This window comes from Amblyomma americanum, chromosome 9, assembly GCF_052857255.1.
Source record: "Amblyomma americanum isolate KBUSLIRL-KWMA chromosome 9, ASM5285725v1, whole genome shotgun sequence".
Classification (NCBI taxonomy): domain Eukaryota; kingdom Metazoa; phylum Arthropoda; class Arachnida; order Ixodida; family Ixodidae; genus Amblyomma; species Amblyomma americanum.
In genome coordinates, this window is record NC_135505.1 from 129,875,029 (window position 1) to 129,933,417 (window position 58,389).

General features: G+C 45.7%; 3 protein-coding genes and 1 pseudogene across 4 annotated transcripts; 2 read left to right on the forward strand and 2 right to left on the reverse strand.

Moving 5' to 3' along the window:
- Positions 1 to 14,399: 14,399 nt before the first annotated feature.
- LOC144105502 (uncharacterized) lies at positions 14,400 to 27,461 on the forward strand. The gene is made up of 4 exons (XM_077638625.1): positions 14,400 to 14,514; positions 17,135 to 17,310; positions 24,829 to 24,939; positions 27,337 to 27,461. The coding sequence occupies exons 1-4, from the start codon at positions 14,451 to 14,453 to the stop codon at positions 27,382 to 27,384; spliced, it is 399 nt and encodes a 132-aa protein (XP_077494751.1). The 5' UTR covers positions 14,400 to 14,450; the 3' UTR covers positions 27,385 to 27,461.
- A 17,669-nt stretch (positions 27,462 to 45,130) lies between these two features.
- LOC144104352 (uncharacterized) lies at positions 45,131 to 48,455 on the forward strand. The gene is made up of 2 exons (XM_077637299.1): positions 45,131 to 45,189; positions 46,417 to 48,455. Exons 1-2 carry the CDS (start codon positions 45,169 to 45,171, stop codon positions 47,848 to 47,850), a joined length of 1,455 nt encoding a protein of 484 aa, XP_077493425.1. The 5' UTR covers positions 45,131 to 45,168; the 3' UTR covers positions 47,851 to 48,455.
- A 964-nt stretch (positions 48,456 to 49,419) lies between these two features.
- LOC144104355 (uncharacterized) lies at positions 49,420 to 52,910 on the reverse strand (annotated as a pseudogene).
- A 1,179-nt stretch (positions 52,911 to 54,089) lies between these two features.
- Positions 54,090 to 57,924, reverse strand: LOC144104356 (uncharacterized). Of its 2 annotated transcripts, XM_077637300.1 has the most exons (4): positions 56,806 to 57,924; positions 55,962 to 56,398; positions 55,641 to 55,803; positions 54,090 to 55,506 (listed from the first exon to the last, which is right to left on the reverse strand). In XM_077637300.1, exons 1-2 carry the CDS (start codon positions 56,989 to 56,991, stop codon positions 56,099 to 56,101), a joined length of 486 nt encoding a protein of 161 aa, XP_077493426.1. In that variant the 5' UTR covers positions 56,992 to 57,924; the 3' UTR covers positions 54,090 to 55,506; positions 55,641 to 55,803; positions 55,962 to 56,098. The 2 variants fall into 2 exon arrangements, 1 of the variants encoding a protein (XP_077493426.1); XR_013308508.1 differs by lacking the exon at positions 56,806 to 57,924 and having other exon boundaries at positions 54,097 to 55,506; positions 56,194 to 56,317.
- Between the last annotated feature and the right edge of the window lie 465 nt (positions 57,925 to 58,389).

The window sequence follows — 58,389 nt, forward strand, 5'->3', positions numbered from 1 at the left end:
GCTTCCTCTCGTGCGGCGCTTTGAATATTTATTATATTTTTTGATTATTTCAACTACATTTTCTTTAAAATAAAATAGCACCCTTAAATGAGTTTTTGCTTAGGTCCGGCCGGAAAGCTGTTGCTAAGTGCTAACACTTCATTAGCTGCACAGGAACATATATTTGACGCGTTCATTTTCTCTCCAGCTAAGTTTGGACCGTCAATGCCGAGTTTGCTGCGCTCGAGGGAAAAGTTCAGGAAGCATATATTATTCTCGTATCGACAGAGCACCTCCGGGAATGTGCAGGAATATAAAAGTGAGTCCGCATTTTGTTCACCAAAGTTAACGCATTCAGCTTTTGAGATTTTGTTGATAAAAAACTTATTGCGCTCCTCGCAAGCCTAACATATGATAGTAATTAACCACAACTCTCTTCATCTAAAGTCCATTGCAAACGTAGACAAAAGACATATTTAATTGTGTTGCAGACGCGATGGCCCTGTCTTCGAGGTTATTTCGCTCGTTTAGTTTATTATTTATAACAAATATTTCGTTTCGCAGTGCTATCTGGCACGCCTGCGGTATGCAGCGCCCGACAACACAACTGAAAGACCAATGACAGTTTTTTTCCTATCTTTATGTTATACATGTGGCTCTAGCTCAGAAGAGGTGAAAGTGAATTCTACCGCCGCCAGGCCCCACGTCCCCCTCCCCCCCCCCCCCCCCCATATGCTCTTTGGCCTACGCGGCCCGTGCTCACACGGATCTCATGAGTATATTACGCACAGTGACTAGCCAATAGGTAGATATAAATTGAATTATCTGCATTATCAACCTGAGTGAGAGGGTGGTCACGTGAACCTTAATTCGTGTAATTAACTTCGCTTTCAGGAAATACACGTGGCACTTAAACAGCGGGAAGAATGTAGGGTGGTAAGGCGTCACTATTAGTTTGGAACAAGTCAGGGAAATTGATTTCGAGATTTATTTATTTAAAATTAAACTCGCTCATTACAGCTAAAAGACGCATACTTGATAAAAACAGTCGGGCTTTTTCATATGGTACTATGCCTTTGCATTATTCTCTGATAATGGACGCCTGCGTTACAAATAAGGACGTCCCTCAAACTCAGTGAAAGAAATTTAAAACCTCTGCTCGAATATCGGCTCTCACCTGATGGAAGAGTGGCAGATTGAGTTGTCCGACGAAGGCAATCTCTGCAAGCTTAAGCAAAATTTTATGATGTGTGCTAGGACTAAATAAGGAGCATTAAAATAAGCATTTGGTCAGACTTTATTAGAAGCGGCAGAAAAACATTCGCAATATTAAACGAAGTCAGTGAGTATAATCTATATTTTTTGTGGCAATTATAAAAGTATCAAAGTGCACTAGAGGGATTGCTGTTTTATACTAGTAAAAGAATAATACCGTTCGCGTTGTTTAAATCGTGTAAAAATATCATATAATACAGCACAGCGATTCTGTACTAGCCGTGTGAGGTGGAAAATGAACAAAACAACTGAATCGGAATCATAAGCAACAAAAAATATAAGTGACTCGAGAGAAAATACAGGCGTCGCTAAAAACCCTTTCAAAGAGTGGTCTATATGCTCTCAACGCGGACATTAACTCCTGTAGGGCTGTAGTCCTCTGTTTCCCTAGTGTAACATCTTCAAATTTTGCAGTTGGCGTTCCAGTACTCTTTTGCGCCTTTAAATTGACGCTAATAGTATACGCCAAATAGAATGTCTTCTACTACATCTGCATGACACAAAAAATGCCGTAAAATATAGTGAATGCAGTAAACGCACAAATGAGCAGAATGTTCTCCTTGAAGGTTCCTGCTGGAAGTATATTGCCCTAAATGGGCCGGGGTTTCAAAAACGTCCTACGTGCATTATATAGAGCTTCAGCCAAGACACTATATAAACATTCGCAGGCATATTAATTTACCCGCCTTGATGGAATACGTGGATAACTTGATTAGTTACGCTTCGAATTATATATGGTTGTGGTTTCGTTGTTGCCTGTGGGTCAATAAGAAAAATAAGTGATCAGTCTAAGAGCTCACTTTTAGCCTTTGTTATCAACGTTTTTATGATATATTTTATGCTGAAACGCAACGCAAGACTCTTTCCTGATACTGTTTATTTACCTTGACAGATCCGGCGTTTGGACACCAGACACCTGATTTACGCTAAATAGAATTGACATATGCTTAAATGCTTAATAGCTTACAATACAGTGCTCTTAAAATCCTTTATAAAGGTGCTGGTGCTACATATTTCTTCTTCGCTTTCCGCTTTCGCCAGAGAAAACCTCGTCAAAAACACGTGAAGCCTTGAAAAACGGAAAGCAACAAGCCGGACACATGTTCAAGACATCTGCCTGAAGCAGCAGTCTCAAATAAAAATAAACCACCTTCTTCCCCGCGCTTTCGACAATGAACAGTAGTGCAAGTGCAGACGTGCGTGTGATGTCTGTAAACATAGCCGTTCTGTTACTATTACATATTCATGAAGCCCATGGGTGAACTTCTCCTGCGCGATTTAGAGGCTTAGTGAAAAAGTGTAAATTTTACCCTGAACATCGTCGTTGTGGGAAGACCTTGTGGTGCTACCTCAATGTTCATGGCCGGGCAGAAATAGACCCCGTTAATAAATGTTTTAAAGAACACACCTGAGGATCACGTGTCCCTCTAATAGCTGAAATGTCAATTTTAATATGGATTCTCTAAGAGTAGGCTGTGTCCTCTAAGAACCGGAACATGTCTAGGGGGCCAAAGTGACAGCAACACTTACACCTGTGGGCACTAACAGGTATGACAGCTATTTATGGCCACCTTACTGGAGACCAGAGCATTATGTTTGGAGCAAGTTGCAACAAAGAGAAGCAAACTTAACAAATCATGAAAGGGTCTTGTTGTATGCGATGATCACGCAGATGTTCTCGACTGCCGCATTCTTGCAACACAGGTAAAGTCTGGACATCAGCAGTACAGGAGACTGTTAAGCTGACTTTGTCGAAAAATCGTGTCTGCGTAAATTGATCGCTTGGTGGAGTAAACGTCATACCTCACACTCTATCCAGCTCAACAGGTTGCGAAATTTGCACCCCGTTGGGCCTAGTGCTCTCCAGTTGTGGCCGTCAAAGTTGACCTGTTCGCGCCGCGATTGGTTCGAACCCCAGTCGCGCCAATATTTATTAATTATTTACTCAAGTCTAAGGTCAAGGCTTCAACGATGACCGGGTTTTTGCAGCTTTGGTCGGCAAGTAGAGCTTTCGCCCTAAAATTCTTCTTTCAAGGAATCGAACAGGCGGCCATCGGCAGAGGAAGGTCGAGCTCGTCAAAGGCATAAACGTGCAGCTCCCACTTGACGAAGAAGGAACCGCCAAACCTGCCGGGCCTCCACCTGCAGGAACAACGCATTGGCGCTTTAGATGGGAGGGTGCAGAGGACCAGCAGGGGCCATTCATCTTTATGTTTGTTCATGGCGGGGACTGGAGCTCTAGTGGCGGGCTGCTTTCCGCTTAGACAGACGCTTGGGCCGTGCTGTACACAGACACCAAATATTTGCCACGCAGTTATGTGGTCACACAAAATGCGGTCACGCTAATTATAGAGTGAGCATGGCCACGGACGAAAGTGGCATTGCAAGTGCCAGAGATTATCGTGCTGGTTGCCAAGCCGTACAGGCGTCTGACGTGCTGTGGACGGCTTGCGCTCAGCTCGCCTCGTCTTCTTCGCACGTTCTGAAGCGGTGCCGTTCAAAGTTGGAGAATTTGAGAGCGAGATACATAATGTTTAGTTAAGGAGCACTTTTTCCGTGCGTTCGCAGTTAAGCCTGTCTGGCCATACCTGCCCGGCAGGTGGCAGGTGGGCCACCCAGGTTGCGTGGCCTTGTGGCGTCATTCCAACCAGACTAATTGATTCAGAGGAGACTGCCCACTGTGCCAGCTAGCAGTTAAAATTAATTGTTGTCATGAGAGGTCGCTCGGAAAGAGCAGCTTGGGGCTAGAGGTAAGGTACTGAATTATGATTCCGCATATAACGGCATCACTCATTAACGCTATCGTCATCCCATTAAGAAGGACCTGAATTGTCGCTCCTAGTTCTAGTTCGCCAGCACTAAATCCCCACTCATCGACTTCGCCAATTCTTCTCTGAAGGCTGCTTGTCCTTGAAAAACGAACCTCTAACCAAAACCGATATGAAAACTGAAGCGTGTTTAAATCGCATTTGGAACAGCCATGATAAATTGTGCGTCATTTGTTAAGTTTTCCATACGCACTCCTTTTTCTATTTGCCCTCCTCTCCAGTGGACTGCTGTCGGCACGTGGCACAACCGCCACTCAGCAATTTCTAGCGCAGGGCGCTTCGGAGCTGTCCACGCAGACCGACTTTGCTACATTGCTGGTCTTACTCCATACTCTTCCTCCTCCTTCGAAGTTAACATATTTTTCCGGGTGGTTTCCGTAGTAGTCAAACTTCGCTCGCGTATTCGTTCGCTCCGGCCAAACTCTCCTCTTAGCCCAGTTAGCCTACGCAGTGTGGTACCCTTGGTAACCACCTCCGTCATTTGTATATAATAATTGTTCCGCTTTAAATTACAGCCATCTAAGAAATTTTTGTTTTTACATATTTTATTATCTGTGGAAAACATCTCAATCTATAATATTTATTGTCGAATAATCAAAGGTGCTAAAGGGACATATGTTAGGCCTTGTCACAGCCAGGTATGGGGCAGTCGTTCCTCAGGAAGAATAAAAGGGAAGTGAACAAATGAGTTCAAAACGAATAACAAGTTATGGATTATTTCTTGACAGAAAAATAATGAACTACAGCTCGTGTGTCTTTCATTGGCTTTTAGTTAAGTGCAAATGTTCCTTTTTGGATATATTGGCGGGCGCTAGCATCAAAAGTTTGAGATGCGACGCTTCCTAGCTTAGGGCGTTATGCCGGTTTGCGTAGACTATGTCCCATTCTGTCTATCAAATGTGTAGGCACCATTGTACTGACACTACTGAGCAGCCTATTCTTTGACAGCATTCCAAGCGCTTGCTACCGATGTTGGGCGCGCGCTCCAGACCAGCGTCATTTCTAAGCGCTTGAGGTACTTCATGACCACGCCTCCCATCCGATGCTGAAATATCTTGACACGAGAGGCGGGGTACATGCAGAGTAAAGACAAGCACCCCCTACACCCTCCCCCCCCCCCCCCCGCCCCCTCTTAGCGCGTACCCCACCTGAAGACGATGCAGGCAGCGTGAGGCGCAGGCAGAGTTGTCTCGTGATCATGGAAAGAATCCACGCGTGGGTTTTCGTGGGACGTACGTAACACAACCATGAGGTGAAAGCCATTGCTAAAAAAAATGTGTTTCTATCCTAACGCGGCTTGTCATGCACTGAATGCGATAAAGCTCCCACTGTGGAAGAAAAACAAACATATTAGTTTTCTTTATTATTTCCGAAGACATCCAAAGGATCCATTAGGCTGTCATTAGCTAGGAAGGAGAAATTCGCACGAGTCGAACCATGAAAGCTATTTCTGAAGACATTAGCATTCTGCATATGAGAAACGCCAATATTCTACAAATGGGGCATGGCCGTCGTGGTGGCTCAGTGGTTATGGCAGCTCGGCTGCTGACCCGAAAGACGAGGGTTTGATTTCGGGCGCGGCGGCCGAATTTCGATGGAGGCGAAATTCTTGAGGCCCGTGTACTGTGAGATGTCAGTGCACGTTAGAGAACCCCAGGTGGTCGAAATTGTTGGAGCCCTAAACTACAGCGTCCCTCATAGCTTGAGTTGCTTTGGGACGGTAAACCTCCATAAACCATAAAAACATTGGGCATGGGAAAAGGATGCTTCATCACTACATTTTATTTCATGCTTGTTTTAAAAACGCATAGTTTTTCAGTTGGCATTTTAGTCTTAGTGCTTCTTAAGCTTTTGTTTAACCAGTTATTAAAGAGAGCCTTTACGTTTGTGGACGATCACAAGGAATTCTTTAATACGAGGCTCCTTAACCCTGGAACCGACAGTGCGATAGTGTGAATTTCCTTTGAGGGTGTCGAATTGTTCAGACTCCTTTCTTCAGCTGTAGAAACAAGGTGTAAATAAATGCAAAATCTTCATTCCAATTCTTATAAAAAAATGTACATCATAGCTCCAAGTTCAGTGGCCTTTCTGAATTTGCCTTCAGAGCGGCAGGGTCAACTGAACAACTGCTTGGCATTAAGGGGGTCTTCACCCGGTTAACAGTGAAGAAAAGCAAAAACAAGTTCTAAAACACGATCTTTTCAAGCACTGAGGTTAAGAAATGTGCAAAAACGGAATTCACCAAAGATGAGTCAGTCAGTAACCCCAGTTGGAAAAGTCAGGAGCATCTAACTATTTCGCATCCTGTACGAACGCACAAAGGAGAAGTCTGGCACTGAAGTAACGATCTCACTTCGGCTGCACTAGGGCCTAAATCTTATATTAGAGAGCAAAGCGAGCGCATGAGTTAAGGTTACATTTATTCTCTCCAACGTACCAGATTTCACGCTGCCCTGAGGAAATGGTGGCTGGTACTAGTCACCATTCTATTGCTAGTGCTTAACTTTTTGTTGCAACCACTCTACTAAGCAGAACATTTCAGAGCTTTATTTTCTTAATACTTAGAAAACTAAACGCCAGGCTTCGCACGGAATCAACCATTAGGATTAGCATTGGTGCGAGCGTTATTTCGCCGTCTTCAGCGCCGGGCCAGCAGCTGGCAAGAACTATAGGTTGTTGTAGTGGTTGACTTGGCCTAAATTAAATATATTCGACGCTCATTCATTGAATGTTGATGTAATGGGGACCTGGTGGATAGGAAAAATTTGTGAATTGTCGAGCGCCACTGCTGAGGATCTTAAGATCTCAATGCAAAAGAGTAGAAAGAGAGCGAAATAGTTAGAAAAAGAACAGCAGCCAAAGGACAATAAAGTAAGTTTACGCTCTGTGCGAGACATAATCCAGGGATCAAGAAGGTGGATCTTTTATTGATGGCTATGTCTGGGAAGGGTGCAATATTACCACCGAAATGATTGCAGTAGGGGTAGGTTTGCTGATACAGTAGGGTACAGATTGGTAAATAATAACATTAACTTGAAAACATATCTGGGTACCAGGAACGATTGGCGGTAAAAGGGCATAGCTAAAGCTTATTTCTTTATACACAAGAAGCAGGAAATGAAGGGTCTGGTTAAATGTCCCAGCGGGATATAAAACAGTGACGAAACGATGGAAATCTGATTCTACTGAAGGACATGAATGACCACATCGAGAATCTGGATTGATGCACAGATTGTAAAGAGGAGATAACAGAAGAACTCAGTAAGCAGAAGTGCATAGTTATTGCAATTAGAGAAGCTAAATGTGAAAGACAAATCACGTCGGAGATTCGGTACAGGGAGGTGGCCATTGACTACCTCCTATTGTCGCAAGAAATCAATAGCAAGCTCACTAAAATTAAAATAAAGGCAGTACAGTCTACGAAGTGATCATAAACGTAATATTCTTCACATGGGAACATGGATCAAAATAGAAGCGCAGAAAACACAAAAAGAAAAAGGAACAAAACTATCACCAAATTGCGCTAAAAGCAAAAGGAGTTCAGCAATCATAGACAAGCGCCCTTTGGAAAAACGCGATTATAGTGAGATGAACTCATCACTACGAAAATGAGACAAGTAAGAGTGGCAAACCGCTCAAAACGAAGTAAGAAAGTTAGCTGTTGGAATTAGGAAATTAAAGTGTTCATCGAATAACAATGCGAGGCTTCAAGGGAACCCACAAAGCCAAACAAGGCACAGTTACCTGGAGTCAATCGACTTAAAAATATCATCCACAAATTCTCATCACAAAAACTGGAAGTACAGGACCTCGTCCAAGGTAAAACAAAGCCAGTCTGGTGATCTCTGGATGGCTGATGTTCGCGATGCAATTAAAGGTGGGCGGGAGAGGTGCATACAAGGTTGTTAATGATGAGTCGGCAACCCTCCCTTTCATGACCATTGCCATAGCGGGCACGCCGGTGAACGCACAGGTCGATACCGGCTCCATTTTCAGCGCTTCAAGCTCACATAGACGATACTTGCACAGAGCGCAATACTACAATTCCTGCCATCGAAAACAACCATGAATAACCTTTAATCAGGTTATCCCAGTTTTTCATTCCGTTCGCCTCATGATAAAATTTGACGGATAAAAGCACCGCCATAGCTTCGTATACGTGCCAAACATCCAGTGAAATTATCTTGAGAAGACACTGTATCGATGCCACAGCAGTCTTACTGGAAATCTCAACTGGCCAGTGCAGATGTAGAACGCTTATTCTGCCACTGCAGTTTGCAGTGACCAAACTCGCCCACAAAAGAAGTGCACAGTAGCACCAGTGTCTAGCGAGCTGCAATCGAATAGCGTGAACACGGCGCCTAACACGTACTCTGGACGAGAGAAAGGAAGGCTGGTCTATAAGATATGCTGCCGGAATTTGCTGGAATATTTACGGACAATCGCGGCAGAACGAACTTACTGCAGCATCACATCGACCCTGGCCACGTAAATCCCATCCGTTTCACCCCAGCCCCTAGTAAAGAATCAAAATTCGCAGGAGCACATTAAAGAGGCCGAGAGAGAATGTTTAGAGGGAGACAACGCTAAAAGTTGCATTACACTAGCAAAATTTAAACCTTTATGAGTGGCGACAGGTAAACTCCGTGAATTAATAAGCAGCACAGAAGCATGTTGGAAAGGAGCTTAGAACTGATCAATTTTAGATGGAGAAAGGCACAGGCATATATTCCTTACTGTACATCCGCAAGGTTAGACAAAATTTCAATATAGTTGAGTAATCAACATGGCTCATGAAGCAAAGAAATGTTAAAATCGTTGGAAACAGTCATGACAAATCAGTAAATTCCGGACAGTGCGAGACAGTGGAATGAATTGGATTCATGAAAAGAAAGGAGATAGGAAGAAGATGAGATCCTTCTCACCCATTTAGATAACATATTTTACATAGAGGCAGCCAATGCAGACGGGGAAATTGAAAAGGCAGTGTTTTATATAAAGTAATAAAACACTCTGAGAACTTCAGAATGGATCGAGAATCTGTCGGCGGTTAAATGAAATCTGGTTCTTGCTTAGCCAATGCACAAAAATGTCTAAGGCGGAGAAGAGACCTCCGTATCTAGCCTTCCTGCACATAGGGAATGTGCACAACCACGTGAATAGGGAATTCGTCAGGAACGTTATGAAACGGCCGCCCGCTATAGAGCAATGCTTGTAAGGACAATTGTGCTTCGTGATCTCCATTTGCATGTGCAAATTTATCATTGTTCGCACCAGCTTAGAAAACGGCGGTTTAGTAAATGAGAGCGCTAATTTTCTTATCGGGAGTTTTGCCTGCTTCCTTGTTTGGAACGCACCACATTTTCCGCATGTTTCTCTTGCCTCTCGCAAACTTTACAGCCAGGAGTTATTGGTATTGTTGTTATTTTTTTTGTGGCTTAGCGTAGCTGCTAGTCGAACGAGATGTCTTATGCTTTTTTTAGGAGTGAAATCTGATAGATTGTCTTTAGAACGCCTGCAAAGCTTCCCTCTCGCTAATCAGCTGCAGCGGTTCTGTCATGATCACTTTCTAATGCTGGTTCTTGTTATTATTATATTTGTTGCCTTACTGTGAAATAACGTTTCATCTTGTTCTTTTGCAGACTTATGGCGAATTATGCGGTCTTTTTAACACGCTGATTTTAAGACGTATCATCGTTCTAAATCAAGATTGTACGCTCAATAAAAGATCGAAGCAAATCAGGAACGCGCTTGTCACCTGAAATACACCGGTACGCTCTCTTGGGTTGAAAGCCTGCAATCTAGTGTCTGAGAAGCAGAAGAATTAAAGTAATAGTCAATCAGTATTACGCATATCACCGCGCAAACTGGATGAACTTAGAGCACCTGACGGTAATGTGACAAATGCAGAAGAAGCTTCATTAGGCAATGCAAAATTCTTCTGATCATTCAAGGGCATTTTCAAAGCCTTAACCACACACAAAAAAATTAAATAATCAACTTCACCTTGCTTTTCACGTTAGGTAATATCTGCTATTTGAAAATTATTGATTGCTGAAAATGACTACGAAAATTAACTGACGCTTTAGAATCGGTGCAAACTCGCCCGCTTCTCATGTTGTGGTCCCCTCAGCACCAATTTCAGAGTATTAATTGCCAGCCACCTTTGTACCACCTCTACACTAATTACATTTTTCTATGTTTTTGAAGCCTTCATATCCACTATACGTGCATTTATACAGTGTTCCTGTTTTTCTCTTATTGGTATTGCGCGCAGTTGACAGTATATTTTTGATTGCTCACTGTTGCATTATTTAATTACCTTTTAAAATTTGTTTGCCTCCTCACTGTTATATTCCAAATGTTTGTACTACTTGTGCTACTGTTTTTGGCTCTCCACCCCCGTATGTAACGTCCCTCTTAGGGGTCCTTAAGGAAAAGTAAATGATGATGATGATGCTTTATTTATTTAGCCATTGATGTTATTGGCTCCAAGTGAAATTAGACCGTGACAGCCGTATTTGCCAAGCAAAGCTCAAAGAGTGTTCTGATATTGTCTTACGTCTTATTTCGGCGGTCCGCAATCACAACGAGGGCTTCTGTTTGAAAAGCTGACATCAGGACTTTAATAACATTGTAATGACAAGCTATTCTCCTCGTGAGCAATGAATACCTTTCAAAAACATTAGCCCTGCTTCCTCATACCGAAGCTTGATATTGTTAGTAACAATGGAGGCTAGCCAAGTGGGTTCGATCAGGTCCAGCCTTGCTTAAATTGGTTCCGTGAAGACTAAAAATTTAATATTTCTTGCCCAATCCGACAGGCTTTCTGATAAGAACTGCAATAATCTTTTGTGTTTTAATAATGTAATTGTTAAATTCTAGAGCAGATCTGCCAAACGCAGTATCAATGGCCTTGATTCTGGCAGAAGTTCATTTTGGGAATGAAGGGTCAGCTCGACTCGTAGCTCACTAAGCCCACAAAGTGATCCTCAACGTATTTTTGGCGTGCAGGATTTATGCGTCTCTCACTTGAGAGCTTTTCTGTTCTTCATCATCATCATCATCATCATCATCAGCCCTACTACACCCACTGCAGGGCAAAGGCCTCTCCCATGTCTCTCCAATTAACCCTATCCTTTGCCAGCTGCATCCACCCTTTGCCTGCAAACTTCTTAATCTCATCCGCCCATCTAACCTTCTGCCGCCCCCTGCTACGCTTACTTTCTCTTGGAACCCACTCCGTTACCCTTAAAGACCAGCGGTTATCTTGCCTTCGCATTACATGCCCTGCCCAAGCCCATTTCTTTCTCTTGATTTCGACTAGGATGTCATTAACCCGTGTTTGTTCCCTCACCCACTCTGCCCGCTTCCGATCTCTTAACGTTACACCTATCATTTTTCTTTCCATGGCTCGCTGCGTTGTCCTTAACTTAAGCTGAACTCTTTTCGTTAGCCTCCACGTTTCTGCCCCGTAGGTGAGTACCGGTAAGATTATGCTGTTGTACACTTTCCTCTTGAGGGAAATTGGTAAACTGCCACTCATGATCTGCAAGAATTTTCCATATGCGCTCCACCCCATTCTTCTGTTCTTACCTCACGTGAATTGAACAAGCTTCAACTGCTCAGCCTCGCGAGAACGTTCTTCAAGCCGTTGGTACAAAACTGCCGAAACTTTAGCGCAGAAAGACAGACACAATATAAATGAAGTATAGAGGACACAGCGCTACTAAAAACTCACCATTTATTGAAAGAACACTTCTTTTACACTGCAGTTATTCTTAACAACAAAAGTAAATCTCCATAGAAGCTTAACACGTCTTGATTATCTCGACCGCCTTAGCAATAAAACTAGGTAAACTAGGTTTTTATTTATGTCTAAGATATCTGATCTCTTTCTCTGTGAGCGATATTAATGGTTTACTGGCTGTTAAATCTTGTTTGACTGCCTGAGAAATGTTTTTATTTTGAGTCGTGAGGTTCCCAGAAATTTTACCATGTTGCTCGAGCCCGTTTGATTTCATCATCATCAGCATCCTCACTATGCCTTCAGCAGGACAAAAGCGTCTGCCATTTTTTCCAATCAACCCCGTCCCTTACCTCGGAAACTTCTTAATCTCTTCTGGGAACCTAATTTTCTGCCCCATTCTCTTGGAATCCATTCCGTTACTCTTAACGACCATCGGTTATCTTAGCTTCGCAGTACATGCAGTATTCACGCCAATTTCTTCATCCTGATTTCGTGTAAGAGATTAACCCGCGTTTTTTTCTCTGACTCACACTGTCCTCCTTGTTTGTATTAACGTTACCGTTATCATTTTCTTCTCCATAGCTCACTGTGTGGACCTCAATTCCAGATGAACACTTTTCATTATCCTCCACGTTTCTACCCTATAGGTGATTACCGGCAAGATACAGCGCCTATACACTTTTCTCTTCAGCGATACAGGTAAACTGCCACCCATGATCTCAGAGAAACTGCCGTATGAGCTTCATCTCATAGTTATTCTCCTAGGTATTTCGCTATCGTGATTCAGATCTTCCGTCATTGCCTGCCCTAAGTAGACGTATTCCCTTGCCGCTTCAGCATCTCGCTACCATTTATGCACTGCTGCTTCCTTGCAAGACTGTTGAACATTACTTTGAATTTGACCCGCCCCTCTGCTCTGCCTGTCTAGCTCACTGATCATGCTTTGCAGTTCGAAAAAGCCCGCCGCCTCGCTGCTCGCAATGCAGCCGAACGGGAGAAAGGGACCTAACATTGCGCCGTCGAGAGCAGCGTCTTCACCATGAAAACAGAGATGTCATCAGAGCGCAGTATGCGTCGTGGTACGCACTTAATTAATGCAGTGCTGCCAAATGTATTCACGATGAACGGAGCATGCGCGCCACCGTGTTGAAGTGAGCGGCCAAACGCCGCTGGTAGCATTTTCTTGAAAGTGCGTCAGCACATTCTATCGATTTGGAAAGAACGCGCTTTGATCTGCAATAAGTGATGGGCAGGTCAACGACAGGCGATTCAAAGGGACCTTTTATTCATCCGTCACACAGAAAACGTTTGCGAAGGGAAAGCAGTGAAGCCGCGTAGTTCTAGACAGCCTCCGTTTTCTTTATTTTTACCATTGTCTAGATCGTCGAACTGGGTGGCCTAAGGCAGCGTGGCGATTTCTCAGTTAAACAATGACAAAAAAGAATGAAAAATATCAGGAAGCAATTATTCAAACACTGAGGAGAGGAAACTATGCATACTCGTTTATCGTCTCTGCTTTTTAAATATGGAGTCAGTCTGCGTCTGTGCGAGCCCACATCTGCTGTATTGTACAAATTTTAGAAACAAACGTTCTCAAGTTCTCAAAAACAGGACACAAGACGATTAGAACATTGCAGCAAATACAGTACAGATAGTAGTGGAAGATGCATGCTGTTATCTGATCGTTCAATCAATTTCCCTACTTTCTTTCTTCTTTTTTTTGTGACACATTTTCCTGCTCAAAAAACCTCAGTTCCAGGCTCGTCATTAAATTCATGATTACAACACCACTTAAATGGTTGAATACAGAAAGTCTTCTGCTTTATGAAAACGGCCTTGAAGATGGTTATGAAAACTGGCCTAAAAAAAAAAAACCAAACCGGCAATAAGTTTTCTTTGTCTTTTTCATGACTTCGCCCCCAAAAGCCAAGCTTTCACGTTTTACGTGACATAATAATGGCCTTAGCATGCATGTCCTCACATATTTACGCTTACGCTTCATTCTGCACAAGTTGTAGAATGGAGTTTAAAGGCTATAGAGAATTCCAGTTTTAAGGCCCCACATTTCAAATATTGCAAATCCATTAAGTTCCGCTGTTCGTTTTGTGGTCTATAGCTACTGCTTGCGTTTCTTGTACCTGTGTCTGAAGAAGTGCAATTTAGTCTAACTGTGCCCTTATACTGCCCCAAACCACCACGCTTGCCCGGGACCTAATAACACCTGAGTAGAAATGTTTCCAAAACCAGCCGTGTCTACATACACCTCTGTATTTCAATAAATATATGTTTGGCGCAAATCCTTTCAGCATTTTTTATCGTAGCGCTGCCCTCACGGGAATGGCTACAGCCAGGCAAAATTTTGTTCATAAAAACTGCAAACATAAGCATGGCTTGATCTGTTCCTAAAAAAAAAAAGGATCGCCCCTGAGTAACATTTGCCTTTAAAATTATTCAAAACGCAAAAAGAAACCTACAGATGAAATAATTTATGAGGTCAACCTAGATAGCAACAAGTTAGAAGTTCACAGAACAAACGTTGACATGAGTGCTAGAGAGAGTATGTATATAAACAAGAAGCTCTCAGTAGATATCGAGGAAAACGTCGTCCAACTTCTGAAATGGCAGCGGCGCAAATCGCAGCTCTCGTCGTGGTCGCTTTCATCATTGCGGTGCCACCTTCTGGTAAGAACTGTGCCCCTTCTGTTTGCGACAAAAAAAACAGCTGTGGATCTAGATCTCCTTCTTTTAGAGGTACAGTACTGAATGCTGTCTCTTCACCAGGAATTCTGGTTCATTATTTCTGGGACACCTGAAGCGTAGGCTCAGTTGTTAGAGTGCTCGACTAGTGAGTCGGAGTTTCCAGGTTCGAACCCGGCCGCGGCGGCTTACAACCAGTTTTCACGCCCTTCCGCTTTAATGGCTCGGCACCGTCTATGTCATTGATGCCATTTTCACTCGGAATGAGTCCCATGTTTTGCCACCTCTCGACAAGGAGGCCTTCTGTCTTACTTTTCCAGGACTTTCCCCGTAGTCTACAGACGTCTTCAATCGTTCCATCGAAGCTATTACTCTTCCACCCCACAGCACGCAGCTTCTCGAGCTCGAGCTCTACACGAGTTTTGATCCCGCTTCGATTCCCACCAACCAGCTCTGGGCCGCGTGTCGACTGTGGCGCATAACACTGACACTGGCGTCCATGCACCTCGACGGCTCCCAGGGGCCCATATTGTGTGTTCGCCACTACAAGAAAGGTTACTGAGGAACAGGGTGACAACAGGCTTGAAATCGGCTTTTCCCCCTTTCAGCGTTGTTTTTACGGCCCCCTTCCGCATAGAGTTTGAAGCGAAGTTTGGGTTATTATCGTCGTTTATCACCTACAGTTGTATGCTAATATCGCCACACTCCCAACTGCGACAGCTCAAGATGTGGAGTCCTTCATCCTGCGGCTGTTTGTCCTTCGACATGGCGTCCCACGTGAACTGCTTGGTGACAGAGGATGCTCCTTCGCTGCTGATGTGATTGCCTCGCGTTACTTGATCCTTGACTTGGACCGCTCACCATCCGCAGACAAACAGTATTGCTTGAACGATTTAGCACGTACTGAACGACATGCTCGCTATGCACACCTCTTCGGCCTTTAAGAACTTGGACCTGGGCGCGCCATACATTGCGTTTCCGCACAACAATGCTACGCACTGCTTTCTCTCCTTTTGTTCTGCTTTACGGCCGACATCGATCCGCACCGAACGGAAGAATTCCCCCCTACCACCCTGCTGCATCTCAGTGCACAACTGTTTCTGTAACTGTCCGGAACACCAAAGACTGCTACCAGATGACACGGTCAGTCGCGATGCACACTCAGTGCCACCAAAAATGCCTTCGTGATGGCGATAACCCTGCGCCACCTATAAGGCCCGATTCTGTTGCTTTGGCCTCTGTTGCGTACTTGAGTGAACACCTCGCATCAGCTGCACTGTTAAGCCACTCATGCCATCACCGAGACTTGGTCGACGCGGTCGCGAGGTTATTCATGCACAGCGCCTCAAGTCGTACTATGGCCCGGTTTCGGCGTACTTCCCAGAAGTCGTCAAGGTGGTTCCTCTTGTACAGGGCGCCATTGTAAACAACTGAGAGCAGGGTGGAGCTCCAGAGCAGTGTGGAGAACAAATAGCTCCAGCAGGCCTGATTTTTATACATCTCCGGTTCCATTAAAGTCCTCCTACTCCTCCCTGTCTCACAAATCAATTAAAGATGTTGGGTGGTTAGAAATTACAGCTCCGTTTGGGTGTGATGGCAGACGTAGGCGAACATCTTTACACCCAGTAATGTATATTTTGTTCTTTAGGGCAAAAACTTGCCGATGGAGCATACCACTGCTACCGTCGCTGTCGCCGAGTTAGTACTGATAATGTGCAGCTCGGGGAAGTTAATTGGCGAAATCGTGAACACTAGTTCTTTCTGCCTATGCGTGTGATAGGAATCGGTGGTTTTGTACCGCTCTCTTATTTCTTGAAAATCACTAATTGCACGACACATATTCTTCATAGGGATCAGTCATCGCCCTGACAAGATTACAATGTAACACTGCAATTTCCAATGAGGTACAGTTTCGAAGCCAATTTCAACAAGATAAAGAAATCAGAACGGTAAAAAAGTTAATAGACATCCTAATTCAAGGTTTTATGTGCCATACACCGCGTTATGAAGTAACAAAGAGTATAAACTATAGTGATATTTGCATAAACATTTTCGGGTCACTTAAGCTCCGCCTTTATGAACATGACGCGACAGTGGTTCCTCTACCCGCTAAGTCACTGTTTGCTCTTTCACAGTGACAACCGTCATCTCAATGACCACACAGCATACATGTAAGCATCGCTATAACCAAGCCGCTTGAACATGCGTGCGTGGCTCGGCGGTAGCGTGTCTAACTCGAAATCCTAAGGACTGTGTTTTCTGATGCAGCGCTGGTGTGGCTGGCACCATCCATGGAGCGTATTGAAACCGCTAACTTTATGACCAGCCCGGCATTGTTCATCACGCTGATGGCAGCACCGACACCAGCTTCCCTCTGACACGGGGTTTTTATACTTTCGTGTAATATAATTGTGTTTCTTTCGTGATGGGCAGGCGTAATTAACTGTCATTGCATGCTCAGCTCTTCTAAGAGAGTAACTTAAACGCTTCATATAATACATTTGCAGGCGCGCAGCATGCTTCTTTCTGGTACCCAAGAAGTCTTAATAATGAAATTATACATATTTTATTATTTGAAGCCATGTCTTCTTTTTTTATTTTTTAGGAGGAAAACCGCACGAATCAACTTATGCAGAGCCGCCATGCCACAATCTCAGCGACAAAGTGCTCCAGTTTTCGCCCAATGAAACTCGGCTTTTAGGTCTATATTGTGCAGCTTCCCACGGTGAAAACTTTCAGCAAACTATGGCAAGGAACGCGAGTCATGTCTGGTTTGGAATGGTGAGTAAAACAGTTAACCTATGCATACACAACCTGGCCGCCGTGATGGCTGAGTGTATACGGCGCTCGGCGGGAAAAGAGGCGATAAGTGCACAAGAATTCACAGAAGTTGCTTTCCGAGACCTTATGTTGTTTTGACCAGCGTATTTTGTTTTGCTCTTATTTTCTTTGCGTTTGTACAGACGTCACGCGGCAGGAGAAGGCAGACTGTTCGTGACAATTGCAGACGACTGTTTCGCGCTTCCTGTAAAGGAAGGCGTGTGGCAAATGTGTGGAGCAAAGTATTTATGCTATCAGATTTTTTTAACCAGATACCTGCGTTCTGAGGCGCTGAACAAGTTCGCAAAAATATTGCCTTGAGATTCCACATCTGGGTTTCATGTAACATTTTTCCGTTCAGATCGTTTTAGCTGGTGCTTAAGTTGCAAATATATGTTCTGAGCGCTTAAATATTTCTAGAACAATACACCATCTGCGATTATTTGAAATAAATTGATAATTTTAGTGTACTTCAGTGTGGTCACCAACGCCAAAGTCGTTACTGAGCACTTAAAGGTACCGTGGTGCAAAATTTCTTTCCGTTTTGAACTTCGTGCTGAACGGTGGTTTCCTGTTTATTCGCCTCAGAATTTCTGGAAAACCAGATAAAACAAGCTCAGCCTACAAACATGCGTATATAGCTGTAATATGCTAACATGTGATCTAGAAGAGACTCATCAAACCAAAGGCACACACAATTTCGTCGCCAATATTTATGCAGATGTCACATTCCGCCTACCAGTTGAAAGAAACAACGCGACTGACACAACTAAGTAAAACACGTTGCGGGGCTAGTTGGTTATGCATATTCTTTCGTTAAAATTTAAGCAGCGCTAACTTTTAGGACGAATACACAGAAGACATGACAGGACGGGCGCTAACCACCCCAGACCACAACTAACCACCCCTAACCACAACTAACCACAACTAACCACCCCAGTTTTCATTCTTATGATACTTCTTTGAGCTTTCCGCCGCTTCTGGTCAGTTCCGGCTTATAACCGTGCTTAAGTGACTTAAATAGGTGCACTAGCATTCTTTATCTCTTTAGACAGGAGGTATTCAAAACTTCTAGTGCTGTCGGACGGTTTACATTTCACTAAAGCGGCTGTTTGGGCTTGTTGGTCAGTGAACATGGTAAAAGAATGCAGCGCGAAAAAAACAAGGACGAACAGAAGTGGACAGAACAGGGCGCTGACTACCAACACATTTATTCAGAAAGATGAGCAGCTTATATAACGCAGTCCAACACCCACGTGACCAAGAAAATAGCAAACGCGTTCAACTATCTAATACAAAAACCAAAACGAAGTACACAATATCAAAGTGATACATATCCAGGTAACGCAATGTCAGCCAAGAACCGATAAAACCGAGAGGACCACGACGAACCGTAAGGTGCACGCATGGAAAATGATCAGTCAGCAACCTTTGCCGCCAATGCAGCACGAGGCAAAACGAAAACGAAAAGAACAATATAGTCACCGAACACTAAGTAAAAGTCGAAGCTAAAAGCAGGGTCGGGGCCAAACGCATAACAAAACAATACAAAACGCAACGCAAAAGCTGAGTCAAAAAAGTGTCTATAACAAGAATTAAAAGCAGACGTGATTAAAAAAAGACGTGTTTATAGTGGGCCTAGAAAACTGGACTCCTTGTCTGTAAGTAAAATTGAAGGCGTGCTGACGCACTTGTCTCCAGCTTTGGCTATCATCCTTGCCTCAATGATGACCCTTTCAATTTCTGTCCGCGCCCGTGCTCTGACAACCGTGCGAGTGTAACATGGTTCGCACCCTTTGCAAGACTTGCAATGGTCGTCCAGGTGCCCGCCGCTTTTGTTACGGACCCTCCGGCGGTGTTCAAACAATCTCTTTTTGAGACACCTGCCGGTTTGCCCAATATACACGCATCCACACTTCAAGGGAATCTCGTAAATGACGCATGTAGCACAATGTGTGAGTGGTTCAGCATGTCTAATAGGGCAAACCTTTTTATTTTGCTTTGTCAGCAATGTACACACTCGTGACAATTTGCACGGGGCTGAGAAGACAAGGTTTACGTTGTTTCTTTTTGCAACCTTCTTTTAATTTGTGAGACAGCTTGTGAAGATACGGGATGACGGCCAAGGGAGGTCGTTTGGCCTGTTCTAGCTTGCCTGCGTCTTTGCCTTGCACTTTCAATTTCTGGAGAAGAGTCTCTGAAACGCTACTCACTAGTGTTGGTGAGTAGCCAGCACTGTAAAGACGTTGGACTTGGTTGTTAACACTGCTCTGCATCGTATGGGGACAGCTTTTTGTGAGCGCTGCCTGGATGGCAGAAGACACAATGCCTCGCTTGATCAATTTCGAGTGAGCGCTGTCATGCGGAAGAAGACCTTTCTTAGAGCGAGGGTTGTACGTCCAACAGAGGTGGGTTTGTTCAAAACTAAAAAGTACGTCCAAAAACTGAACATCCTTACCTCTCGGCGGTTCACAGGTAAAGTTCAGTCCCCCAAAATGGGATTTGAAAAGGGCGACAATTTCAAGAATGACACGCTCCACAGAACCAGGTGGGCAACTTTTGAGGACGATCATGAAATCATTCACATACCGGAAGACCGAATGGACCACATCACCCGGGAAAACCTGGCTAATGCGCTTATCGGCTGCCGCCAGGTAGATATCACACAGGACCGGCGCGATTGATGACCCGATGCATACGCCATTCTTTTGCACGAAGTAGTGACCGCTGTACTGAACAACATTAGATTCAAGGTAGAACTGAAGAAGGCGAAGGAAATTGTCGCTGCTCACACCCGAGCTGTTCTGTAAACGCACTTCACCCGACTGTTGGATCACGTCGCGTACCGATGCGTATAGACCACCGTGCGGAACGGAATAAAACAAGTCTTCAACGTCAATTGTAAAGCCAGTCGTAGCGTCTGAACTGCCTTTGAATCGCTGTAACACCTCTGACGAGTTCCTTACCAGAAAAGGGTCATCTAAAGGTAGTTCATTCAAGTGGTGTTGTAGGTAGGCACCAACTTCAGCCTGCCACGTACCTTTTTCCGAGATGATGGTCCTCAGAGGGCAGTCAGGCTTATGGGTTTTGCCTGTGAAGAAGACTTCCAAGAAGCAGTCTCGGGCCTTTTCTGCCGATGATCTTATTCTATCGAGATGGAAACTTGTGAGTAGCTTCAAAGCCAAAGTTTTCTGTCTGCAGGGGCGGAATTGAACCTTCTTGAAATTCTTTTCGAGCGCTACCTCAGCCTTCTCCTTGTACAAGTGGTCAGGGAGGATGACAAATCCGCCTTCTTTGTCGCTTTGCAGAGCCATAAGGTTTCCCTCCTTGAGGCGTTAAGCAATGGACACGATGGGAGGCTTAGCACGCGTGAGCGAGGCCCCACAGCGACGTAGAACATCGACGCCATCCCCAATGACTCGTGCCTTGTCTTGCTCTGGAACTCGTTGTGCCATCTGCCGCACCATAGCCAGGAGCTGGTACTTGTTTGAAGGTGGTGGAAAGCTGAATTTGGGACCCTTCTGTAGGACCTTCAAGTCCTGAGACGAGATGCATGCACCTCCGAGAACGGTGACGTTGGTCGTAGACGACTTCACTTCTTTCTTCCTTTCTGGAAGGCGCAGACGGTACTGGTACCATAGGAATTCAGCCGATTGTGCTGCGAGCGTTTTGCGTTGCGTTTTGTATTGTTTTGTTATGCGTTTGGCCCCGACCCTGCTTTTAGCTTCGACTTTTACTTAGTGTTCGGTGACTATATTGTTCTTTTCGTTTTCGTTTTGCCTCGTGCTGCATTGGCGGCAAAGGTCGCTGACTGATCATTTTCCATGCGTGCACCTTACGGTTCGTCGTGGTCCTCTCGGTTTTATCGGTTCTTGGCTGACTTTGCGTTACCTAGATATGTATCACTTTGATATTGTGTACTTCGTTTTGTTTTTTTGTATTAGATAGTTGAACGTGTTTTCTATTTTCTTGGTCACGTGAGTGTTGGACTGCGTTATATAAGCTGCTCATCTTTCTGAATAAATGTGTTGGTAGTCAGCGCCCTGTCCTGTCCACTTCTGTTCGTCCTTGTTTTTTTCGCGCTGCATTCTTTTACCATGTTACATTTCACCTTAGTAGTGCAAGTTTCTGCTTGCGTAACCTGTGGAGCCCGTTTATATACAGGTGTTTTTTCTTACCATAACACACTGGAGACTCATTAGGGCCAAAAATCCCAAACCTAAAGGTGGCGACGGTTTTGGCCTTTAGTTATCGCTTTTATTAATTGAATAATTGATTTATTGTGAAATGCCAACTGATAGCCCTAGACGTTTGGCACTCGTTTTCTCAGAGCAGTGGAAGAGAAAAGAACAATGAACAGAATAAGAAAACAATACCAAAATATCAGGTACGAGGATGGAGGACATGAAAATAAATGAGAGAAACAGTCAAAAATTTGAAGTTGTTTGAGTCCCATCGAGCAGACCAGATTTCGCCTATAAGAGCTAAAATCTTGATGATATATTTCACGGCCACATGGTGCAGTTCTGTAATACGCACACATCATCCGCACAGTGGGTCAGTTTGAGCGGTGGCATGTAAAACACACGGTTTAGGCACACAGACCAATCAGGCGCCCTAAGGTTGTTCAAGTATGCTACGTGCATACAGTCAATCTTTCCACGTTTACACTAGAAGAGGAAGACAAGGTACCGCAACTGCCGAATAGTCTCCAAGTCTGTTTGCCTCAGTGCACTCAGGCAGCCTTGTAATCCTCTCGGGGAGCAGATAAAGAGACCGCTCAACCTACTACCTGACTCGCAAACCGTTTCCGCACATTTTCAAGGGCTTGCGCAGAGGTGCGGTTGATCGAATTTCTTACAACAAAAGCATACTCGTCTCGGCAGGAAAAAGCTCGACTGTAGTGGTGCAACAAGTCATTCAGTGCTATGTAAGCTCCTGCACACGGGGATCATAGTGCCAAGCACGCGCAGACATCTTCTCTTGTCTTCCAGATTCTAAGGCGGATTACGCAACTTAGCATCGGAGACGACAATTTAATTCGCAATCAGACAGCCTCACAATTGTGTGAATGTTGCGAGCGTAGAAAAAATTGGCGGCGGTTTAGCCCTGGTTAAACCTGGAGCGACGCGATAGCTACAGCTGGCCGAGTGGAACTTGATCACATGACCAACCACGTGACGAACCACGTGAGCACCCACGGCGCCACCAGGTGCTCCGTACAACGTGACCAACCACATAGCAGCGTGGCGCCGCCACCACAGGGTGGCTGCGCCGCCACACTGAGGGCTCGAAACGCTACAAAACTCAATGGGATGCGCCATGCGCGTAAACTACATCATTACACTCTTAATTGAATTCAAGATCAATCTGTTCGACAAACACCATCTGTGCAGAGATCTGACATCTGTTGGATTAAGCTGCTGCCACGATGGGAGCAGATTTTATGGAGTATGTTTAAGTGTTCAGTGTACTGGAATATCTGAGAGTTCGCAACAACTTTATAAAATTCATTGATCAAAAGCGCACACAGCAGAGGCGCACACAAATCCCTGTGGAACCCTGATAACACAGTACAAGGCCGTACTTTCGTCCACCGTAGCCTACGCTCCCAAAGTAAAACAATGAAGGTCGATTGGCACGCAGAAAAGGTAAGAATGCTGTGGAGAGACACACGCAGCGTCTGTGCCATCAAGCATTCGCCGAACTCGCCCACCGCCGGACAGTAAAGTAAATTAGAGAACACGAAAGGTAAAAACTGCATGAAAAGCCTCGCGAAATATGCTACTCGCAGAGCCTGGCGGTAGAACTGAGTAGACTGCAGTCGCCAAAGGAAAAACAATGCCCGGTTCGATCTGAGTCCTGTCAATCATTCGAATAGGGTAGCGAAAACTGCCTATATGCGCAGAAAGGCAAATTCGTTGTGCATTGATTAGTAGGATTAGGAACATTTTGATTTTTAAGGGTGCCTCAGTTTGCCCCGTTGGTGGAGCAAAAAGCGACATTTTGAATTTTTAATTTTCTTTGAGTTTTTTTGTGCTTCCATAAGCTTTCCTGTTCATATTAGGTGAGCGTGATTCAAGGTTACTGGCGAATGACCCGCAATTACTTCTGTTTGTTCATTACGAGTGATAAACGGGGGCCACGATCTGCAAATCTCTGTGGCGTTTCGCCGCACTCTTTCATACATGTACAAAATTTGAAATTATGCGCCTTCCGTAATACTTGTAGGTATGAGGTGTGGTGCATTTTTTTCAGTGTGCACGAATATGGCTTCAGATTGTGAGAGGATAGAATGTTATGAGGATTCGTTATGCGCACCAGAGCGGCTCTCTTGGCTAGTTTGTGTGTCAATGCCAATTAATACAGCGCTGTATCAATCTTTTCTTCATACTTGAGCGCGGCTAGATATGTTCCGCGCTGTTTCTACACTTGGTTCTTCTAAGCTGTGTAAAAAGTGGGCAACCGAGTGAATACTTTTTGTCAAAATTCAGCCCTGCGGACTCTACATCACGTCGAACTTTATACCGGAAATTATGCTATTTGGAGCATAAAGAACTTGTTTTGCGAGAAGCGTGAACATCTAGCCGGTTTGAGACGACGAAATGCATTCCAAGGACATTTTCATTAAAAACACTGGCAACTTACCTTCGTCTCTTTTTCACGCTGACAAAGCAAAATTGCGCAGGCTATGCTATGACTAAGTTGAAACTCTCAGCAAGAGCCGTCACTCTACGATTAAGCCGTATAACGTGTTTACACAGGAATTTGTTCTCTCTGCTACATGCTTCATTCTCGTTGTTTATTTTTATTTTCTACTGTCTTTTTCGCTTTCTTCATTTGGTTTGGTTCTATATTTGGCGTGATCGACGTTGAGCCCGAAGCAGGTACGAGAATATAAGCCAAGCCAATGTAGAACAAGTACTAGACGAACGGGCTTCAGCAAAAAAAGGAATAACCGTTCGCGCCCGTAAACTACTCTCGCCATAAAAATGTGCTGCCACATAAGCTGGACAATTGAATTACTTTCATAACACGTGATTCTGTTACGCTGGAATATCACAAGAGTTCCCAAGAGAAATCGGACTAGTCAACTTGCCTTCTAACTCTATTAAAATTATCTGCACTTGCCGACCTTAGATAGTTCAACTACAGCGTAAGCAAGCATGTAACCTCTAGCTAACCACTTCTAAATTGAAATGAAAAGTTAAATTTACCTCATTTCCTTTAAATGCTAGGCCAACGAGGCAGCAAAACGGTATGATGACGGATCAGAAGACTTCGTCATGCAGATCAGGGCACACTTGCTGGATAAGTTGTTAGTGAAAGAAGTCGCGCGGCTCTGTCAAGGGCGCTTGGTACCCCTTGCATGCTGTCTCAAAGCCAAGCACAATGCGAACAACTTCTTGATAACTCGTAATCAGTATTTTTTGTGAGCTGTTCTTATGAACGCGGTCTAATGGCTGTTATTGTTTTCAGATAATCTTCGGTCCCCCTTGTAAGGTTTGCTGCGCTCGCGGTAATGGTTCGGGAAGCATATTTTATTCTGTTACGAAAAGCGGTCCTCAGAAAATATGCAACCAAGAAAAAGTGAGTATGTGTTTCATCAAGTAATTTAATGCCATTAAATCTTTTATGCTTGCTTGAGAAAAGTGATGAACTTCTTGCGAAGCTAGGACTTAAAAGAGAGAAAATATAGTTCAGTTTAGAGGGAGCTAAACAGTGTATGGGTGTGTGGTAAATATTCTTCGACGAACTTAAACTCCATTTGAAATGCTTCATGACACGATACCACGGCAGCTAAGAAGAGGTTGATACGTATTTCAAGGATTTATTACTTTGCATTCAGTGCTAAAGGCGGAGGCCTTCTATAGTTTATTAGGCTTTTTTGAGTCTTGCGTGACATGAAGCGCCGAACTGCTAACTGAAAACTCACATAGTCAAAACTGCACTTTTTCATGAAAAATGTCTCACGAGCACATCACAAACTCCGCGGCCGCCAGTTTCGTGCAGAGTGGCATTACTCCTAGACCTCCACGGCATTGGAGTCACTTCTATCCCATGATCTTATATTGCCCTGACCAGCAAATAGGAGTGCCCGACACGGCTGCATTCATGTTTGCCCCAAGAACGGAACCCGCCGCGGTGGCTCAGTGGTTAGGGCGCTCGGCTACTAATCCGGAGTTCCCGGGTTCGAACCCGACCACAGCGGCCGCGCTTCGATGAAGGCGAAACGCAAAGGCGCCCGTGTGCTGTGCGATGTCGGTGCCCGTTAAAGATCCCCAGGTGGTCGAAATTATTCCGGAGCCCTCCACTACAACACCTCTTTCTTCCTTTCTTCTTTCACTCCCTCCTTTATCCCTTCCCTTATGGCGCGGTTCAGGTGTCCAACGTTATATGAGACAGATACTGCTCCATTTCCTTTCGTAAACAACCAATTATTTCAAGAAGGGACGTGATCCTAAATTTGTGACGTTGTCAACTTTCCTTCACGGCAGGTATACGTATCTCATGCTACAGATGTGAAGTGGCTATGCCTCGATATTTTTTCCAGTGCTCGCTAAGGGAGGACGAACGCACACAAAAGCTGACATTATTGAATAGAGCGTACGATTAAGATAGCAGGAACAATTTTATGTTTGACGTTGCTAAGCTTTTGCTGCCTTTGTGTATCTCGTTGTTTTCGAACGCCAGCTTTAGGCATTGCGATGTTTTTCAAAAGTTGTTGGTTTGGTTTATGGGGATTTAACGTCCCAAAGCGGCTCAGGCTATGAGGGATGCCGTAGTGAAGGGCTCCGGAAATTTCTACCACCTGGGGTTCTTTAACTTGTACTGACATCGCACAGTACACGGGCCTCGAGCATTTTGCCTTCATAGAAATTCCGCCGGCGCGGCCGGGATCGAACCCGCAAAGTTATGATCCCAATTTACAAAGCTCTCTTCAAATGCCAGGCGCCGACACAGAGTACACAGATGGGTTCGGCCGAAAGAGGTTTTCGTTATTGATCGACAACAGAAGATGCTTATAAGTGCTGATAATAAATGTTCACCAAGAAGATGAAGACATTTGTGTAGAGTAATTCGTGCTTGCGGGCAGCACTGGGCATAAATGACCACTTTGCATTGCAATTTACAGTCGGGAGCTTTTGATTACATTGCTTTTTTGTTTTTCAACCTTCTTTGCCGATTGAGTGGCGAATTATGCCAGCGAAACTACGACAGCATAAAACCCAGCCAGTGAAGTTAATCGGTGGTTACGTTATCCGATTTCTTGGTTTTAACGACATATTCGTCTGCGTTTACTCTCCTTTTTATATAAGATCATGTTGTCATTGTTCTGATTTCATCCGCCTGTAATGATATCAGCTCCACTCTGTACATGCTACCCCAGAATGTCCACGACAAGTGGATGTGCGCAATTGTGGGTACTGTAACACACGAGCGCAGGAAAAGGAGCCACATGCCACCAACGCCTGTAAAGGAGCAGCATGTCAATTCTAAAACCATTGAATTGACGTTCAAAAAAAGACAATATTTTTATTCAAGATGCCAGCAGAGAGTAGTTTTGTCTTGGTGGCTGTGAGTTTCTAAAAATAATATGGACATTTTCACGGGCTGCACGCATTCTTGCTGAAGGAAACCATTAAAACGCATGATAGGTTTATGCCTGTATTCCCGTCGAAACTTTGGATAGTGGCGCTAAAAACTTTACAAATTGTGTCTCCAGTGCCAGCAATATGCGAATAACGCAAGTATCTGATTGATATCGGAGGTTAGTGCGGTTTTGCTTAAAAAAAAGTCCAGGGAAAGATTTGACAATACAAGATATTTCTGGGCAGTTTTGGCGCATTTATAATTTATAAACTTATTGACAGATGTGGGGTGTTGTTACCTGAAGAGTATTTTATGCTGACGAGCACTGAAAATACTGTCAAATGAGTGTTAACTTACATATCTTTGTTTTGTTTCATTTGCGCTTATTTCCAGAGAAAGACACATCCTAAGAAAAAGACTTTACCAAAGAAAAACAACTAGACTCAACGTACTGACGACATCTGATTGAAATAACAAAATGCAATACAATAAACTTGCTTTTTCTCCATGCTGAAAAACTGTGACCATGCTGCAAGTGCCGAAGTGCATGTTATATCTTCTCCTGTGGCTTCATACACACATACATATTCCAGAATTACACCGTAGAACCTCTGGCCACCCATGAAATGAAAACGGCAATTCATGTATTCAAAATCGATCTTCGAGTGGCATGTCTAAAAGGAACGCTCACACATGCGGTGCACATAAAGCGGAAACTAACAGGGTAACTTAAAAACAAAACACAAAAGAAATAAAGAAAGGCGTTCCATAGAACTACGCATGGCGCCTTCGAAGCTGATCCTGACGGGGATACTATTCGACACATGCTTTTTTCTTTGTCAAGCATTTTGAAATACAACAATATCTGGAATAAGTACTCCTTGAAATTTTATTCTCCCTTTCATAACTCTATCGTTGTAGTCCTCAGCTACATCACGCATTAGCCCTAAAAACAGGCAGTTGCATTATTCATGAAATACATAAAACTCATTCTATCCTTGTCTCACAGCACTTTTGCAAAAGCAGTGCCACTCCTCCAAGACCCTCATTTTTATTGCATACCTACATAAAAATTTACATGCCTAATTCGCACCATTGCTCCGCTTAGAATTTTTTTTTGTGCTTGGATATGTCGTAAAAAATGATGCTTAAGAAAAATTTTACTTTGCAAGAACAGCTATGGCCAAAGTGCGCAATGACACAAGGTATCTTCGTGTACATAAGGTGGGGACAACAATTAATTTCCAAACCATTTAAACCCGGATAGGCCGAGCAGAAGGCCAAGAGAAAGCTTGTACCCAGTGTATCAACTGTTAATTCTCGGTGGCACTGGGGTCCGATCCCTGCAGCGCATACCTATACGATGGGCATGGTCAAAGCAGTAGGCCACCGCTGTGGTTCAAGTAAACGTCTCAGCACTGGGCTGCACGCAACATTACTGTACAACAAACAAACGCATAATAGGTGCGCTCTGCTTCTTGAACGTTTGCTTGAGAAATCGATCGCGGGTGACAACACTGGTACTCAGTTTTTATGCCATTAGCAGTTTTAGTGGGTAATTCCGTACATCAGCCGCTGCTTTTCCGTCCGTCCGTCCGCAACGAAAAACACACATGTCTGAATGAACGCGGAAGTGCTCCGCGAAATATAGCGCTGTAAAAATGCAAGAAATAAATCATTGGGTAAGCGGCTTTTAGTAGAAGCAGTACCACCATTTCGTTTGCAAAAAAAAATAATAAAGAGATAATATTTTATGTGGCACATAAAAATCGATTACAGTCATTAAATTTGTTTGTTTAATATGTGTTTTAAAATGCTTTAAGGAAAAAAATGTGGCCTAAAATATCGGCCTGTTCACTGAATAGCCCACTTGTAACGAAATTTTAGCCCAGAAAACGCCACGCGATTTTCACTCTGCAAAACTCCAGAAAATATAGAATCCGAAAACGAAGACCTCTCTGTAATTTTTGAAATTCTTTAAACACTTTTAGTTTCTGAACCTTGATCCCCTTGCTGTGACTGAGCAGCGCTATATTGGACTAGGCGGGTATCTGGATTTACCTTCTTTACATACACACCTTTAACTCTCTTTATCATGCAAGCAAAAATACATTCAGCAAATCTTCAAGCAATCTTCACTTGACTGCTGTGCCTTACAACTGGTCTCCTACGCGGTTGACGCTTCGAACTAGCCGTATTTATGTAGGAGCCGATGCGGTGGTGTATAGTCTTGGGCGGGATCAGTGGGGTCATGACAATCAATTTAGAACATAACTTGAAGTTGCATCTCAGTCCTCACGTGCCAAACTACAAAACTTAAAAATCTCAGCTCCATCTGTGGCCCTTCTTTCTCTCTTCTTTGTCTGGAAATTGTCATAAACGCTGACGTCACAAACCAGCTCCAGCGCCTGCCGTTTCAGCTGTTACGCGTTTTGCTCAGTGTTCACTGGAACATTACGGACAGTTGGCAATTTAATGCTGCTTTGTTCAGCAAAGTATCAATCACTTTCCTTTGCTTTTTTTCTTGTGTGCAGCCTAGTATGCGATCTAAGAGTGATTCCTTGAAGTGGGAATAAACACGCAACACTCTTCAACACTGTCAGGGAAGATTCGCTGTCATGCTATTAATGACTTATTTACATACTGCCTGTGTTGTAAGATCAGTTCACTCTTCAAGAGTCAAGTGTTCAAGGTCAACCCTCCCCCTGCCCACACTTCTGTGCATCTGTCATCATTTTTCGTTCATACAGCAAGGGAGTGGAATGACCTGCCAAACGTCATCGTTGATCTGATCGACTCATCGTCATTCAGATCGTCCATAGAAGAAATGTACTGCTGAATATTCCACCCCCTCATGTAATACCCCTTCAATGGGGCCTTTGAAGTACTAATAATTAAAGAAACAAATAAATAATTAAGACTCTGACGTTACAAGGCTCGTCAGGTGGTGGTCTACGCTAATGCGCGTCGTGAAGAGAGCGGCACAGGGCTGCGTTCTTTGCTGACCACGGTCTGTACAACATTTACTAAAAAATTTAAATTATTCAGTTACCAGCGAGCCAGTCCTAGAGCCACTATCCCGGCGATGAACATGGTAGCGAAAACTGATACAGGCACGTCAGTATACGCATACACTGCGTCTGAGACCGGTAACAGAGTGCGACTGAAGGATGAAACTAAACTAAACACGGTTGGACTAGTTCACACTTACTCAGCATTTGCAAGCATGGCGCATGAGATCAAGGATGTGTGGCACACACCTGTGGGCCATTATGTGGCAGCGGTATGTGTGCATCTAGCGCACAAGAAAATATCCTCAGAATATATCAGAATATTCCAATCTTTCGTCCTCTTTGCAGCCTTAATTCACTATGTTTCGCCCATGCTGCTGTCGCCATCACTGTTCATAACAAGGGAGTAGTTACTCGTTGGTATCCACCCGAACGCAGCCATACGGCTACAAAGGAAAGCTACACAGCTTTCTCAGAAACTTCGTAGTTAAAGAAAAATTCGTCCTGGTTCGGGGTTCGAACCAGAGACCACCGCTTCATCCGAGCAGTCACTCTACCAACTTAGCTAACCGGGACGGTAAGCTTATGGTAGGGCGAGAGCGAATTGATCAATTAGTCGAAGTGGGAACCGTGTTGCTCAAATGTTTTAGGAAAATCGCCCAAAATGGAGACCTTGGGGGATTCCCCTAAAACATCTGAGCATCACTGTTCATGTAGTGCAAGAATGAGACCTTCTCTGGACGACACTCCGAACTCTCTTGAAGAAACTGCCCACTAGGGGGAAGTTTCAATTCGTACGAAATGACAGGAAAGAGACTTCACAGCAACGTGGGTCTTTTACAGCATAGCTGCTTACAACCCATTCCTGCATTTAACGGCATCCTACCTGAGCTCTTGCAAGAGCGAGAGGAGGTTGCTTTAAATACAATTTTGCAAATCACGTTTCATCAAGTTTTGTGTGTTTCACCACCTACTGCCATTTTAAAGGCTCTTGGACCCCGCCAAGCTATTTTCGAGCAGCACTCCCTCCCTTATCCCTTCCCTTACGGCGCGGTTCAGGTGTCCAACGATATATGAGACAGATACTGCGCCATTTCCTTTGCCCAAAAACCAATTATTATTAAACCGACACGGGTTGCGATAGCCTTGGCGTTTTTTCGTGCGGCGTAGCTTGTGGTGTTTGCGGCTATTGATGTGCCGATCCTGTCATGCGGGAAGTGTGCGGCATGTGGTGCGGCTGCACGAGCTAGGTAGGGCACTGCGGAGACGGCCATGCTTGCATCCAGGTAGACAATTGGACATGCCTTGAGTACAGAGCGCCGTATCTGAGAACGCAGATGGATACCTGCAAAACGAACAAAGTCCACCGGTATGGGACGTTGCAGAGCGTGGTTGCTAAGCCCAACGCTATAATTTGAACTCCATAACTTCATGATGACAAAATGTTCGCGGCCTTGCCTGCCTTTACTTTATACGTTGTCACGCATTGCCATCGATCAAAGAGAGAGAGAGAGAAGTAAGACGAGTTGGATATTAGAAACGCCACAGACGTCAGCTAATGACAGCGCTCGTCATGTACTGCTCCTATGCAGCCTCGATTTTTGCCGCTCCATGCGTCTCCGTTATAATCTAACAAGCCACCGGTACAACATAACTCGGATTGTTAATAAAAGCTCTGTCCGATGTCTGCATTTCTGCATTTCTTAATAGTGAGTGGTAGGAGCCGATCTCTTTTTCCATTGCAAAAATATGCTCATTATGTGCATAAAGCTAAATGCAGCCCTCCATTTTGCTCGCTGACGTTTTTTCATCGCTTTCGTATAATGTCGTTTACAGAATCTGTTCCAGGAACTTACTATGTCATCGACGTGTTACATCCAAATGTTATGTGAAGACCATGTGGATTGCACATGCGCATAATGTGCAGCTGCGATCCGATTCTGCTTGAAGAAGCTGTTTCGGCACCCTGCCGGAAAGGTTCGAATATGCGATCCTTTCACGTTCTCGCTCCCTTGTTTGCTATTCTCTGCATGGCACAACCTCCTGGCCCACAGCCCGGTGGTCAAAAGTAAGTAACGACTTCAACGCAGAATAATCACAAAGCGGTGGCTTATAAATTTCCTCTTGTTCAATCGAAGCTAGCAGGCATATGTTATGTGTTTCAATAAGGACTGCGGCAGTTTGCTACCAGTGAGAAGCCATAAAGTAAAACAAATGAAAAATGTATGTCAGTGCAAGCTCAGGCAGCGGGTCCCACAGGAAGAAGGTGATTGTATCTTTTTCGGCTTTCTAATGAAACATCAATGAGGTAAAAATAGTTGAACAGCTAATTTTTTAATGAACAACATCCCGAATAATCCAAAAAATAAAATCACTAGGCCTTCCTGAATTTTAACAAACTGTTGGCTTTCTTCATATCTGTGTTGTAACGAGTCCCTCAATCCCCTTCCATTATACTGAATAGCTTGAAGACAGCCTCTATTCTGACCGCCTTGATGCAATAGGAAGCATATTAGTTTTCGCACAGCTGCCACATTCAGTGTTCCATTAAGTTCTACGTGGAACGCTGTGGTATAAAATGACATTCCACCGTCCTCCAATGTGCCCGAGGGTGGTGTTCATTTAACGAACTTAAGGTTAGGCTGTATCCAACAGAATTGCCCTTGAAAGTAGAAGATTTGGTAGCCACTGGCTCTGTTCTGTTTAAGGAGAACTCCATGCGACACGTGGAGGTCGTGGAAATGAATTCCGCAGTGGGCTTGTCAAAGTTTATTTTACTTCTTACGAATTCATTTTCTTTAAGCCATAAAATGGTTGCACTAATAAGTTCGCAATAATAAAAAAGAGAAAAATAAGAGCATTCCCCTTTTCTTTTCTGGGTTTCAGGCACTGTTCGCTTTCCTCATTTCACATATCAGTTTGAAACCGCTCAAAAAGAAAGATAGATAAGCGTTTCCTACTAGACTATCTGTTGTCATAAGAGGCTGTGGGCCTCTTAAATCCAAATATATGTTTTGTCGAACGAAATCCCGGCTTACGCTCTTTGCGACCACTGCAACATCTGTGAGCGGCGCACGTGTCGAAGCAGTGCACATCGCTAATTTCGACCACCCTCGTTAAGGAAATGTGCGATTGTTCAACATTTTAGGATAAGGAATGACATTTATTATGATCGATATATTCAAAACGAATCGAATATGTTATCGAATTTTCTAAGCTTAGGAAGTTACACTTAGGCTGACGGTCCGAGAGCTTAAACTTTGAACTTATATTGTGTACGCCCTTCAGGAGACAGTGCTGGATAGAGAGGAAATTATTGCAAAAGATATAGTGCCAATCCAAACTGTTTTATTTTCACATAGTTGTTTCGCACAATCGTTCGTTTTGTATGCACAAGGAACGAAAATTCTGAAACAGATAATATTCGTTTTCGATTACGCTATCTAATTAATAGACATGTATTTGATTCGACTGTTAACAGCTCTAGTCTTATTCGATTTGGTTTTGTAAAAATGCTGTTCGCGCACCCCTAATTAGATTGCAAATAACATGCCCCAACTTTTCCTTTTTTCATCGCTCAGCCCGCCCTCTCCTTTCTTCCGTGCATTAAAGATGTCTTCCTCTTTCTGGCCTGAGTTACATTTTTATTTATATTGCCTCTAATATTCCCGGTGCCATTTTTTGCACATCCCTTTCCTTAAATATTATGAGATAAATTCAGCCCTCATTTTTTGCTCATGACATGCCCTTTGCATTACCAGGATGCCGCCGGTGAAGTTATCAAAGAAACTTCAGCAACAAATAAAACTCTGCGGCCTTAACCCGGTAAGCCTTTAGTGACTGAATTTGTCCTGGTTTGCTTTTGTTTGAAAGTGGTGAGTAAATTTAGTAACCAGAAAAAAACTATGGCTTGTTTTATGCCAGTGAGCTGTACCAAAGTTATTGCGCTTATAAGGCCACTGGAAGGGGCGGGGAGGCGTTAATGAATCATTTGTGCTGACCAATAAAAGGAAATAATTGGGGGAACACAAACCTTCCTTACAGTGCCAGAACGCCTTTCGGGAAAACTACTGTGAATTTGATCGCACGTGGTGGTTACAGCTTTGTTGAGCTGTTGCGAATGATGTCCGCTATTTTATGTGCCCTCCCACACCAAAAGTTACAAGTTTCAGAAGTTTGACAATATATTACGGCGTTTTTCTGACGTTTAATCTTTCAAGCGCTTGCTGAATCTAAAGAAAAGAAAAAATAGGACTTTTTTGCTGGCACAACTATTAACACAAAGACAACGTTACGCATGAATGGCAGTGTTTACTACTGGCACTTAAAAACTCTGATCTAACAAATAGCTGCAGGCCACGGGTGATTAGGCCAAGTTGTGGGGGAGGGTGATCTGCATAGCAGTACGTGTTAGAACTTACAGTTGTATTCGATGCGAAAGTAGGGGGAGGCCGGGGCAGGAAGGCCAATGTCCCCGAGCCAGAAAATTTGTATCTACGTTTAGAGTTGTCTATATTTTTGCTATCAGCCTCTGAGTACTGGAAGACGAGACAGACGACGACATGAAATCAGGGATATTAGGCTGGGAGTGTTGAATATGGGGTTATTGCCCTAGACAACACGGACAACAAAATAAAACGCGTCTATTGTCCGTGTTTTCTATCGAGAAAAAAAAAGCATTTACATGGCGTACATGTAATACCGGTAGCGTATTTACCACAGACACACATATGCACCTAAAATGGCGCCATATGAGTGGCAATAGGCTACAAGCTCATTTCAAAGCTTTTAACATGAACGTGACGTCACAAAACGTAGGATTTTGAAACGCGTGTCCAGAAATCTTTTATCTTTTTAAGTTTTCAATATTTGCGCTACGCCGAAGCTACGCCTCTTGGTAGTCTTTTGGCGATCTCATTTCAACATTTTCCTAGAAAACGTGAATTCTGAGTGTACGTGGCATCATAGTGAAAATGAAACGAGCAAGATCCAGCCACAACTAGCATGTGTACTGCGCGTAAGCCGAATGGATTAAAATTCTCCCGCTTCAATTTTGTTTTTGTCATAGATCTCTCGTGCTTCTGGTAATTAAGCCGGCTCTTGACTGGTTTAAAAATACATCGAATTAAGAATTCAGCGACGTGTTTCTAATCAACTACCAAACGCTCAATTCAACATCGTAGGTCATGAATTCAAATTCACTCCTACTCAATTGTCGCTTGTCATAGTTTTATTCATGACGGTTGGTTTCTACAATGCTGACTTCTAGCTAGCGCGCTGTGTACTGTGAAATGTCCTGCGCATAATAAAAAATCAAAAATTACAAAATATATCAAGGGAGAAACAACTCATTATCAACCACGGCCTTAGGCGCTGTGCAGAAAAGTAAGGCTGTACAGCTCTCCTTGAAGCCTCACGCAGCTGAGGAAATTTTGACGTAGTCTGAGTGCACCAGCAGTGGTGAGTGTACAAACTCCCCTGACCTTAAATGCTCACCGATGCATCGCTATAGTCTTAACTGATGAACAACTTTAGCCGGATAAGATCTTAGTCTAATGCAGGTTCTTAGTAAGTGCCCAAAATTCGTTATTTCTCCTTGGAATACTATCCCTCATTGCCACTCGCGCATACGCAAGCCAATGGGCGCAAAAAAAAAAAACTGCATGTCGTCGGAAAGTTCCTTGATGGAAAACATTCTCCTTTTTCAGAGGCTCGAACCGTGCGCGAAAAGTGTCCGCAGGAAATTAGTCTAATTAATGTTGGTTCCCCTACACACATTGGGCTAAAGTGAGGAAATTGATCCCGAGCTCTCTCACATAAGACTCTCCTCTATAAGCTATGCAAAACGAATGGGGCAAATGTTAGTTCTTGACAGCATGAAGGCATTCAGTTTGTGACTTTGCCACTTTGTTTACGTAATGCCTTTGTCGTTCACGTGATTATCATTCAAGGACCACGAAACATAAAATCACGTGGTAGGAGGGCTATTTTGGATGCACTTGGACACAACCGCCTTCGGGCTGCGGCAAGAGTTATAATTTGATTAAAACGCCCATTACACGCCAACAACGTCTACCGTTTTTCTCTGCCACCAAAACTACTCCTCATTTGTGAGGCTGGAAGGGGCTGCTAAAATCTCATTTGCGCGCTCTTGAAACGACAGTTGACTTAGCTGGAATTTCAACTAAGGGCATCTGGCATACGCTCACACAACCTCCACATGACTTTGCAGAGCTGTGAATATATTTTGAAAGTAGTTTCTTCGTGCATGCTAAAACACACATCTTCCTTTTTCAGTGCATGCCAATGTATCGGCCATCTGGGTGCCCCCCTGGGTGTGAGTGCGTGGTGAGCCCTTTCGGCCAAAGGGTTCATTTCTGCGCTGTTTACGAAAAGCCGCTACCCAAAGATGCCTTCAGTGCCAGCGCTCATACGTTATATGACCGCAAGCGCCCATGGACTCGTAGACCAACATCGCAGTAGAGCTCAGTTAAGAAATAAACTTGTTCTGGGGTGTGGTTCCTGCCCTTTCAGAAAGCAGCACTGAATCGCTCGTCCGTGGGTTCAGCGGCGTCCCTCGCCGTGGTCCTCAGCGTAATCGGCAGTGAACAAGCGCAGCGCAGGAAGGTGAAAGCACTTTAGAAACGAAGAGAGCGCCACGAGAAAAGCACATGAACCAGGGTACGCCGGGCGCCTGAAGATGGGCTCCGCGGCGGGGGACCGCAAAGAGATGGCGCCAGAGTAGCGCACGCCACAGTCGAAGACGGCCCTCGCGGCGGGAGACCGCCAAGAGATGGCGCCACAGTCCGTCCGCCCGCCCGGGGCGAGAGTCAGCAGCGGTGTATAGCTCTGCGCCCTGCCGAAGCCGAAACCCAGAGCAGCCTCCGTTCGGTACTGCGTGTACTCAATGCACTTCTCTACGGTTCGAGTACCACAGCAGCTGGCCTAAAAAAACGCATTACCAAGAAGAGTAATCATCGTCATTTTTTTTACTCCTTTCGCATGCGTGAAAAAAATGAAGATATAGCAGTCGAGTATAGTTCATTCAGCCATTTCATACTATAAAACAAGAAAGTTTGTGAATCAGAAGCCTATTAGGCGTTTTCCTGAGTGTTTGAATTACTCCGTGCTGAGGACACATCACAGTTATTTCATCCGGCTAACCGGAGAACGGCGTGAGTAGGCGAAGTGGAATGGACGGATGAGGGATATATTATTGGTAGACACGACAGCACGGGAACGGAGGATTATCGCAACTGGGAGAACGCAATAGCAGAGTCCATTTATGAAAAAAAACTCGCATTAAAGTACTTTTAAATGTAGATTTTTTGTGCAAGTGGTCATTAGCAGCATCTACCAGCAAGTGTCCAGTAAAAGTAGCGATGCTAACAGCCAATGGTTGTGCTCGTGCATGAGCAGCAGAATTGTACTGGCAAGTGTGTTCTCTACTAAATAAAAAAAGCCACCGTCACAAAATGCGAGCAAGCCAAACCGCTTTCCGGTCTTTGATCTCGACATCGATTTTTTTAAGGATAGCATTTCTCAAAGGCTGGTCGCATTTGCGATTTTTCTTGCGTAGCGACAGCACATGCACTTTGCTACTTTGCTCTAAGTGCTAGGCGACAGCTCACCTGACGAACCGTTCGCTACTATTTCCACCGAGCACAATAGATCATTTTGTTGCGGTCTGTCACTAGCCTCTCCGGTTTCGTTTTCGCTTAGCTGCCTTTTTTTTAATATGCAGCGCTGAGCCGCATTTTGCGCTTACTATTGAACTGTCAGGGGCGCTAGCCGTTGCCACTGCCCGTCAGAAACTCAAAACAATCTGTCTGCATCCGAATTTCTGCAGAGAGTAGCAGTTCGCAATCCCGAAGTCTGCAGTTTGGAACAGCGTCACTACTATTCCTGGTTACCGCAACAATCTGAGAGGCATCGCCCTTTTCAGCTAACTTGGCGCTTCAACGTTGCTATCCGGTGAATCTCCGTGACGCTCTTTCCCGGAAAGCTGCCTTTCGGTGAGATGGCATACAAACTCACTACACTCTTTGCGGCTAACTTCTCTCTCATTTGACGTAAGCGGCATCTGGTTCAGGGCTAGAACCGGCCTTCTCACTTCCCTTCTTATCACTCGCACTTTGCTACTGTTGCAAATGGGTTGCAAGCCCCAAGGGTAGCGTTGGCCTGGCGGCCTGGGGCAAAGCTGGAAACATCCGAAGGTCCCGGCAAAGGATGAGTCGACTGGCAACAGAACAACTTGTTTATTCTGGCATCTCAAAAGAGCAGCCGGTCAGGGCGACCACGTTACTCGAAGGACGAAATCAGTCTCTTCGTTGGCGTCCGGGGCAGCTCCCTTTATACCCACGGAGTCGAGGGCAAGAAGGAACGGCTTGGGAAGGGGCGTCCGATGCGGCGACGCTTGAACATGTTCAGACGTGACGTGCGCGCCCGCCGGGCCGGCGCCGGTCAGACCTCCTCGCCTCCCAGTTGGGGAGCTCCTCTCCCCGGCTGCCGCGCTTTGACAAGCGTGGGCACCAACATGCACACACACACACACGCACGCACGACGACACGTGGCACTGAAACCTGCCTGGACGCGCTTGGCGGGAGGCGTTGCGGCAGCGATGAACGGGCCCAAAATGACCGCCACTTTGAACGAAGCCGCGGCGTCCGTTGCATCCGCGCCGGCTATACCGCGCGTCGTAGGCGAGACGTAACACTACCTAACTATCACTGGTGTCTTTGTTAAGATTGGCGGTGCTGCAACCCTTTTTCCTCGCCTCTAAATCAACAGATGCTACCCCTGCAGCTGCCGAACTGGCATTACTTTTTGTTCTTAAACCTGCACTGAAGGTGACCTCCTGAGCAACTTGCTGACCGAGCGGGGTTCCTAGGCTGGTCGCCGATTCCGCTTCTAAACGTATGCCAAGGAAGCACAAGAGAGCGCTTTTTCCTTTCTCGCATTTGTCGGCATCCTCGTCGGACAGGCACGACAATACGTCGCCGACATGGCCAGGTAGGATGGCCGCCGACATCATTGACCAGTAGCCGTGCTCTAGCTCCTTTTCTGCGCAAATCTGCTCGCTTCGAAAACGTCTCAAACGATTTAGGAAGTTACCATTTGAGAAGTGAGAAGAAATCATTTGAGAAACTAAACCTTGCACATCAGCTCCTGCTGCTCTCGTTCCCATAGTTCCTCTAGCTCAGCCCGTCTCTTACTACACTCCTCCTGCCATTTCCTTTCTTGCTCCTCGTAAAGAATACGTAATTCTTGCTCAGCTTTTCGTGTTAAAAACCGCCTCCTACGTCTCGTCTGCCTCCTCGATGGTCACCTCCTCTGCCTACACAACATCCAAAATCGCTTCTCTTCTTTTAGAGAGGCCTATTGATATTCTCAGTTCTTCCAAAATATTATGGAGATCCTCTACCTGAACTCATCTATCGCTGATCACATCTTGTGCCGCTAATCCCTGCTAACCACAAGCCTCAGCTTGAAGCGTACAAAACACAAAACTTCCAAAATTTCATTTCTCAGGTAACCCAAAATCCACACCGAACATCTGCTTGTGCACATCTGCTTGTGCGGTCTGGCGAAATGAGCGGCAAACACCGGGCACTCCCCTTGTTGAGGTATGGCTGACGCCGTCTGTCTCGTAACTGCCGGGGTCCGTTAAAGCCGGTGACCTGACGTGTCCATCTCTCGGTCTGTAAAAGCATATCTGGTGACGTATGTCGCGTTGCTGCTAGGGTCCGTTGGAGCCCGTGACCTGACGCGGACATCCCGTAGCTGCCATCCTTATTGTTGGGAGTGCTCTTCTATCCCACTGCTGCCACCAGATGTTGCGACTAGGGCAGCGTGGTCTGGCCGGCGAAGGGACGACGAAGAACCGAGACTTGCTTACGAGCAAGACAGTGAAAACTTTATACAAAGATTTACATTATGCACAAGTAAACAGCAGCTAAGAGTGCCTCTCACTAAAGGGAACGTCTTAGCCGACAGAAGTCTCAGTGAGAGGGAGCTTCTCCGCCGTACTCGATGCCCAGTTTTATAGTTTTTCTTCCCTGAAATCTCTAGATGGAAGCAGGACCTGCCGAAGAAGGCCTGTCTTCAAAAGTTCACTTTGACACTCATCACAAACTCTCTCATTACGGAACACGCCCCGTCACGTGTTGAGCTTGAGGGTGTGGAGGATGCCATCTCTGCCGGGCAGACACCGGAAGGTCTGCGAGTGGCGTTACCACGGTGAGGTGGTCGCACTTATTCCTCATCACTGCGAGGCCAAGGATGTGTGTAAGGCCACGCTGGGTAGGGCAACCGCTCGTAAGAAACTTCCTTGACGACGGAATCCGTAGTCAATCATGGTGACCGGTCCCACCTGACCCCCGGGGCTTCTCTTCAAGGGTCATTACGGCTGATGGCCTTAGAAACTAACTTTGTCATGTAGATGAGGATGCACTGGCAGAGCTGCGCTGGCTACTTTCAGCGGAGGCTTGCTGCCACCGCTGCCGTGGCTACGCCACACGAGAGTGCGTTTTTAATTAACAGCCCTGCGTGCGTGCGTGCGTGCGTGCGTGGTGAAACTTGCATCATTTTGGGCTTCGGACATGCTTGCCCATACCGAAGACGCAGTCGACAATAGCCTGGTGACATATGCACAGAATCCTCATATTTTTGTGTAATATTTGGAATATCTGCCACATAAAAAGCACTATACACCATTTCGCGCAACTTTTGTCAAAGTTTGATTGAAAGGGGTTGTCCATGGTAAGAACGCCGCGAAAGTTTGAGCTAAGCAGTTTATAAACCTGATCCCAAGCCAAATTGCTATCAAACACTCTTGAAGTACGGCAAAAGCCTAACTCGAGTTAGCGAGACCAGTGGCCATATATATGAAACCCAGGCGACGAATCAAAACTATTATTCTTTTGGCTTAATAATGCGAAAGCTTTACTAGGCTATGTCAGCACCGGAAGTGTCCACAAAAACAACGACGGGAAATGTGGACGAAAAATGCGTCCGATGAAGGTGGCACCTGATATGACGTCATCAGCTGGTGGCATCAACAGTCATGGCCGAATGTGTGTGATTGTATAAAAATGGCGTATCAATATTCATCGGTGATTAACATAAGTCATTGACTATTCGCCCTAATCAGCAGCCATAAGTAATTACCATATATAGTTACGCTAATTAACGATACAGATTTGTGAAACTAATAAATGAGAATGATTATCGGTGATAATTAGTGAGGGTGATTAGTTTGGCTAAATAATGCGGTCAGTTAGTGAGACCATGTGATGTCATAAGAGTGCGACGTCATCCATACGTCTGATGACGTCACGCCTACAACCAATTACAGTACAGCAACAAAAAGTACACATTGTCGAGTGGTAGCACCGGAGATCGAAGAGTGGCGGTCAGATCTTAACTGAGTGGGCGAGTAGGTGTAGAAAGGCGTCGACTAGGAGCCACCAACGTCGCGGCAAACGCTAATGCTTTCGCATTTCTCCAATGCAGCGTCTGCGGTGATCTCTAAGATTTAATGAAGCTGATACGCAAAAGCATGATTCCAAAGTATTTTCTGTGATAGTGCCGTTGTGTTAACAAAATAAACCCACATGCACTCCATTCGAAGTCAAAATCAGGACTGTTACTTTTCTCAATGGACAATGTTCACTAATGGTAACTGAACGAAACATGTTCGACATTGCGCATCTAATGTTGTAGCTTAAAACAATGCAATGTAACATTCTCTTGTTCATCTAGAATTGCCAATACTAAAGGTCAATCATGTAAGTTGTAACTAAAGGAAAGCCGACAGCGATAGTTTTTTTTTTAATCTGAAAGATGATGGTGGTGGCGGTGGTTTTATTAAAAATTATAGTAAAAAGGAAGGAAAAGATTTTTGCTAGCCCCGGCATCTGCCGTCGATACTGAAGCACCTGAGCTGGGTCAGCGGAAATAAAGGATAGCAGGCAGAATGGAGAAATGAAATGAAAGAGGTGACGGGGACAGGAAGAGAGGATAGGGGGAGAAGTAATATGTACAAACTATTTACACAATAAGAAATGTGTCGACGTGCGCGTGATTAGTTAATTCTAGATGAATTAAATCACACACGCACACAGCAATGTGTTGGTTACAACTGGAGTGGGGCGTCATGTTATTAATCGTTCAAGGTAGAACTCGCGGAGCGTTCGGTCACAGACGAGACGTCAAGCCCGTGTGTTCGAGGAATGCACATAGGCTCACCAAAGTTCGCTCACGAGTGCGCGCACTGCCCTGCGGCCACAATAGCGTCTTGATGGAGTCTGGTAGTATGCCCTGCGCCCTATAGGCCGCGAGCATATCGCGACGAGCATCGGCGAACGCGGCACAGTGAAGGAGCAGGTGTTCTAGTGTTTCCACTGCACCGCATCAGTCACACACATCACTCGTCGCGATTCCGTGACGCATCCGTCGTTCCCCGGGCCACACGCAGCCTATGCGCGCGCGGAGGATCATTGCACGTTGTGACCGTGTAAGTGCGCGACAGCCGGCGACACTGTCGATGCGCTCAGCTCCCGCGATGCGTGGGTCGGGGTGCTGCCTTCGGAGATGGTCGTGGATGGCCGCACGCACGTCCTCCAGCGCAAGGGGCAGATCGCTGGCAGGTAGTTGGTGTGCAGCGGTCGCGAGGTCGTCAGCTTCTTCGTTGCCTGCGATGCCGCAGTGACCGGGCACCCACTGTGCACGCACGGCACATCCTCTCTGCGCGAGGCGCTCGATGCACGAGCGAATTTCCCGCACTAGTTGGGTACCGCAGCCGTTAGATTGCACGCGGCTGAGGGCAGCGCGGGAGTCGCACAGCAGAGCACTCCTGGGCGGCGGAGGGCCGAGGGTGAGCAGCAGGTCCAGCCCGAGCCGGATCCCCATCAACTCCGCCGTGGTGGAGGAGCCCAGGAAGGCTGCGTGTTGCTGGCTGTGCAGTCGCAGGGCGGGGATGGTGGCCGCCGCAGCAAGGGAGCAGCTGTCGCGGGGCACTGAGCCGTCGGTGTACTCGATGAGATGGTCCTGGAGCTCCACGTGTATGACGGCTCTGGCCAGCTGCTGCACAGCCCAGAGGGGTGTGCTCCGCTTTCCCGCAATGCCGACGATCTCTCGCTGTACCTCCGAGGCAGCAGGCCAGGGCGCGCAGGAGCCATAGGGGGGTGGGCCTTGTGTCAATTGCTCATACTCGAGCAGCGCCGCGCCCATTCGTGAGCGCGGGTGCGAGCGCATACGCTGCAGCAGCGAGCCGCCGTCCGGTGCGCGGTGAAGCCGGTCGATAGGTGGATATTTCGAATTTTTTCGAAATAAGATGATTTCAACGCCTCAGTAAAAAACATTAGGCCCGTCTAGAAGTACGAATTCTCTCTGAGGATAGTCAGAAAGACCGATTAATACTGAGCAAAAATTTCAGCTACAGGTTCTTACGCCTTCCTGTCCCATTATTGTCATAAAAACTCCGCTTCTTCGAATGCATTCCTTAAAGCAATGCGATTTTTTGCTGGGAAATTCTGAGAACTAAAACATGCTTTTGCACTGCTGCCAAAAAAAAATTCCGTATAATTACTTAAAAATTATTTAGGTCTCACAGAATTTTTTTTTCCGGGCACATGCAAACTGGCGATTTTCCGAAATCGCAAAGGGACGTTTTACGCCTTTTTTGATATAAGATTTCATTTTTTTGAAGAAAACTACAGTACTTCGTGCAAAAATAAGTTCAATTCCTGTGTGTCGATGTATTTACCCATCATCTATGAAAATTTCATCGAAAGCAACAAAAGAATTATGGGACCTCGGTTGCCGTTCTTATCTGACACACCTACATGCTGCCCCCGATTTGTAGTATATCAGCTCAAGCTTTTAAAAGGTCCTATATATACGATGATTAAAAAAATACAAGGAAAATGTTCTCAGCGACAATAAGCCACGAATCTCTGAGGCTTGCAAAGGAAGGTTGCGCACCGCACCAGTAGCCGCCAGAAATCACGGAGTCTCCGTTTACGTCACGTTTCACGTCACTCCGTTCTGTGTCGTCATAAGAGTTCTCGAGTTTGAATCGGAGCGGCGGGAAAAAAATTTTCAACCTCGAATCAAAATTTCTTTGAAATAAATGCATCTTTCGCTCCCGGACAAGCGTCAACAAAGCCATGAAATGCCGAACTATCAGATATTGCTAACAAAAAAATTTTGATAGGGTTCTCCTCGGTGTCCCTTTAACGCGTTACCGTCGATTACTCCCCAGCCACTTTTTAAGTCGACTTCTGACGTTTCGCGTCTCAGCGTATGGCGTAATTACGTTAATTAAGGTAATCAAAATCGCTTGCCATGGTAACCGAGGTCGTTACATAATGGCGTAAAATAAAAAATTACAGGATTGCATTTAGGTCAGCATTTGGTGTAATTAAATTGTTTTAGTTGGTCACTTCCTGGTTTATATCATTATATATACGTGGCTTAAGTAGTTTTGCATAATAAGTTTCTTTCTGACCCAAGAATCTTTTGATTCGGCCGAAGGAAGAATGAAAAAGGAAAGTGTACGGGCCTGCCCACTGGCTCAAGCATTCGTTGCCACGCGCAGACAGTAAGACAGAAGGGAAACGCAACCGTGTCATCTGTAACTATGACGGCGGTCTAGCAACAACAGATACACCTGGTGACAAAAGAGCCCTCATTACATTGGTGAGAGCTGCCAGATCGCAGCAGAATCCCGATTGCCACTACTGATAGGAAAAAAGAAAAGGAAAGAGCACGGGCCTGCCCACTGGCTCAAGCCGAGCGAGGCACGCTGCCGCGTGCGGAGAGCATATATAGAAAGAAAAGCCGCTCGCTAATAGGCCCAGGGCCGTTCTCGGAGGCAGCGCAGTACCGGGCCGACTCGTGCCAGAGTGCTACAAAGGCAAGCCCTCCGCCATATTCTAAAAATAAATTGAATAAGTTTGGGCCAAGGACCTGTACCAGATATTAAAGCAAGTGTCAGAGCCACTGCCACATCAACCACATCGAATCCCAATCTTCTGTTTTTAATACGAAGAATGAGAAGGAAAGAGCACAGGCCTACACACTGGCTCACGCTGAGCAACAATGGACCATTTCGGAAAGTTGCGCGCGCCCCCTACGCGACCGCCGCAAAGCAGGCTGGGAATTGTGAGCGAGGTTGCCGGGCAGGATCCGCCGGAGCAGTGGTACGCTATGGACGCCGCGCAACAGCAGGTAAAAAAAAAAACGTTTTTTTGGAGTGCTAGTAATACTTTTGTTGCATATTTGCGCCGCACAAGTTATCTTTACATTGCCGTACAACTTTTCTGTGGTTATGCAGCCGACGCTACGAGCGCGAAGCGAGTATTTTCGCAAGTGAGCGCACGAGAAGCGCACACATGTGCCAGTGTCGCGCGCTCGCTGCTTGCGTTGCATAGCAACAGCGTTGTCAGCGTTTTATATATCTATGCTGCAGAAGGCACGAGCGCGATCTTACGGCTAGCAGGCGTGTTTTGCTGGTGAGCACGCGCTAACAGTGCATTTATTTACTGGTCGCCCGTCGCGAACATTCCAAGTTTGTGCGGCTGTCCCGGCGGCAGGCGTAGTACGTAGCGTACAGTACATTCATGTTTGTTGCAACAGTGCGACACCCTCTTGCGAGAATGTATGCGCTGTATTTTAGCAAAATACGTCGTTATCGAGCACTGCCCATTCAGTCTTTTGGTTACAGCGTGCTATTTAATCTATGTTTATTCTACGGACGACTCTGAAACAAGTATATGGTCGAAAGAAACGGACAGAGCATACGTTAATAACGTACACCTTGCAAGAAGTAAGTAGTTGAGTTGGCGCTTAGCTTGTGCCAGCGCATTTTCTTGTCTGTAGTGTTGTTTGAATAGCGCGCAGCAAGTACGAAGCAGAACCAAGCTCTTGCATTAGCACTGTTACATTCTGTGTAGCTGAGCATAGCATCTCGATACAGATAGCAGTTGCTGTTTGTGCCATATTCAACGAGTTTGACAGCTCATACCATCTCGGTCGCGGTCTCCATGTCTTACTACCATGGAGTGCAGATAGACGCAGCCAAAATATGAACGTGCCTCGGTGGCTACAAGTAACGCGAACGCGGTCGAAAAAAACAAACTGGGGCGGATGTTTTGACTAACCTGAAAAACATGGACGCGCCAGTACTTTGCACTAGGGCGCCTCAGAGTTTAGCTAGATGTTTACCGAGCCCGTCCATGTGCAACATTCTTCACGGCCGCGCGTAGTAAACGAAACGGGTTCAGCGTTGCTTTTCAAGCATGCTTGCCACAATTAAACAAAACACAATGTATAAATACTCTTTTATTTCAAGATCGCATTGGTGGTCCCATGATCAGCTGTGTATGCTTGCATGCTCTGTTTATATGTGGAGTGCCAAGGAAAACATTTTGACACTTGCTTATACCCATGGTGCAGGTACCACTACGAACCATTCGTAATGCAATCCCTCTTCAAGAAAGGTTACCGAAAGGACCATGGACAAAGCAGTTAAAAGACGTGCCGGATGGGTTCTCGGAGCAAGAAATCTTGGCACATCAGAATGCACATGGTGCTCAGAAACATACTGTAAGCGGATACAGGATGTTTAAATCAGAGAAGGTTCAAAATGTTCTTATTTGCAAGGCTGACAGGTCCACTTTTGTTAAAGCAACCGTGGAGGCATCGTTCTCTTTGGCAAAATCGTATAACACCGCTGCTGTGCTCTCGTCAAATGGAACTGTGGTTGAAGGAACCTGCAACTGCCGGGCTGGAGCTGCAGGTGTTTGTAAACATGTAGTTGCATTATTATGGTTTTTACTAGACCTGAAGCGCTCTGGGGCAGCCTACGTGCGAGACACGCAGTCGTGTACAGACAAACCCAGAGCATGGGGTACTGGGGCTAAGAAGGTCAACGTGCACACACGTGAGTTCTCACAACTACGTTTTGTGAAACATATGCCAATGAAAGCTGGTAGGCATCTGACTCAAGAAACCACAGTTTCTCTGAGAGTGACAGAAGACCATATTAAGAGAATGCATCAGACACAGAAAAATATTCCAAACGCCATGCTATGCAAGACGCTGGAGGACAACCACTTTCTGCCCGTACCAGTGAAAAGAACACTTCACGAGGAGGCTCTTAGCCAGATGCCAATCAGGTTACCAGTGCAATCCCTGTGGGCTGAGCATGTGCCAGCTGGGTACAAGTTCGGCTCCTGTGAGCTTACTTTAGAAGACTCATGGGCCCTTGAGCAAGCGACTAGGATGCAAAGCGGCTCTACAACATGGAACTTCGAGAGATCCAAGCGCCTGACTGCTTCACACTTCGGAGATGTGGTGTCACGGCAGAAGCCAGCTGACGAGAAGTATTTCAAGAGGCTGTTCGGGTCTAGCCAGATGCAGACCAAATACATGGCTGATGGTTTAAGGAATGAAGATGCAGCCGTGCAACGTTACATAGGGAAGAGAACAGTGCCAGTTAGGAGTTACTATTGTGGGTTGTGTGTCAATCCTGGTGTCCCTGTTCTTGGTGCAACGCCTGACCGTGTTGTAGAGGAGGGAGGAGATTTTGGTCTCCTTGAAGTTAAGACCCTCTCAGCTGCCAAGGAACGGGGTGATGAATTAGAAAATGCTGTGAATACGGCATCCTACCTGAAGAATGGAGTTCTTAAACCAACGCACAAGTACTTTTACCAGGTCCAGGGGCAAATGGCTTTGACTGGACTCTCCTGGTGTGATTTTGTGGTTGATAATGGCACAGACTGCACTTTTCAGAGGATCACTTTTGACAGCTCGCTTTGGATTTCCAAAATGCTGCCATGTCTTCTGGAATGTTACAAGAACTACCAAGAGCACTGCGCTTGTGTGTGAATTTCAATATATTGTGCTCCTGCCCGCAGTACAGTCCACAGAGGGTATGCCTTAGCCATGAACTTGACCAACTGGACGACCAACCGCTATCCGAAAAAAGAATTCGACAACATCGAAAGGACCTACCGTCGCAGAAGAAGGCCGTGCAAGCGCTTTTGCGCTTCTTGCAATCTACCGGCCTGTGTGAAAGACTAACTGGAACGCCTTGTGTGTGTGTGTGTTTCCATGTGTGCACATTCCTTTTTTTCTTTTTTTTCGTTTTTCTCTCTGTCATCTTTCTAACCCCTATCCCCCATCCCCAGTGTAGGGCAGCAAACCGGAGACTCACATCTGGTTAACCTCCCTACCTTTCCTTTTCATTCTCTCTCTCTCTCTCTCAATGACTTATTTCAGTTACATTGCTCTGCAGGACAAAGATGCTTGGACTCATGTACTTGCTTGGATGCTTTGGCATGTGTTCATACTTACATATATTTGGTTTTTAAATATCTTGTATGGCATTAGTCTCTATGAAGAAATGAAGAAAGTGTTTTTCTGTGTAATATCATTATGACCATGTGCATGTGTTGCCACTACCTATTTAAATGTGTGTGCAACTAGCAACTAATCGGTGTGTGAAAAAGTAAATGTCAAGCACCACACGTCATGCTGCCCTGTCATTGAACACATACATAATGCACTCTTAGTCCAGGAACCTGGGCAGCTACATACTTCAACATTTACTATACTTAATGATGATAGTGACCTCACATTGGTCTCTGTAAGGAAACCACATTGAAAGTTGCAAGCAAAATCTTTGCAAATTGACAAGTGTGTTCTCCGTAGTGAAGGTACTCTTTCACTCAATACGACTTGTAACATACGTGGAGTGAACCAACGAAGGCTTATGCTTTACAGTAAATCAATGTTTAGTCATAGAGAGCGCCCAAAGTGCACATTTAGCATACTTTGAACTGAGGGGTTAATGCACAAGTTCCGAGCAGCACTGGCTCGCACTGCTTTTGACGACCAAGCTCAAACCTGCCGCATCTAGAGTACTGCAGCTGATATTGAGTGCGATAGCATTGATTCATATAAGTTTCGTTCTCAAGGGTTCCATGCAGGACATTACATAAGAGTTGGTAATAAAGCCTCTCAAATTTCAATGGCATGAAATACTCGCATACATATACAAATTTTTTACATATACAGTACACACATATACAAATATACAATACACATACATATCACAATTTTTTCAAAAATAGGAGCACGTCACTAACACATGTAAAAATAACAAAGTGAAATTCACTTTACAGATTTCATTCCAAAAAGTTAGGAAAGACAATCTGTGGTAGAAAAGACAATGGCTACAAACATCAACTTTCCATATTGTCTGTGTAGTTCAGCAATGAGACTGGTGATTTGGTGTCAAGTCATGACTCGGATATAGTACTGCCACATTCTATGCTCAAATCATTTGTACAACACTGTCACAGAAATAAGACATTGCAGCCCTATGTAGCCTGTACAGTAACTTCAGCAGAGCAAGAAATGCTGCTCTAGTCTGCTGTGCATGAAGGTAGTGTACTTTAACGCAAGTTCAATGCCTTGCACTGCAGCAGGGATTCTCAAACTGCGTTTTGTGGAACTCTCTGGTTTCTTGGAGCACTTCCTAGATTCCCCAAGCACCTATGTTTATGCATGTCTTCATCCGCCTTAGCCAAGTATTTTGGGACTAATGCTGTAGCTGCTTACTGCTATCTTACTATACAGCCAGTCATAACTGAATTTAAGTATTTGTTCAGGTGCTGTGCAGTTTGCGTACCCCTTTTAAATATGTCGGCCAGCACCTTTTGAAGTCTCAGCCGCAGCGGTCGAATTTCGATGGAGGCAAAATTCTAGAGGCCCATGTACTGTGCAATGTCAGTGCATGTTAAAGAACCCAGGTGGTCGAAATCTCCTGAGCCCTTCTCTACGGGGTCCCTCATAGCCTCAGTCGCTTTGGGACGTTAAACCCCCATAAAGCAAATCTTTCCAAGACAGGCTCCGTGACCGAAGCTGGCCAAAACATAAATGAAACTTGTTAGAAGCCGACTGCATTTTAGCCAAATAAAGTTGGTCTTTCTTCAACTGAGAAAGAAAAAGTTTGAGCACCCCTGCGTTACAGTAGACCATGCACAACATACAAAACATTAAAAACGCCACCATCGCTCATCGGTTTAGAATGGGCTCATGCATGAAATTATTGAGAAAACAACAAATTTTCCATATCTTGTTCAGCTTCTCTGCATAACATTAGGAAAGACGGCACGGAGTATCCTGAAGTTTTTAACTTCCCTGATGACACGCTCAACATGGATTCGCAAACTGGCTATCTGCCGTGTTGCTAACTCATCTGCCAGTGACAACTGCGTGCGGCCATTCAACATGGGTGGCATGTTTAATTTGACTCCAAGCTGACGGAGGTCATCTTCAATGAGGAATCCTCTATCCGCCATTACACTGTCCCCCTTCCTCGAGCAACTCATACAGGCCACTGTGTCTTGTGATTTCTCGATCAGAAAGTCTTCCAGGAGCAAGATTAGACACGAAAGAAACGAAGCCATTTGGAGTGATGCCAATGAGCCCTTTTGCGGTGTTATGTCCCTTATACGAGCTGAAAGTGTCGCTTTGTGTTTTGTAGTCAGACGGGTTCTCGATAAAAATTTCTGTGCAGTCCAGTACAATGCGTGTAGATGGGTACAGTTCTTTAAAATTGTCTGGCATGAACAGGTCCACTGTGTTACGTGATGGCCACATTGGTACCTGGATTAGCATTTCATACAAAAAATTAACCCAAAATGAGTACATAGCACTCACGGTCGCCACAGACACTTTCAGGCGATATGCCAAATCCTGCTCTAGCAGGCCAACTCTGAGCCTGCAAAGCACTGCAATAAGCTGTTCTTTCATTGTCAGTGCTGGTGGCCTGCCAGCACCCGTTTTCAGTGTCTGGTACATGCATTCAACATGTTCAACGAACGCATCAAATTTTTTGAAGGAGTTGAAACCCGTATAAAACACGAGTCGTTTCTCATCTGAAACGAAATCGTGAACTTTGGAGACACAATCTTTTAGTTTTAGTTTCTCTTTGAGAGCCTGAACTTTCACATCGTGCAACTGAGACTTCAGATCCTCGACCTCTTTCTGGAGCTCAGATTTGTCTTTGCGGAGCAAGCTATTTTCATGCTCGAGTTTTTCGCAGTGTTCGAGAAGGTGGGCGACTTTTCTTAGTGCGGCAGCAGATGCTGCGTCTGGAGGCCCCATGGAGTATGAGTGGTCGGCACCTAAAAAAGAAATGAACTGTTTAATGATTTGCGAACAGTTAGGCCCTGCTTTAATGCAGATTTCAGGTTTTGAAATAGTCACTTCAGCCGACAGTGGGTGTTCTGAACCTTTGCTCTCGGCTTACATTGATATACAGACAACAGAGAACCAGGATAACGAAGCCATACAGCCCAACTCTCTTTCACTCCACTGATCCACCTGTGCAAGCAGCTTACCAACCAGCAAGTCCAGATCAATACTATCCAGTTATACTTCTAAGCCTCATGAGCTGTTTGTTTCCCCTCCTGAGCATGCAGTTCGACGACGTTGCAGCTTGTGCTACCAGCGTACTGGTGTGGAATCGCCAATCATGCTGCATGACCGTATCCGTAGTGAACCAAAATACATAAATACTAGGTTTCATGCACCCAGCAAGTCCACCAAATTTGGCTAGCCTGACTTTTGGGACATTTCTCCAAGCTGGGGTGAAGGGAATAATGTCGAGGAAAAAGAAATGAAATGGGTAAGTTTCACAATGCCGTGCACTGGTGGAAGAGGTACCGCGTTTATCATAAAACTCGCTGTAGTAACATATGCACGGTAGAAATCACTGATAACATTTATGTCACAGAACACATGAGGTTCTGCCACTCCCAACATGCAACCTATCATGCAGACGTCCAATGGCTAGCTGCAAAAGCTCGCGGAAAACTGGCTTCGCGGGAAAAAGTTTTGTCAGTTTTCACTGGATGTAGAAGCCGCTCGCTATAAATATGCCGGTTGCCACAACACCCGTGGACCTCGGTATCAGTGGGCGCGATAGGGGTCCGTTAAAAGCGAAAAATAAGTTTTCATAGTGGAATGAAGAAAGCGACAATTTTTAACCACCACTAACCTTCCGTTTCCGTGCGAGGCGAAGCCGGTGCACCGAAGGTCAGCTGGGTGGGCTCCTTGGAAACTGCGTCGCTCTCTGCGTACAAAAAAAAAAACGCTTTCATGAAAATGCGTACACACAAAGCCGAAGCATCAGAAAAAAGATGGCACAGTTAAAGCGTCGCTTACTTCGATCGCATTGGGGCACGTCAACTACGCAGCCGATCTCCAACTCGTTCAGAAGGAGCACCGGGCTGGCAGAGGCAGTTTTGGAGCTCGTCTTCTTGCGTTTCGCGACTGGAAAGGATTTGGAAGTTATGATAATATGCAATAACAGTCTGAATATATATACTTACCGGTATTAAAGGAAAGAGATAGTTGATTGATGACTTTATGGGGGAAAATTGTTGGCAGCCGGTCCATATAACCACGGCGTCCACTTGCGTTGAAGTGGGCTCCGCATATCCGGTGGTGCTTAGAAGGTTGCCACAAAGAGAAGCGACCAGCACTTCCCTGGCGGTTAATTCTTCTCACCCACTCCTTTTTTTCTTTTTCATTTGCAGGGAACGCATGAAATGAAACGTTCTTGTCTCTCAGCGTGTTGTTGTCGCAACCAGGCACACAACAAGTCTGACCGCCGCCTCGGCACTTCGACGACATCGCGTGCAGTAGTGGCTGCGGTCACTAAGTGACCAACAGGCACGTAACACTTAATATAGCGCACCTGCAACCGCCCAACACCAAAAAATACACGAAATCTCAAACCAAACAAAGTACGCACACACACACACCACAGCTATGCAAACGCAGGAGACAGGAAAGATGACCGGCCGGTCGGCGCTCGCTCATTTTTCCCATAATGCGTCGCGCGCCCGCTAGGTTTTTTCGCGGCGCTGCGATTTCCGAAATGGTGCATTGCTACCACGTGCTGAAAGTTGGAGAGTTTAAAGATAAGAAGTTCCAGCACTCCGCCACATTTACAAATATAAGTTTAATGTGATTGGAAAAAATTTTATTTACATATGTACACATGCCAAGGTTACCGGATACAAGTTTAATGTTTGTGGTTCGAATGGAAGGAACGTTAGATATTCCTCGAAACCCAATTGTAGGTCCGATACATATAACCGTCTGACAGGCGTCACTGTGGAGCCACCTAGTCTCGACATTCGTGTAAAATTTGTGGGCCGACGGCTTGCCGCATGATGTTCAAAATTATGTCACACGATTCATCGTTTCATACAGCATAAACTTACTAGTTAAGTTAGAGCTTAGCTTGCGGCAGGAATTAGAACCGGCGACCTATGTACCCCTAATTCCACGTCTTTTCGAATCTTGATATGAGCATTGGGGCTCAACTGTTTGTCGCAGTGTCTCCAGCGTGGTGGCACGTGATTTCGATTTTCGTGCAGCATTAATGCAGTTAGAAACTAGAACGCGGCAGGGATTCGAACTGTGAACCTGTTAGGTGTGCTAACGCTCGATATTGGATCGCTGCTTTAGCGTCTGCTTTTTTTTTCACATGTAACTGACGGATGTAGCTGCTCGACATGTGGTTGCGAATGCTCCATATATTTGTGGCAGTTTAGTGTTTTATTATTCGGAAATACACAGATGCTCACGTCATGTTTGCGTCTCGTTTGCTACTTTATAATTATTGAGTTAATTGTCGGCACGTGCAATTGCCTGCCTATTTCTTACATTGTAATTATTTTTCTGGAGGCAAAACACTGCGAAGCAAAGCCGCTGAGCTGAAAAAATTCTTGGACACATTAAATTTTGCATCGGGCAGAGGGTGTCGAAACTCCTGTCTGAGCTGGTGCCAATTGGTTACGTTGAAGCTTCTACCGTGCTAGCGCCAAGTGCACACAACAGCCCAGCGAGCAATGTGACGACGCCCAAGGGGAACTGAATGGAAAAGCCTATATCTCCTCTACCTCGATATTGTGATGTGGATTGCATTTTGGCTGCAGCGCCAGGAAGCACTGAGAAGCGTGATAGTCATCACCCGCAACGCGCTCAAGCCGGCTGGCGCCGGCGAGCCCTCAGGTGGCGACAAGAAGCTCGTACGAAACTGTTGTGCAAAGCATTTATTGGCAATCACTCTTTTGAAAAAGACCGCGTTAGAAAGTACAGGGACAGATTAAGGCGGCAGCTGTATACACCTAGTCGGCAGTAACTCGCAGCTGGCACACGGGAACCCTTGCAGCGGCGATGATGGTCCGGAAGCAGCAGGTCACCGCGTCGTTGTCCCATAGGCGCTGACTAGCGGCTCTCGTTGTACTGCCTGGACTGAGCAGCGTGGCAACGGTTGACACACCCAGTAGGTCGGCTTCGGGGAGGAGACGACGAAACCCGCTTGCAGTGCTGCCCCACCGGCGATTAGAACGTTATTCTTGCAGTCTGCCAAGTCGTGGTGCCACGTCGTTTTTTTTTCTTTTACAATACTTGATTCGGCTTTATCTTCTGAGCACGGTCCGCAAGTCTCGTTTCTGCCTTCTAGAATTTCTGAATTCATCCAATCTTGTGCTGCAACTCATGACAGAAGGGAGCACACTGAACATCTCTATATATTCGAATAAAAAAGCTCAGATATGAGCATACCGTTGAAATACGTGAGGAAACAAAAGCATAGACAAAAAGAAGGGAAGTAAACTAATAGGGACGAAAGTATTTCAAAGAAGAAAGCAACCTTGCACACCACAAAGAAGCCGGACTGACGTCCACCTTGCCTGGTCAAGAGGCTCCCTTGAAAGTATGCAAAATGTGTTAATTAGCATATAGAGGTGATCAGAAATGTGTGCAATGATGAGAAGGTGTGTTTTTGAATTGCACAGACAAGGGTAAAATAGTTTGAAATAAATGACAGAATGAGCGATCTGGATCAAATTGTTGTGTAGTTTCTAAAGTAACGCCAAACAACTGGGAATTCGAGCAGACATGCAGAAGCAACGATGGAAGGCGAAATCTATGAAAGTGATAAGTAAAATCCCTGTAGCCCGTAACGACATTGCGTAGAGGTTTGCTGGAAGCGAAGTATTTGCGGATACCAAGAATATTACGGACAAAAAGTAATGCTTGCTGTTTGAAATCTGACAATAATTCAGGTGTAGGTGCAATACATGTACATGTGCGATTGTGGTGAAGTGAAGATAAACTCTGCAGTGTGTGGCCATTAATAAGCGCGCTGCCTGCAGCTGTATTAGGTGGAATTAGTGTAACAAGGGTGACTGGTAGCAACACGACTAAGCAGTACTGAGACAAGCGCAAAAATAAGAATTTATACTGAACGAAGGGTGAACAGACGAGGTGTAATACGGGCCATCAGCTGTTGCAGATTCATAACATACAGGTAAGAATATAAAGCTCTTGTTGAGGGAGGAGGCATACGTGCGGTAGGAATTGAATATCTTGCGTGGCGCATGGATACAGGACAGGGCCAGAGATCCGAGCTCGTACTTTCTGACGCGGCTCCGAGAACCGAAGTCGGCGTATCTGCAAAGACAAGTGGAAAGCATGGGTGTCGTGCGCATGCTATAGAGACTTCCTACGGCCACTTTGTACACTTTCCGTACTATACGGAGCAAAACTAGCGTATGCCATGCGGGCTTCGATTCATTTGCACTTACCACCCTACCCCCTGGAGTCAAGGGAGATAAAAAGAAGGGCGAGGCAGAAAGGGAACGTCTTGTGTCGTGCATGGATGCCGGACCGGGGCCACAGATCCGAGCTCGGACTTCCCGAGTCTGCTCCGTGCTGTCCTTAAGCTGGTTTAGGGTCTCCCTTGGATGTCTGCAAAGATAAAAGACACTTCGTAAAAGGCAACCATAGATGGAAACGACTGAACAGCTCGAATAGACGAGAGGGAAGAGAACATAGACACACGCTCTATGTTCTCTTCCACCCCGCCTGTTAGCGCTCAGCAGTCGTTTCCATCAACATGCACCAACCAGACTCATCAAGCCCTCTTCTTGCAATCGTGGATGTGGTGAGCACTTGAAAGTCGTCCTAGGGTCACACTGTACACTGGCTGTACTGTCGTAAACAAAGGTAGCTTACTTCGACTGAACTACATCGTCGACCCCCTTCAGCGCAGCCCGGTGTTGAACAGCCTTAGGGGGTACCGCTTCCATCTGCAGACATGCCAGTTTTCTCGTTTCGATAAGTCGCGGTCCTGCTTACCGAAGACGCAGAAAGCGACGCTGCGATGCAGTGCAATCGAAGCACCCGACAGTACAGCGTTTGTGACGGGAGGCAGCAGCAGTGCGAGGCAGGAAGATTGCCTTGCAGGGCACAAGGATGCCACACCGGGACAAGAGTTCTCAGCTCGCACTGCTGAATCGGCTCCGCGCTGTCCGTGTCCAAGGTAGACTGTAAGCCGGCATATCTGCAAAGATAAAAAGGAACCTTCGTCAAAGGCAACCTTGTATAGATGGAAACGACTAAACGGCGCGAACTGACGGGACGGAAGAGAACATAAACACAAGTTCTGTGTTCTCTTCCATCTCGTCTATTAGCACTGCGCAGTCGTTTCCATCAACATGCGCCAACCAGACCGATCAAGCACTCTTCTTGCAAGCATGTATGTCGTGAGCATTCCAAAGTCGTCCGATGGTCACACTGTAGGCTGGCTGCACTGTCGGACACAAACATGACTTATTCCACGCCAACTTCGACTGTACTACATCATCGAGCCCCTTCAGCGCAGCCCGGTGTTGAACAGCCTTAGGGGGTACCGCTTCCATCTGCAGCCGTGCCAGTTTTCTCGTTTCGATAAGTCGCAGTCCTGCTTACCGAAGACGCAGAAAACGACGCTGCGATGCAGTGCAGTCGAAGTACCCCGACAGTACAGCGTGTGCGACCGGAGGCAGATGGTGCGCAGAGGGAACCTTGCACGGCCCGCAGCTGCCACACCGGGCCAGATGTCACTGCGGGCCGAATGCACCAGTGCCGTTGGTATGAGAATGCGGGAGTGAGCATATCTGCAAAGAAAAAAAAAGAGGTGACAGACACGCAAGCGTAACGCAGTTGCACATATACTCACCGTGGGAGAAGAACGAGCCCTATTCCGCAGGGCTGAAATAAGTAAGAAAGTCGGACGGACCTTGGCTGCAGCGGAAACACGATGTGCCGCAGACCGTAGGCAGCGTCCGTTCTTCGGAGTTGCTGGACGAGGGTGGCGAGAATTTCCGAGCGCCGTGTACGGCCACAAACCACATGTCGCTCAAGAGCACTTTCGCGCCCGGGCATTCCTTGACACGACATGGTGGCTTGGTCGCAACGGCGTTCGGAACGAGCTTTTGTTTCATGACGAAAACGGCAGTGAGCTCAACACCTAGAGCTGACCTGCCAAGTGTGAGCTAAGCCTAAAGCTGTGTACGCGCCGCAACCCCTGGCTCACGACGCTTCCGTCACGAACAAAAAACCTGATGGCGACAGCCCATGAAACCTCTGCGCTGCATGCTGCGTGTTGCTTGCTTACTATTAACCAATGCTCGCGGAATCAGCGCGAGTGAAACTTAAATTTGGTCTAACAGCCCAGGGGAGGTTTCACGAAAACACGTCGCCCTCGCCGCGAGGCCTTGCCTCGCACTCACCTTCGATGCCGTAGGCCTGGCTGGGAGGTGTATCCCTCGGCAGTCGTCGGCCGGCAGTGAGGGAAATGGCTTCTCTGCGTCTCCGGTGGCCGGTGAAAACGACAGGAACCCACAGGAACCACGCACAGAGCGATGTTCAGAACCACCGCCGCTGGCACTACAGCGAAAATAAGCTCTCGCGGCTAGCACCAACGAACAAACAACGGCGGGCTCTGCCGGTGGCATTTTTCATCGGCGAGCAGACGCCAGCGCACGCGCGTTACTATCGGCTACAGGTCTCTTCATTGGCGGTTTGTGCTGACGCACTTATCAGCGATTGAAAATTTCCTCCCGGGTGCTGCGGCCGCGAGCAGCGTTAGCGCACTGCGCCGCACCTCTGCAGACGGCGCATCGTCACGTGTCTAGCGGCCAATTTTTTTCTTTTTGTTTTCTTAGTCTGCCCCTGGCACGGCTCGATGAAGTGATACCAAGACGGCGTTGGACGCGCAAGTTTCGTCGCGCGTGCGGAACGTAGAGCATGGCCGACGTTTTTCGTGTTTCTTATCCTGAGCTTCAAAGAAACGGACTAAAAAGATATGAACTGTTTTCGAATCCCTTCGTATTAATTAAAAAATCTAATTGGTCTCAGCTTGCACAGGGTGAACGAAGCGTCTTCAAAAACCATAAAAACAGTTGTGCATAATAAATCTAAACGGCAGAGAAACTACAAGTAGGATTTTTCATACTTCTGCAGCGGTTATAGAGTGGCCATGCTGTTAGCTCTTCCACAAATGCGAACTCG

Coding starts and splice junctions, on each gene's coding strand:
- LOC144104352 (XM_077637299.1), top strand. CDS start 45,169: ATGGACGCCGCGCAACAGCAG. Junction 45,190..46,416: donor TGGACGCCGCGCAACAGCAG/GTAAAAAAAAAA, acceptor CCCATGGTGCAG/GTACCACTACGAACCATTCG.
- LOC144104356 (XM_077637300.1), bottom strand. CDS start 56,991: ATGCTCACTCCCGCATTCTCATACCAACGGCACTGGTGCATTCGGCCC. Junction 56,399..56,805: donor CGTCGTTTTCTGCGTCTTCG/GTAAGCAGGACT, acceptor TTATCTTTGCAG/ATATGCCGGCTTACAGTCTA.
- LOC144105502 (XM_077638625.1), top strand. CDS start 14,451: ATGGCAGCGGCGCAAATCGCAGCTCTCGTCGTGGTCGCTTTCATCATT. Junction 17,311..24,828: donor GTCATGTCTGGTTTGGAATG/GTGAGTAAAACA, acceptor TATTGTTTTCAG/ATAATCTTCGGTCCCCCTTG. Junction 24,940..27,336: donor AAATATGCAACCAAGAAAAA/GTGAGTATGTGT, acceptor GCTTATTTCCAG/AGAAAGACACATCCTAAGAA.